Source organism: Ixodes scapularis, unplaced genomic scaffold, assembly GCF_016920785.2.
Source record: "Ixodes scapularis isolate PalLabHiFi unplaced genomic scaffold, ASM1692078v2 PGA_scaffold0__279_contigs__length_252992795, whole genome shotgun sequence".
In the NCBI taxonomy this organism is placed as follows: Eukaryota; Metazoa; Arthropoda; class Arachnida; order Ixodida; family Ixodidae; genus Ixodes; species Ixodes scapularis.
Genome location: NW_024609835.1, coordinates 94549880 through 94621968, shown reverse-complemented (window position 1 = coordinate 94621968; position 72089 = coordinate 94549880).

Below are 72089 nucleotides of genomic sequence, written 5' to 3'. Positions count from 1 at the left end.
AGTTCGGCATATCGTACACTTTGTAATATATTTTTAGCGGAACCTAGTTAACAAAAACTTTCCACAGGGTACATGCTAAATTATTCATTCGCTTTCACGCCAACTCGGGCTCGGGAAGTAAGTGCAAAAATAAATAATATATCGGTATGATAAACAGTCATAAGAATAATAACAGTGTCAGTGAGAAGCACGCACCGGATAAAACAAACTCCCAATTTTCAGCTAGTATAGAACACATGAATTGGCAAATCCTGAAACTTTCTGTGGGCAAGCCATTACAAAACAATGAGAACTCTATTCGGAATCTGACAAGGTTCAACGTCCCTAAACATTCTCCGAAATACATTTCTTCAGAAAAAGAAGTATGGCTAATGCAGCGATCGTGGACTGGCACAACAGAAGGAGATGCCCAAGGGAAGATAACATGACACAGTACTTTAGCTCATGAAAAGGCAAAGCATGCATGCAACAGGACATAACCCGTGTTCCAAAAATGCACACAGCACACCACTACGAAATTTGACAAACAAATGCTATACACAGGTACACAGTGTCCTAAACAGAAGGAACAGCATGGAGCAGAATGAATAAATTAAAGTTCAACGGAAATATTATAAACACACAAGTGTAAGGGCTTGGTGTCAGCAATATGCTGATGTCATATACAGTCATATCTCGTTTAAAATTGACAACTACATTCAACAGAACAATCTTTCATGATGTGAATCGTCCATAATAACGAATCGCGGTCAAGTTCACACATAAACAACAAGCCTTCCTCGAAAACTTAGCACAGCGTATCTAAGCCTCTGGCCTGCAAACCGTATTATTATTTTATCACCTACTTTACGCATACAGAAGTTTCTGAGAAAACAAACTACGAAGTGTTTTCTCAGATTTTGACATTGTTTGGTTTTACATTGCTAGGCGAAACGTTAAGTGTTTTGTGTTGGCATGGATTTTCTGCTTACTGCTGAGTGGTGCAAAATCTCAAAACAAGCAGTGACCATCTGTTCCGAGCCCACTAAAATATACCGAATTGCCCAGTTTTTGGCGAAGTAAGCTTAAAGGGTAATTTTAATGTGGGCATAAAAGAAATCTTTGCACTTTCGTGTTTGCTTGAATGCGGCAACACAAACTGAATTGGCATCGAAGAGAATATTCAATAAAACTCTTTTCAACATTTCATCAGGTTTGCTTCGCGAAATGTTGAAGGCAAATTTTTGTTTGCAGACAACGAGGCTTTAAAACTTACTCCTGCTCGTTCTGTGTAACTGAAGCTGCACTTTTTTACTGGAAAAGAACTCGCGGGTTTTATAGTGGCCGGTACTATGTAATTGATAGCGGTAATTGAAGCTGCCAAGCTAAGTTTGAAGGGACAATGTTTTCACGAATAGTTTTGTTGATAGCACCACTGAGTGTTTGCTTTGATTTACATACATACGGTCATGTGGAATCGAAAAAAAAAAAAAAAAACACTTAACGCCCGGATTTTTATGTTTTCCCATTTTTGGCGCCCCAGAAAGCAGAGCAGTAGCTTCCGTAGAACATCACCTGAGCACGCTAGAGATGAATAAGAGACATCAATTGGATCAACAACGCGTTTCCTCGGTTCATTTCGAAAGCGCCAAAATGAGCGGCGGAAAGAATAATACGATAATACACTGTAGCGAATACGCTGAAGCGGTGGAAAGCAGTTCGTCCCATCTACCGTTTATCAACATGCGAGGTCGTTTTATCAACATGCGAGGTCTTATAGACAGTTTGCTTCATTGAGATAACTTCCCAGGCAGTTTTAACCATACACCTTGCCAACCTTTTGACGTTTTGTCGACCAGAACTCTGCTGTCTTCGCAACAAACGTTTTGAGTCTCGCCTGGTTTGGAAGGGGGAGGAATGCCCGTTATTGAATTACTCGCTTGATTTACGTACTTGGTAAAAGACAATACGTTGTCAATGAAACGTCGCAGGAGCGCTTGTCTGCTAAACGAGGTTCCACGAAACATTGCACTGTCGACGAAACGTGTGTCAAGAAAAGTCGTCTGCGAAACATGCGTCGGTGTTTCCATGAAACGTGTTTCGACTAAACGGTACGAACCCGTAAACTTACCTTCTTTTCAAGCGAGGACACCTTACCCGACCAAAGCTATTGCATAGAGACACTCGTACCAGGAACTCGCAACGAGCGGATCAGAGTGCCGGCGTGCACCGTCCCGCTGCTCACGAAGTGGCCGTAGCATAGAAAGCGAATGCTTGCGACCACGCGGGACCGGTGAGACGCGTGAACGCTTCCGCAGAGGAGCTGGCCGCTGGCCGGCGGGCCGGCGCCATAAATCACGTGATTTATGTGACGCAAAGTAGAAAATTTATTTAAACGTATTAAAAATCCAATATAATCTGCACACATCACACATGTTAGCCAAAGCATTTATTCGCAAAACATGCATAAAAAGTTAGAAATATTTTACACAGAAGCGCCGCTGAGCGGACGGCATTAGACGCACTATCTTGCCGCGAATCGGCTTCGGTGTACTCTTTTTACGTTTACTATATTACTCTATGCACTCTACGTATAGAGTATACACACTGAGTAAATTGCAAAAACGAATCACACAGCGTTTGGAATGACTCATGTTTAGGGGGTCTTGTGTTGCCCCGGACCCAAATTCGGTAGGGTAGCTCTGCAGATGATGGTGCGTGGCAGGTGAATCAATTGTGGCCAAGACTGAAGTTTCGTCTGCGCAAAGAAGCTCGTCACCTTCGGGGCATATCGTTAACAAAAAGTGGAAATAAAGGGGGGGGGGGGGGAGGGGGCGGGGGGCTAAGGCCGTACCCAGTGGCCCATTTGAGGGGATCTTCATGTCGGCCGAAAGTTCACCACGGTAGACAACTTGCTGACAGCGGTTATTTGCGAAGTTGGTAATCCAATTGGTGAGGGAGCTCCGCACACTAACTTTCAACACTTCATTTAAAGGGAGACCAGTGTCACGGGTGTCAAAAGCGTTATTTAAGTCTAGTCTAGAGCCTAAAAAGCCTGAAGAAGCCAAGGGAGACTTTTTTGGTCAGGTGTTTACGTATTTTGTTCCTAAATCACAATGCAAGTGCCGAAGTTAGTCTTTACTGCCGGCTAGTTTTGCAGCCATCTGACATTTTAGGGCCTAAATTTGCAAACAAGTGTCAGATTTAGCTTTCACTTCAGGTTTTTTGGTTTACATGTGGTACCATTCGTGGCTAAATTACCAAACAATAACAGATTCAGACTTCGGTGTTAGGTTTTCCGTTCGTATATGCGATCTTTAACTCAATTCTGTCACTTTGTTAATTATATGGCGAGCAAGTAGCAGCGATAAAACACCAAACAATATACTCATGGCACTTACTAACACCTTGGAGCAAAACCGTATTGGGCAGAAGTTAGGACCCTAGGATTGCACAGCTTGTGCTAAGTTAAGCGTTTCTCTGGCCTCGTACCTTGGGACATGGCGATTGTTGTAAACACTTTAATGTCTCTCATTCAAAATTAATGATTGACGTTATAATAAAAATTTACCCACATAAAACAAAATGTGACATGCGGAGCACGAAAACTCTTACTACGAACCTGCTGTTCCCGCTTTTTCCATTTCCGGGAGACACCAACTTAGGCAATAACAGAAACATTTATTCAATTTACTGTCTGAAGAAAAATAAAAATCCGCATACTTTTAAGAAAGAAACATCTTTGATTAGAGCCTATTGTACGCGCTTGGTTATTTGAAAGTTACGTTGAGGATTTGGATTCCAAAAGGCATTGAGCATTCAATCACGAGGACACATGAATGTAAACCTTTCAACCATAATAAAGTGCTTCCTTTAACTTAACGCACCACCAGCATAAAATAAAAATATCGATTTGTTTAAACGTTTGCTGACGAAAACGTATGCAATGATAATTTTCTTGAGGTTAGGTATTCTTTCAAGATTAGAAAAAGACACGTCCCTTTTAGATTGCGCGACTTTCTTTCGGCGAGGCATCAAGGCGTGCAGCCCCCAGCACGCATTTTGACCATTATTCAAATGCTAAGGCCTTTTCTTTCCGACGGATGTTCCTTCAACACCACTATAGTACTTCCTGGTTTGCAAGACATGTCCTTTTCACACGCAAGACGCTCATTTTCTTGAAGGAGAGTTCCAGAAACAGAAAATGTGCGTATGCGTACGTTTATTATTTCGGTGGAACCTTACTTTTACGGACGGATTTCTCTGAACGCATGGATGCAGCGTGGCTGACGTGCGCTTATACTGTATCAACATTTTCGTGTATAGTATGCCATATTTGGCCACCTGTTTTTGTGCTAGTCAAAAATATAAGCAACATATAATCTGGCCTTTTTTCAAGTACAAAGTTATTAAACCTTTGGCCCTTATGTTTGTTTTAACTTTTTATAATTTTTTATTTCTAATATGGAGTAATAGTATATATTTTTATATTTCAATGAACATTTTTTGTTTCTGCGAAAATATTTGGTGTCTTATTGACAAGAGTACAGTGTATTATTTTTATTGAAAAAGAAAACAGCATCAATGTACACATTCAACATAAAAAAGAAAACTAAAAACGTAATTGGCTACGTTTCAATACTTCATGAGTTATCACTGCGCCTATTTCTCTGCGAACTCTGATTTCATAGCGTTCACGATATACCCAAGGACGTCCCGTCGGTCCCAACGTTTGCAATCTTTCAGGTATTAAATACTTAATACAGGGCAATCAAGAAATTTATCTTCGTATTTTTCAATCTACGGTTTGCCATTGAATGAGTCCCGTCGCTGTCTATAGTGTTTATTTTCCAGGTGCTTCGCATGGCACACTGTGCTAGTTTTGCAGATTTTAACGTTCTTTTCGATGGTGCAGTTGCCATAAACGTGGGAGTAAAATTGTTCAATTAATTCTATCGCGGCCCATTAATCGTCGATACGAGCACATAAATTTCCGCAACGGCCCGGCCGAACAGCCTTTCGTACCCAGAGGAAACCCGGAAACGATCGCGGCCCCTTTCTCGCCCTGGGGAAGGAAATTGAGGTCTCCTCTTTCCCCCGAAACCATTACCCGCCGCCTCGGTGGTCCCGGTGAGAGAAAAGAAAAAAAGCGACGGTCAGGACCGGGTCTGTAGGAAGCGTATGGTATCATTGATAAGAGGGATCACTGCTGGCGCCAGCCTTCACCGCCTGGAAGGGGTCGTAGCTCTGTGGAATGCAGTGGCGGTCTCTCCTTGGAGGAGAATAAATCGACAATAAAAAACTAAGACTAGTCAAAAAATAAGTTTGGCATAAAGTAATAAGAATGAAACGCTGCTGATGGTTTAGTGTGCCTTTTTTATAGTAAGAGTAACATGCTTCGACAGGATTTAGTCCTATTCATATTATCATCTCGGCTTCTCTCAGGCCAAAACGCCGACTGACGGAATTGAGAGAGGGAGAAAGAGGCGAGAGCACGCGGGGACGTCAGAACGCCGAGCTCTAGTTGGTAGGATTATTGGGTACACCAAAAGCTAGCTCCCTTTGCCCCCACTATACTCGTCGAACGCGTTCGAATGCGAAAGTCAAATTGCAGACGCCGCAGTCCTGCGTTCTAGCGGGCCCGACAAGTGGCAGTGGATAATTCACAAACCTCACTCCAATTGAGGGCCCCTCCACTTCCTCTTGGAAGGCGTGAGGGCCGGCGTTCGCCAATCGCGACGGCGGATCCGTTATCGCGATTGGCCCAGCGTCAGCCCTCGCGCCCTTCTCGAGGGAGTGGAGGGGCCCGTCGATTGGAGTGAGGTTTATCAATTCGGCGGAAAGGCTGCTGTAGCTTCAGGTGTAGCCACTGATCCTTCCAACCAGAGCTCGGCGTTATGACGTCCCTGCGCGCTCTCGTCTCTTCCTCTCCCTCAGTTTCTCGGCGCATCGGGTAGATACAAAGCCATCTGCCTTTGGCTCTACTCACACTTGAAACGCGTTAGATTGCCAAACGACGTAGTCCAGCGTTCGCGTTAGAACGCGCTCGAAGAGTGAGCATAGACAAGGGCAACTAGTTTTTTGTCTAGCCACTAATAATTCCAATCAGAGCTCGGCGTTTTGACTACCCCGCGCGTTCTCGTCTCCTCCTCCCTATCAGTTTCTCGGCGCAAAGATACGCTGTATATTTGTGTACATGGATTTCGAACCACCTCCCGCCGCCATGACAGGGAGCCGGAAACACTTCCGGTCCGGATATTATCTCTAGGCCTCTAAAGGGTGACATCACCGCTTTATTTCGAGTGTGCCGCAATTAAATCGGTCCTTTGTCATGATCTGCGCGTCTACAGTTTTCTTTAAATGCTGTAATGCTTTCCAATTGACTGGGAAACTTTGCTCTGACAGATCTCGGCGAAATGAATGATGGCGTTAGATGCGGCCGTCGGGCACGCACGGTCTCTGTCACGCTCGCGTCGATTTCACGATCAGCGCTAGGTACGCCTCATCGCTTAATCCCAAAATCAATGATGCATACATCTGACAGTTCTGGGCAGCCAAGATACTTAATCGAATGAACCCCACTTGAGTTGTTATGCAAATAAATATTGATTGAAAGATTCATTGTGATTTTCAATATTGGGGCAACCGGAAGTCGAAAAATATTACCTAATATTTTAGCCTGAACCCTGGTCTTCATAACGCTGACCAACTTGGCACAGCAAAAATATTTTCATGATTCAATAATGCTTTTTATAGCATTTTTTTTTAAATTTCAGGCTAGATTCACTTTTGACGTTATTTTTCGGTTCATGTTATCTAGTGAACGGACGCTCTATGCAAATCTTAAACAAACTGCAGCACAAAAAAAAAGTACATGTTTTGTTTGTGTTAGCGAGTGACTTCACAATGGGAGGGACCTTTCCATAACGAACCGAACCTGGAGTTCGGTTCCGCATCAATTACAGTTCGAGCATGCAGTTACAGTTCGAGCTTTTCAATTATAGTTCGAGCTTTTCAGCATGCAATAAAGTGGTTGTTTGTGACACGATTAAAGCAACAACTGAAACACAGTATGAAACCATTGGTACAATCCTTTCAATTTCATTACTTGGCCACGTCGTCAAAAACAACAGCGCTTGTCTGCCTGTCTAAGCAGAACTGTTAGAACATATCGGGTATATTACAGGCAGAGTGTCGAACCAAATCGTTTATCTATTCGGTTCGGGTTCACGGCTTTTGGTTCTGTTCCGTTTCGGTTCATGGGAGCAAAATGTAACGGTTTAAACCGGTTCTAACTGGTTCGAACCGGTTTGAACCGCTAATTTGAGGATATATTGTCGGGTGGCTCTGGCAATACGTGCTATTTACGCCGTTAAACGATTAACTATATACTTTCTTCTGTTGTCCGTACGATTAACTTTGGCTTTCAGGTATCAAAAGCATGAAATTTGGTTATTTTATTTCAACAAAACATTAACAGGGAATCTACATTAACATTCAAAATGTTACGCTCACACGACTTAACATCCCTTTCTTTACCAGAGTCACATATATTTTGCCTGAATCAAAATATTTCTTACAACAGTAAAGTTTTAAGCTTGTTGGTACACACCTGTAAATAGATTAGCTTAACTTTAAAGCTATACTGTCCTTAGCCTGTCCTTTCTTTCTTCGTGTTTAAGCATGGTTCTGATGTTCAAGCTGGTCTATTTATACGGTATCAAACATGTTGACGCGGAACGCGGTAGACTGCATAAAATACCGGTGATTGCTACAACTTTACGTCGCAGTATTAAAAGTAAAATCGTGGTTGTGTCCTTGAACTAAAGAATTAAATACTGCGCATCAGATCATTCACATATTCAATGAGAGACGATGACTCCAAAAATGTAACACGTAAAATATCTTGGTGTACATGTTTCTGCGAATCTATCTTGGAACCTTCATTATGAACAGGTCATTATCAAAGCCTCTCAAACTCTAGGATCCCTGAAACTTTCAATATTCCAGGCTATTAAAGAAACCAAGCTTCTAGCGTATACCTCCCTCGTAACGCCTCAGTTGGAGTTTGCATGCATTGTTTGGCTCAGTCATTAGGTGTAACTAAACAATAACATTGATCGAGGCACTTGAAAATGAATGTGTTCCTCGCTAAGAATTATTCTCGTACTTCGAGCGCGACTAACATAAACCTTTCTCTCGACCTTTCGCCCCTTCATTGTCGAAGACGCATTGCCCGCATGTCCTTCGTTCACAAGCTCTATCACCGCTCATCCCTTTTCAGACACGGGTACATCCGTACGCCTCATTTTGTTTCCTCTCGCGTCGACCATCCCTTCAAAGTACGTCCCAATATTTGCCCACACCAACCTATTCAAAAGCTCTCCTTCTTCTCGCCATCTCCGGATGGAACATCCTACCCAGCGATATTGTCAATCATCTCTGCCCAAATGTTCACCCCTTCAGTAACTAATGTATAACAAAGTATACAGTCTTGGTTTATTGATAACTAGTTTTATTTATGGATTGTTTTGTTTCATTTTTTATCTGCCAGATGTATTGTGCTTTCCTTTATTTTCATAGTTTACTATATTTTATCACCCCAACCCCCCTATGTGATGCCCTAAAGGGTCTTCAGGGTAAATAAATAAATATATCGAAATGGGCACCTTGTCGCCATATACATCATAATATACGATTTATAAAACACGTTTCACTATATATATATATATATATATATATAACGGGCATTGAGGCGGGGGGCCGGACGCGTGGGTAGATAACTAAAAAGAAAAGAAAACCCTTGGTGAAAACAGCAATAGCTAGCGGACGGTTTATTCTTCGACGCTTCGACCGGAGTCCGGCCTTCGTATATATAGATATATCAGGACGGACACAACTGATCTAGAAGCCACAGAATTTTCCAAATGTCCCGAAAGTTTTAGGTCAATTCCTTTCAGTCTATCTTTTAGAGAAACCCCAAGCGGCAATCACAATGCTTGTTTATCTAACCAAACATAGTTTACACTCAGCACCACGATGCATGCGACGAACCATTCAGAGAGGAATAATTGGAATTGTTCACTCGAATCGCCTCCGGCCCAAAAGAGTGCCTGCCCGAGTGAACATTTTGTTATACAGGGTTAACATGCATAGCTTGACTGTTGAGGTTTGTTCTTAAAAATATGCCGTTCAATTAAATTGGCAAACAAGCATCACTCTCGCTAATTGATGATTTTAACGCGATAGCATTAAGGGTATCGTGCCGTAGAAAGGTCGATGTCGGTGGTGGGACGAGAAAAGCTAGATTGGTCAATAGGTTCATGGTTTCACAGCTACATGTTCTCGCGCGGGAATGTCGAAGAACCCATAACGCTCATGTGACGCGACGTCGCGAGTGCAATGAAAGTAATTAAAACATGACATGTAATGCGAATTAAAGTTCGCCACATGTCTAAAATTATTTCACATTATATAGTTATTATTTTGCCGTAAAAAAAAAATCTGAATAATTTTAGTGAGGATTCGAACCCACCACCCTCCGGTAGCGAGTCAGACATGTTACCGACTAGGCCGCGCAAGGCACGCTTGCACGGCGAATGAGAACGCGATGCGAACGGGACCCGATAACGCTATCGCGTTCCACTCTGAAAGGCGAAGCTTAAGGGGCCCCTGAAAAGAAATAAAATCTTTTTTTCTAAACAGTCTAAGTGGGATACGCGCCTCACAAAATAAATTTTAGGCGAAAAAAAATTAGTTCAATTTTGACGGCGAGAGATTTTTTTGAAATCCTGGCCGCGAAGTCGATGACGTCAAGGGTCGTTCCGGAATGACCATCTCGGCCGTGAAGGCGAAGCACCTCTCCTCCACGCGCCCGAAATGCCACGAGAGAAAACATGGGGAAAGAAGGTGACTGCGGACTAAATCAGAATCAGACTCAGAATCAGTTTATTTTTGTCACAGCGCTTTTACACGCATGTGACAAGGGGGGCCAGGAAAAAAAGCTGCAAGTTTGCAGCTTGACGGGTTCCTGCCCCCAAAACACAGGGCAGAGCGGCACTGTCCCCAGAAACACAAAAAAACACAGTGAAAATAACTGATGTAACATGACATTTAGCAATATTTTAAGTATCGTCTCAATACAATTGAAATAGATAGATATAACAAACATAAGACGAACAATCTATTTATTACCGTCAAGTTTAAATTTTACGGACATTTAACGAAAGTTTACCAACACTCGATCATCTCCAGACACAAAAGAAAAACACAATAAAGATAACTTATATAAGATATCGTATAAAATAAGTGTCATTGAAAATAGGTGGCGCTTCAGAAACAGACTGAAGTAGAAGATATACGAAACATATGACAATCATTTCCACTCAATATAATAAAGCCTGAGTTCTATGGGCATTTAATGAAGGTGAATCAACTTCTTGGGAATATAAGGTGTTTAACGGTGACGATAATCTGTAACTTAACCTCTGGATGCCAAAATTAGTTTTAGATGATAGGATTCTCCATGGATGCAAATGACGTGAGGGATATAATGAAACTTTATTTTCAAGTTTAGCGAGGTCAAAAATTATTGTGATATGTTCTCTTAAGGCACGATGATATGTGACCGTCAATCTATTAAGGTTAGATACGTCAAGTATTTTATGCTTTATTAATAAAGGAAGAGAACTATGGTCACGTGGGACATTTTCAATTAACATTATTGCTTTTTTTTGCATTAACCTCAACCTGTCAAAGTTACGTTTTGTTGTTGTCCCCATACGAGATGGCAATAACAAATAACTAAATGAAAAAGGGAATTCTATACTAATTTTTATACTAATACCAAATACTAATAGCGTCTTGCGCCGTCATTACTGCTCTAAATTTTTTTTATTTTTTTGCACGTAAAATTAATTTTTGGACAAGCGTGTCCGAACCAGATTGTTAACAGGCGCCCTTTAAGCGTCCTTCAATAATTCTTTTTTGTTAAGTAAAACGATGTAGAATATCATGCTCTACTTGATATGGCTGCTACTTAATTGGACACTTTCCGACTGGCCGCGTGCGTAATGGTCATAGGTAAGCTACCTGCCGTTGTGTACTTTTTTCTCCATCCCACAGACACACGCATTTTGTGTTCGCCACATAGAAGAGGTAATAACAGACTTCTATACGTTGAAGAAGTTATATCTGACAGGACCACATAGTTATTTAAATTAGCTTTAAAATCTAAATTTGAACACGGTTTGCCCATATGACTTACAACGCGCCTGTTGAGGATGAAAACGCCGTAAAAGGTTTGAAGGGCATTTTTAAGATAATTAGAGGGTTCATTGCTTTAGGGTGATTGGCCCTTTATTTATGTTGTGAAATCTTGAGTCAGTAATTAAATATATTTATCATTATCAATATATTTTACTTTAAGAAGTTCGCTTAAGCGCTTGCTACCGATATGGGAGGACGATACTCGAAACTAAGCCAGCTGTTGAATCTGCGTATACCTGCGTTTCTATTCGCTGATTGGCAGTGTGAAACATCGGGTTGCAGAGTAGGCCATAAAGCATTTTGTGATCGCATGATAGATCGGAAGGCAAATATACGAAACGTGCAGAAAGAGAGAAATAATAGGTTGTATTTTTCTAAATATTCCCTTACAGATCGCCTTATTGCGAAAAGATATGCATAAAGATGCACGCCATGATATTCCGAACTATTCATGAATAGCGCAAAGGACAAACAAAGATTCATATAATCCTAATACAAATCCCATATCATCAGATTGCATGAGCTCGAAACTTCGCGAAATATTGCCTCGGGAGGCTAATGTTATTTCGGTTTTATTACCTGCACTTGCTTTGGGCCCTAACTTTGCAACACTATGCTTCAATAGTCATGCGCTCTAACATTTCTCTAGTCTGTCGTATATCATCGCGAGACTGCTATAAATACTGCACAACTTGTCAATTTGAACATCTATTGCTAGTGTTCAAAACGTCGCATTTCATCAGAAAGCTGAGTGTTTAACATGATATGATCGTGATGTCAGCGTTATATATGCTTGTTTTCAATGCGGTTTTTTCTTGCTGAGAAAATCAAGGTCGATGATGCAAAATGCACGCCGCAGGAGGTTGGCGCTAGTGAAAGCCAAGAATTTGAGATGCACGAAATATTAATATTAACGCATCGTCGTGAGGAAAGGCACGAGTGCCTGGCACGACGAAAACGCACTTTTTGGCAAGAGTGGCTAGGAAAATAAAGTAGTTTCTGGGGCCATGCTTTCTGGTCTGCGCCAAAAATGCGGGGCAGAGGAACCTTGACATTACAGTATGTCTTGAAATCTACTTCCCCCCTCTTTTTTTTTATTCCTTCCTTTAGAGGATTTTTTATACTCCTGAAAAATATCCTCCTCCGTATGAGTGTGCTAATTCGACAATTATATTTGTCACTTGCTTCCACTAACCCTCCACTGGTTTTATTTTGCACCCCTTGAAGTTTAAGGGGATTATGAAACAATAGCGGGTTGAAATGTTCATAATTTGCAAAGGAGTGCTGGTCCTAGCCTGGCCCAAGTATACTCGCACCGACCGCCACTAATTCAGAAGCTTCTTTGTCGCGGGGAAATGGCGAGGGTACAATGATTATGAGACTATTTCTTGATTCTGGTCAGGCGAGGGGATCTAAACCCTCGCCTGACCACAATCAAGCGCCGCTAATGGATCGGACACGAGAACTGCCGGAGCACTGGACTTTGGCTCGCCACAATGAATGCCTCGGCGGACACATGGGTAGTGGCTCGTATCCAACCACTGCGGTGACGAGAATAGCCGAACTCAAACAATGCCTAGACCTCAGTACGCGTTTTCAACTCTTCCAGCCCCAGCGCGTGGATATGATTAACGCTGGCGGTATGGGCGTACCAACCGGGGGGGGGGGGGGGCGGCAAGGGGGGCGCTTGGCAGAGTGGGGGGCAAGGAATGTATTTCGCCACTTCCCCCCCCCCCCCCCCCCCCCCCCCCCTGAAACAGCCGCCACTGGGCAGGGCAAACACTGGCCGGCGACGCCCAAAGGATACCGAGGGCACTGCCCCCTGGCCCTTGTGAGGGGGGGGGGGGGGGATCTAGTTTGCCCCCTTCTCTCCCCACACACTCAAAAACAGGTTGTTACGCCACTGGGTGGCGGCGTAGATAAGCACCAGGCCACGTGGCCACTTCTGGCCCTGTGTTGAGAGAATGAATGATGCTCATAACCAGCGGCGTAGGCTTTCCATTTTCCCGGGGAGGTTCAGGCTGAGAAGTTCTCCGAGGGGCGGGGGGGGGCTTTTCTGCGCAATTTTTTTTTACACCAGCCATTATCAGTAGTTTATTTTAGGGGGTACATTTTCCAGCGTATGTATAGCGCCATCTGTCCGTCTCTGTTTGTAAATGTCAATCACCGTGCAAACGTAGCCGTGTCACACGGCTACGCGTTCCTCACGCATGCGGCTCCTCGCGGACGACTGTATCATCTATCGCTTCATTGGGCGCGTTAAGTTGTGACTCAACGACTCCGGTTCAGGTAACTCCGCCGGAATCGCTACTAAACAGACTTTTGGGCGCCTTCTACATAAGCTTCTAGTTTCTTTATTCATATTTTTGTTTTCTGGTGCGACATCGTAAAATGGCAGGCTGCTGTGGAAGCAGACCAAGCGGACGTAAAAGGGATCGATGCCGCGTTACCATCTCGCCTCTTGAAAGCACGCTGGGATTCCCTTTCCCATGTATTTTGTCAATGAGGGAAACGTGGGCATTATTTTGTTTACATGCCACTGCTAGAAGCTCGTTACATGGCACGTAAACAGCGTCTCGGTAAGGATCATGGCCCGGGGGGGGGGGGGGGGGGGGGGACACGAGCCGCGATGCTTCCCCGTAGTCTACGCCTATGCTCATAATTCTCAGATTTGTTTTGCGACTGCCATTACCTAAAAAGAAAAGCTAAGGCAAGTTTATTCCGCTATTAACGTTAGGGAGTTATTCTAAGTAGTATATAGTGAAGGTAGAAAAATAATTTCATGGTTCTTTTAAACAAAAGGCCGAGGTTGTCCAAACTTGAAGAATAACTTGAGAACGACGCTTGTGTGACACTAAGAGCTGCCGCCGACGTTCGCCTGTCTCTCTGATACAACTATGATATTATTATTTTTTCAATCATCCCTTCCTTACACACATGCAGTTCTATGTAACGTAATATTATTAAGTCCCATTTAGTTCTTTCAATACTTCTATTCTCTGGGGCATATTTCCAAGGCAGTTCAGCATTAACGAAGACATGTTTGGGTGCCTCAGTGATGTAACATTGGTTGTGCAACCTTTTTCTGTGCATTGACCAAATGCCGTTATGAAGAAATTCCCATTGTTGATAGCCTACGAAAGCATCTATCTGTTTTTTCCCTCCGCGGAATAGCAGGCGCAGAAAAAATAAAGGAAAGAAACAGCTTTCCCCTCCTAACTCACTAATAGAACCTGCGGTCACGTGATCTGACGCTAATTGTGTACCTTTAGAGTTCATCATAGTGTTGGTCTAAGGTTTGGAAAGCAAAGAGCTTAGGCTGAGCTTCAAATATTGTTAAGGTTTGGCTTTTATCGTCTTTAATTGTGTATAGGCCCCCTTCTGCTAATCCAGATTATTTAAATCGACTTTATGATTGTTTAATAAAATACAAGGGTGAATCGACTCTTCTGGTTGGGGACTTTAATCTCCCCCATATCGACTGGTTGCGATTATCTAGCCCATGTGATGACGAGATTATTTTTGACATAATGTTCGCATGTGATATTTCCCAGGTTGTTAAGGAATTTACACGTGAGCAGGGCTCGAGCCGCTCAATTCTTGACCTTATATTTGTTAGTAGTGCATTCGCTGATTGTAGCGTAAGACTTGAGGAAAGCAAGTCTGATCACAAACTTGGACTGTTTGATTGCTATCTTAACCGACCTTCGCCAAAGAAAAAAGTAGTTACTATGGTAAAGGATTTTTCGAAGTCTAATGACGAGAGTGTTTCGGATTATCTCGACTACTGTTTCAGCGACTTCGTTGAAGATGATGTGATTTTGCTATGGGACAAGTTCGTTTCTATATGTAACTATTGCTTGGAGAACTTTATTCCTAGTCGGCGTAAATGCACGGGACGAAGGAAACCTTGGATTAACCGAAATATAATTCATCTTACACGCAAAATAAAAAGGTATAAAAAGAACAGTTCCAACAAGGGAGCTGTACATCCCCTACAAGCTGAACTGGCTAGTCAAGTCAAAGAAGCAAGAGTTAAATATTTTTCGTGCACCCTTTTAAACTTCATAAAACATGATCCTGCAAAGTTTTGGAACTATCTTTCAGAAAAAGCTAAACCGGTCGACCAGCTAAAAGTTAACAATATCACAATCAGTGACAAAAAACAAATCGCCGAAGAATTTAACCTATATTTTCAATCTGTGTTCTCATGTACAGATATGTACACTCCAGTTGCCACCGCTGTAGCTACACTGAGCGCCGATTTTATCTCCTTTCGTGGTGTCTTTGTCATGTTATTAAATCTGAATACAAAATCGAGCAGTGGGCCTGATAAGATACCGAACGCTTTCCTCCGTAGATATGCCGAATCTATTTCACACTTTTTAACAGTCATTTTTCGTGCTTCTTTTCGTTCAAGTGTGCTTCCGAATGACTGGCGAACAGCGCGTGTAGTGCCAATTCATAAGAAGGATGATCATTCTGTTGTAAGCAATTTTCGTCCTATTTCTATCACTAGCAACTCATGCAAACTTATGGAACATATGGTTAGTAGTTATATTCGAAATTTCTTGGAAGAGAGGAGTTTGCTGACTTCTTTTCAACATGGTTTCCGGAGGGGGTACTCCACAATTACGCAACTAGTTACCACAGTCCATGACTTTGCTGCTACCCTAGACAAGTCTGGACAGGTCGATATTATTTTTTTAGATTTTTGTAAAGCATTCGATAAGGTCCCTCATGGTAAACTTATTTTTAAACTAGAGCGTCTTGGGCTACCACCAGAGATAGTTAACTGTATAAGATCCTATTTGTTCAACCGTAGCCAGTTTGTTGAAGTTGGTGGCCATTTTTCCGGTACCCTCGATGTTTCTTCTGGTGTTCCCCAGGGTAGTGTAATAGGTCCCCTGCTATTTCTGGTCTATATAAATGACATTGTAGCAACTGTGAGTACTAACGTTAATATCCGCTTATTTGCAGATGATTGTGTTTTGTTTAAAACCATATCCTCTGTTGTTGACCAAAAAACGCTTAATTCTTCTCTTTCTCTAGTCGACGATTGGTGTAACGAATGGGAAATGCAACTGAATTCCGCGAAGACTGTTCACTTACGCATGACGAGGAAAATTAAACCTTTGAAATTCACATATCAAGTAAATAATGTTGCAGTAACCGAAGTAAGTGAATACAAATATCTTGGAGTAACCCTAACAAGCGATCTACGATGGTCAAAGCATATCCAAAACATCAGTTCCTCGGCTTTTCGAAAATTAGGTTTCCTACGACGCAAGTTAAAAAAATGCCCCAACCTCCGTTAAACTCCAAGCTTATAACTCCTTGGTAAGGTCAAAAATAGAATATGCTAATATAATCTGGGATCCAAACACGAAAAAAGATGCATCAAAACTTGAGATGGTCCAAAGGAGAGCAGTTCGTTTTATTTATGGAATGTACAAGAGACGTGACTCCCCATCCTTCTTAATAGCGACAAACAATATCACGTCCCTGGAACAGCGTAGGAAAATTGCAAGACTGAAGTTCTTGTATTTACTTTATAACAACAAGCTGTGCGTCGACTCAAGTTTATATATAACCTCCTTATTTCCAGAGCCACTAGGAACCACCATCAGTTTTCTCTTCAACCAATATTTGCTCGAACCAACATTTTTAAGTTTTCATATTTTCCACGCACCATATCAGATTGGAACGCCCTCCCTTACAAAATATTCATAGCCCCTAATTTTAATAAAGCACTTGATGATCATCCTTTTAGGTATTGCCATTGTGCTCTTGTGTTGTGAACCTTTTTGAACATATGTTGTACTATCGGGGAAAAATGAAATGCGAACAGAGGAGCGCGTGGCTCGCGGTACAGGCTGCGCCACCTGGAAGTGAGCCCAGGGGCGAGGGTGCGTGGCCTACTCCGATGTGTTCACGCCCTTCGATCTGCGTTCCCCAAGCTTCGGCAGTGCGCCTCTCAGTGCTGAAAGCTATCACCGCTATCTTTGCTAGCTCGGCGTGTGCGGCGAGCTTCTTCGCACCGCACGCGCTGAGCCATCAAAGATATCGGTGACGCTTGCAGCGTAATGAGAGGCGAACTGCCGAAGCTTGGAGAGCGCTGAGCGAGGGGCGTGAACACATCGGAGTAGGCCACGCAGCCTCGCGCCTAGGCTCACTTCCAGGTGGCGCAGCCTGTACCGCGAGCCACGCGCTCCTCTGTTCGCATTTCATTTTTCCCCGATAGTACAAACTTTCTTCCCCGTTGATTGTTAGTTATGAGAGTGTTAGTTACTAAACATTATGAAAGCCATGTGTAATGATGGTTTACAAGTCTTTTGTACCCCACACCTGCAAGGGCCTATCAAAAGGCCAGCAGTATGTAATAAATAAAAATAAATAAATAAATAATTAAACACGGGCCGCTACCCAAATGTTGGGCGATGCTGATTGTCATCACCCGAGCACTCGACACGGGGTGATCAAAAATCACTTACATAATGGTGTCACGTGACTCGGTGCGAAGTCCTGATATCATGTTACGTCACGCTTTCAACAAGGATAATAAATCTAGTAACTTCCTCAAATTAAATCGACTTGACGCAGTGAGTCAGGCGACGTCACGTGGTCACGTGATATTGCTTGACAGCATATATTGACACCATGGCGTCACGTGACCACATGACACATGGTTAATCATAGTGCGAATACAAAAACGTCACGTAAACGTGCAGTTTATTATACATTGCAATTCTGTCTATGACGATTTGATCAATACATAGATCTACCCCTGCCAATATTTTATTCCCAAATATTCACTTTGTGATACGAACAGAAAAGTAAAAAAATACCTTGAACCGTTTTGAATCGGCTTCCGTTATATTTTTCCGGTTTCGTTCCAAGATTGCGGCAAATATTTCACTTCGGTTCAAATTCCGGTTCGGCTAAAAATAATGGCTTGGTTCCGGTTTTCGGTTCGGTTCGGTTCAGGTTCGACACTCTGGTCCCAGGAGTAACGATTCGGACGCTAAACTAGATTTCGCACCTTCTTGCCTGGCTTCCAGAATCTAAAAGAGTGTTTTGATTCCCGCGCCCGCTACTGTATCCACGTGAATGTCATTTCCAAAATAGCTGCGGTAGGTCGAAGTTGTCAGAATCACGATATTTCAATTCGTCGTAAAACGAAAACCCTTTCTTTTCTTTTTTTTTTTCATCTATCCGGAAACGAGATGCGCAATTTTGCACAGTGCGACGGGTTTGTCACAATCCCGATATCTCCACTCGTCGTCGAAAGCGCAACGCTCGCTTTTTCGTGGGCACGATCCAGCACGAGTGGCGCAATCCTTCACACCTTCCTCCAACTACATCCGACAGCCGTAGCGTGATTTTGCCTTGGCCATCTCGAACACTCAACCTGACGACGCGCAGTTGTCGAAGTGATCTTGTGCTTGCACACGCTCTCCCGTGCACAAATAAACACGAAATGATTACACTCCTCGGTTGATTTGTGGGCCTCTAACCTCGTTGAATGTCTCACGTGCACACAGGTTTCCAGTTGGTCGTCAGGTACGGCCACGGAACTTTCGTCAGAGTGGCCAAATAAAGACATGCGCTGCGTTTTCTTGGCGTCATATGGTCTAGAAACAGACATAAACCTACCTTACATCTTGTTTTTGACATACCTTTCAGATTTTCCGCCGAGAAAAACTTAAACGACGAGCTGATGATTTCTGCTCATTTAAACTTACAAAAGAAGCCGGTCACACTGAAGTATTCTTGGCAACGAGAGGTTTCGCCATTGCTTGTTTACGTTTACCTTGGAATACCGTGCATACTGGGTTTAGAATTTACATGTTTCAAATTTTATAAGAAAAATAACTTCATACGAAAATAAAACCAACTGTATGATATTAGACAGAGTCTTGTAAAAGTGGAAATACGTATGTATTTTGAATGAGCCTCATTTATTAAATAATTAGGAATACAACTATGAAACTTTCTGAATAATATATTAATGGACGAGCTGTTAAATAGTAAACTGTACAGTACATTAAGAAACACCAACTCAGGTGTTTATAACATGCATGATATTCATTCCGTGCAACTTTTTTCCGGCACAAAAAAAACAAACAAAAAAACATGAAATAACGAGCTTGCTGCAATTGTGGCATACGGTTACGTTAGACGTGGTGTGTTCCGGTATCCGGTTGGAATACTCTTCGAAAACAAAGAACCGGTATTAATTACTAAATTGTTTTCTGAATAGCAGTCTCGAAATATTGCGTTGCTGAGTAAGCCACAAAAAAGTCTTTTCTTTTTAAATGGCTCTCCACTTTGTAATTCCTTTTGCAACAGCTTCTGAAGAATATAGGACCGATTAGTTATACTGCAACACGCTTCCACGACTGACGTATAACTAAGCTCAATAATATCACAATATTTTGGGAAGTAGGCAGACATCTTTTTTTCACGATTTGTTAGACCTAACTCTCGAAAACTAATTGGGAATCAAATGAGAACATATAAAATCAGAGGAGCACGCAAGTGAACCCCTCGCGACCACTCCGCTCTTCTACTGAACAAGGCAAACGACGCAGAATGAATTGACGGACGACATGTCGGCGTATTATCGATTGCTGCGGCCACAACCACATCCAGCAAAGAAAGGTTGGCATTTAGAGAGTATGATATCTTATTAGGACACCATAACCTCAGGCGACTTCCCGCTTTGTAAACGGAAGGTCAACTGTGAAGGCCTCGAGTGTTCGGTCGCAGTTCGCGCGAGCCACTAAGCGCGTAATTGGCTCTCTGTTTACTCTGCAAAAAGCCTTTGGTGTCTACGTTTCCCCGGGGATCAACACACGCCTGCGCGTTGCCCCTGGCTGGTGGAGATAAACCTTCGCGTTCGCTGGGCTTAATGCCTGCGCGGTGGCTTTTCATCCGAGCGTCTCGCGTTCTTGGAAAGTTGGAGAGGAAAGTCGATTGTGTTGAAATGCGGAAAACATCGAGTGAAAGTCTGTGATTAAAACCTGTTAATCATAAATTACATAAACACTGGGTTGTTTTGTATTACTGTTGACATAGCTCATTTAACTCGCCCCCTAGTTGACCCATCTTATATTACGAGTGGAATGGTCGAATTTGGAAACATATCAGAGTGATGAGTGTTTTGAAACATGGAAATAGATATATATCTATCTATTTTAAGAGTAAAATTATATCATATATTTTCTATGGAGTTCGGCATTTAAAGCTAGGGCAGAGATGCTAGGATCGCTCGAGTCGACTCCACTGGCGTTCTTGTCATCCGTTCGGCGGCGCGGGTCGCCGAGCGGATGAGGAGAACGAGGACCGGAACTCTTTAAAATTTAAACTCAGCCTTCATAATTTCTTCGTCGTATGACAAAGGGGGGGGGGGGGGGGGGGAGGGGGGAGATCCTTTCGCAGATTGTGTCAGCGCACCCCAGCTCAACGTACATGGTGTAAAAGTTCGCGCTGCAGAACCTCGGCATCCTTATCTATATTCCCTCCCTCCACCCTCCCCCACCTTGCCTGTTTTAATCTTGACAAGTATCGTAGCAACATGCGTCCGTGGATTCTTACAGCGTCATGCAAGTTAAAGACACATACTACTGTGACTCATAATTTGGGCTTGAAACCAATAGCTTTATGGGCGACACTTTGCAGAGAATGCGAGCTTGTCGGCTGCCGTCGCAGCGCGCGCGAAGAAGGAATACTTCTTTTTCTCTCCGCTCTTGGCGCCAGGAGAGGGAAATCGGGACTTTCCGTCATCCGTGCTGCGCGTAGAAGGCAGCCCTGGCGTCTCTCCATGAATGGCCCGACGAAGAGGGAACTTTTGTGTCGTCTGCTTTGAACTATTGTTTCCCCAAACATTTCCTGCTTTACTCGAAATCCCAGTTTGGCAGTATCCAGCTTCTGCGCGTAATGTTGGATGGTTATAGAAACTTCCACCACGTTTACCCGCGTACTTCACGGATCACTATGATAATTAACCACGTCGCACCTCCGTCTTTGGGTATGTGACGGCACCATTACTCCCGTATTGAACGACAGTGCTACAGCTATGGCTTTCGTTTCTTCGCACATTATTAGCGAAAAGTATTTTTTATACAAATTGGTATAGTGATTAAGGCCTTTGAAATAATTACGACTTTAAAACAATCGTTTATATACGATACATGTGCTCAGGCGTCGGCCAAGGGTTGTTATCAGAAACGCCGGAACGATCTATTAAAACTCCCGAATGTCGTGGCTGCCATTGGGCAGTATCGCGATGCCTTTTAGAGGTAATTTTTGTATACCGGACCTGTCTGGCGGTTAATTTTCTCTAGCTTATTGTTTGCTTGTATATCGCAATATGGTATTTTCTTGTGTATTTGTGACATAGCGTTACAATCCTTGAAGAATCGGATCCCTAGATCCAGAAGTTCAAGCAAGCTTTTTAGAATGCTGAATGCATTTTTGGGGCTGGTGTTCAAGTCTACAGCGTCCCAAAAAGATGTTACGAAAACATAGTTAACACGGCCAAATACCGCTACCTTAATTTAGCAGAAAATTTTTTATCTGCATTTGATGAAAAAATAAGGTTTCAAAAAGTTATTGCATGTCGTGACGTCCACGAGTTGTTTTTTCCGCTAAATTTAGGTCACGTGGAAACGTGACGTAAGGTTACAGTGTGTACTATGGCGGGATGTCGCGTGACAGTACGACGTGACCTCACGGTACCATACAACACAGTCACGTCGCGATACACCTTGTCACGTGACGTGACGTGACGTAACTAGACACGTTGACGTAGAGCGTTACGTCACATGAAACCGTTACGTCAGGTGAGTCGACGTCACGTCGCCGCCTGGCTCAGTGCCACCGACGCCAAAAGCCAAACTGGCAACGCAGGCGAAGCAGATACCAATTAATCTAATGCGTCAAAAAGAGACACACGGCGCATTCTGCGGCAATTGGCTCAATGCGAAGTATCAAGGCAAGTTTATTTTTATTATTAATATTATTATTAGTAGTAGTAGTAGGAGTAGTAGTGGAAGTAGTAGTAGTTGTAGTGGTAGTAGTAGTAGTTGTAGTAGTAATATTAATGTCAGGAGACGGATAGTTTAGTAAATATTTGAAGCAATGAATGGATATGAAAAAAACCCGTTTTGATGAGGGAGTTTACATATCTACGTATAGCTTACAGCACTCTCCGCCCAGCAAGAAAATATGGTATATTGTGCAAGTGTTGTCTATGTCACGCCTCAATGTGCAGAGGCTGCACAGGTTTTTCGCTGTTTTTATTTAGAAATCAGGTTGGGAGCGTTGTTCCTGTACCAACTTGATTCGATCAGTTCGAAGTGGAGGCCTTGGACTGTCTCACTTGTTTATACGTCAAATAGTTTCCAGGTTTTGTTTTTACTCAATCAGAGAGATTCATTCTTGAGGAATTTTATTAACGTGCATTTGCAAAAGCTTCCTGCCTTAATTTGCAGTATCTCCTTGCGACCAAATAAGCGCGAGCGTTCAGGGGTTCACGCAGGAAGTTGTGATGGCATTTCGGATGCTTAAAGGTCGGTTCTCCTTCGAATACCTGAGCTCAGTCAGTCGCAAAAGGCTGTATAGAGATTTAGTCAATGTTCTTTTACCCGTACCTCTTTACCGACCTTTGTACTGTGAGGGCGCAGGGCAGGATGTTTTAAACAGGGTTCAAAGAATAGCGGTAAAACCTCGTTTTAAGTCGTTTATCTTTCCATTGCATTGCGGCGTGCTACCTGTCAAACCATCGCTTGAGCGGAAAGGATTTCTTGTCCCATGTTTGATTAATTCTTTCCTTTGTAAAAGGCCCGAAACTATAAAACATGCATTTTTAAAATGTTGGGATGCGGTTTTCCTATGGAACATTCTGCAGCGAACGCTCAAAAAAGATTTTCCCCTCACAGCGCTTGGCATACGGTTTCTACCTGTAGATGACGAAGGCGGTGTTCCTTACGATATGTTTGTGTTCCTTGGCCTCCACAGTCTTTGGAGGACGAGGACGAGTGTCAACAACGCTGACGCACAGGTTCGGCCTGGACGAGAGTACCTCATTGAAAGTGCCGCTTATATACCTGAAGTATACCGTGCACTGTCTGATCCACCGGACTGGACGTTAATGTTGGACAGGTTGGTGTGTCTAGAAAGATTTTAATGTTGCCGGGAGGTCCGATTACGGGCCAGCGCGCTTTTAACATTTGTCGATGTAGGTTTGTGCCTTTGTGCTTTTAGTTGTTCTTGTCAAAACAGGCAATAAAGAAAAAGAAAACAAAAACTCTCCGCCCAGCAGTGGAAGCGTGCTGGGCCCATAACCAAGAAGTCCGTGGATCGAAACCAAGCTCTGCTAAAGCTTTTTTCCCTCTTTTCTCTTTGTTGTATTTTGCTAACTTTTGTTGGTACCTGTCCACGGCGTGCGGTAAAATCAGGATAAAAAAACAATCATCTTTTTTTTAATTAAACTAATCAAAATTATTTGATTTTACTCACATATATTTGATTTGAATAACATTCATTTTATTTAAATCACTCTTGCTAGGAAATAGTGTTTTTTTATTGCTACATACATTTTCACACCTGACAGATTGCTTGATCACTCCGTCGATCACTTGATAACAAAGCGGGATGATGAATTGCTGTAAATTTAAACCTCAGTTTTTGAATTGCACGACTGCTAGCTAAGTTTCTCACTTATAACTGAGAACTGTCTGAACTTTCATGCAACAAATTACCAGTCTTTACCTATTGTTGCGACCACGAAGTTATCTAGGCAGCACCACGGAGGGCCAGGCCAGTACAGGAACCGCAGCACGACCACAGGCAGGAACATCAGAAGACGGGAGGGTCTATCACGATAAACTTAGATTTATACATATTTACAGAAGTATCTACACCGTCCAAGAGCACCTTTGCGACCTTTTTTTCGCTCCTTTTAAAGAGTCGCTCTTCGGTACCCCAGCGGTTGACAACCAATGGTGGCTGAGGTGCCAACAAATATCGCATTTGGCTCCACCCCTGTTCACCCCTCGAGCACGCAGATACACACACACGCACACAATCTCGCAGCGGACGGATCGTGATGGCTCCCTTCATTAGGCGGCGGCGTGGCTCAGGCAGGGGTTCGGCCGGATACTCCGCGGGTGGCGGCAGACGATTATCCGAACTGTTCAAGGAATGGTGGACCCTTGCGGAAGTCCACATCGGGAGCTTGCCCCGTTTATTGTTTTATAAGTCGGACCCCAGGTAATCCGCCGTCGAGGTCTCCGCTCATCCTCCGGTAATTGGGCGGCTTAACTTTTTGTCCACGAGTCGCGACGTCGTTTGACATCAACAGGTCGGTTGCCAGTCAGTGAAGGCCCAGACAGCCGGTCGCCGACTTACATTGGGACGGCGCACCCCGCTGTGGGTAAGAAGGGGGACAAAGGAAGAACCGTGGTCTTGACCAAGGCCCATCGCAACACTATAAGCAAACTCCAAATACTTATGTTTGGAGCCACAGTTTCTAAGCTCAAGGGGTTTCACGACTTCAAGAACACCGTTCATGCAGGAATTTATTAAACAAACTGGTGACCGAAAAATTCATAAAAATGTGGGGGCCTTCATAGACTTAGAAAAAAACTTAATCTTTAATAGTATGTTCGTTCTGGGACAAAAAAGTGACCTCAAAATCGGTCAATTATGTGGGACTATTGCCACGTGCAGCCAGAACTAAGGGCCTGCCCATACTTCTAGAATATTCGCGTTTACTTGTTCCACAAATGTTCGACACTTCAACATTCTAGGCCGACTGTTCAGGATACCTAGTGTAATAGATAATGAGCCCAGCACGACCTATCCGAGTAAGTCTCGTGAGTGTTCGACGCTTCAAAATTCTAGGCCGAATGTTCTAGGTACCGAGTGTAATAGATGAGGAGCCCAGGGTGGCCCTGCCAGCTGACACTGCGACGCTCGCTGCTGCTTCATCGACGCTCGCTCTTTCATTTGTTAGTGGCACAAGTTTGTCCAGTAAACCTTTATTTTTAGTTTTACGTTCATCTGTCACTTTCTATCCGCGCAAATACTACTAAGACGGAACCAAATGACACAGATATATAAACAACAATCCATCACAATGCGTTCCAATCAAGTCGTTCAACATTTAATTCGTCAAAAACCAAAATCTTAGGAGGCACAAATATATTTATTTTAATTTGAAATTAAAGGGGTGGTGCACCAATTTTTCGGACTTTGGTCAATTCACTGTGGGAATTCATCAGTGCCGTTTATAAAACGAATAATAAGAAACCGCATTTTCTTGAGCGCGCTAGTTTTTATTTAAAGAAAAAGAAACAAATCGAAGGTCAGTGTGCTTTTCAATTCAACTTACACGTTGTTTTTCGATTGACGTACTCTGGGGGCATCACCTGGTCTCCCGTTGAGCTAACTCTTCAGAAACCCAGTCGCGTTTTCCGCGATTGTAAATTTTAGAATAATTAGATTCGTCGAAGGTCGTGACGAGCGATCGACACAAAAGGTGTAACTGCAGTTTCGTCATGGGACTGACGGCGAGTGTAGCAGCCGAAAAGAACGAGTTTTGTTGACTTGCCAGTGTCCCCCAGAGACGTGTTACTGCGGTTTCCGTAACCACCGCACGTGTCTTCAGATCGGCAAATAATTCATATTTTCGTATGCGATTAATGAGTAGAATAGCAGTTATTGGGAGCGTGGTGACGCGTTTTTTTTTTGTTACTTGTGCTTAGGCAAACAGTATAAAATATGCAAACTGCAAATTCATTCAACATTAAAATTGTTGCGCTACCCCCTTTAACCGATGTAACATTTTCATAACACTTCGTTTTTATAACTTTGGTTCTAAGCGTCTGCTACATACCCGAGTAGCTAATTAGGTATTGAGGGGTAGCGAAAACATTAATCACAATTGAAAAAAAAGCTAAAGAAATTTGATGCACTTTTTACGTCGCATTTTCTTTAGCTTGGCTCATAATCTATATAATTATTTGTTTATTTATTTACTTTAAAATCAGGGCGTAAGCATTACAGAGGGGGACATGAGCACTTGTAAATTAAAAAAAAAAAAAGAACACATGAAAAAACGTAATAGGGTGATTTCAGATAAGATCGACCAAAGGATGGCTAGTCGACATTTTCAAATCAACTGATGTTTTTATATGTTATTGTCTAGTGTCTGGTATGAACGAATCCAAACTTAGTTTTGACTAGAAAAAATACTTGGGGACAGGAAAAATCGTAAGGCATGAGGTGGTGAACAGTTGCATTAACGCGCACTGATGGAGGGGGCCCGTTTGAGGGTAAATAACTAAAGCGATAACATTAGGAGAACTCTAATACGTTTTAGGCGCAAACTATGGGTATAGCTTGCTTGTAATATAAAGTAATAATATTTATTTAAAATTTATTAATTTTTCTAAAAATTGACAAACATGCCTGCTCGAACGACAAATGGCAAACTTTGGAGGTCTGTATCTCATGCAATAATTTAATCATTATGATATAATTTGCAGATATTATTCTACTAATATATAGCTAATATTTAAAAAATAACTAAGGTATCTGTGTGATACAATAGTTAGGATATATTTAGTCAAACATGGAAAAAAAATCAAACAAAGAAAAATTCCGATGCGAATAAAAAAAAAAACACCACCCTCGATTTTTTTTTAAATTTAGGTAACCTGTTATACTCTATTTCGGCATTCATTTCCATTAAAAACATGTTGCATCATTTTATTGAGAAAGAAGATATAACTCCCCAAAGCAGGGTCCTTTTTCAAAGCCTACACTTAGCAGTGTTTTATACAAGAACTGACTCTGAGTTCCAGTTTCATGAAACCAACACACATCTTTTATATATTTTTATTCAGATGAGGCCAATGATAACTAAAGAAATCGTTCACACACTTAAATTAAGGAGAAACTACTGTGTACAAAGAGGTATCATATTACGGACTAGTGATCCGAGAAAAGATCATGCAGCCATCGGCCACTAGGAACTTTGTTTACTTTATTCTCCTGCGACACTATATGCTATTCCCTCTTCCGCTCTACCTTCATCTCTCTCTCTCTCTCATATATATCACTGATATATATCCAGAACAAAAACATGTTCAAGCATTCCCTTTCTGCGTGGTAGTGTTCTGTGGCTAGCAAAAATCATTTCCTCGCTAAGCTCACGATTAGGGCAAAATAGTTGCCGGAAAGCGCAGACGACACTCGTGGCTAGTTCTGGCAAAACGGCCGATACAATCTTTTTTTCGCATTTCCCCGCTCGCTGTCAAGGACAAGGGGGTTCGCTTCAACCAGCAAAACATGGCCGCCGGCGCCTGTTTACTGAGCAGTCATGCCTGTCGCCATCTCACTCGCTGGCGTCACGGGCGATAATATCAGGCACAAAGGGGCACACCAACCGGCAGCATTATCCCCAAATACTCGAGCCTCGCGTAAATACATAGAGTGTAAACGCTGTCGCCATGTTATCGTAGTAAGACCGCCCCCTCCCCCTCCCCCAACGGGGGACTGCAGTACGCGACGGCGTACTAACACAACGGCGACGATATCGACATCGCGGGATCCGAATTTTCCCATAGTTCTACTCCGCGGGCATTTCTCGAAACGCTTGGTATTGTGTACGCCCGCCTGGAAGAATTTCAGGCGCGTAGTTAAGATAAGGCGGTTCTCCGCGGCAAAAGAAAGCAATTTCACAAAAGCTTAAAAGCGGCGGCGACGCGTGTGCGGTGAACGCTTGTAGTTTTGGTTTAGACAGGGTGTGTGTGTTCTCGTTGTTGACACCAGCCGGCGATAAGGCACTGCAGGCGGTAGCTCAGTACAGCAAGGGCTAATCCGAGTGACCATCAACGTAACCCCACCGCCAACGCCTCGCGAACCGGTCGCCGACATGGCTCAGGCTGTGTCATGAACCACGTGGTAGAAGCTCGGGTGCTTTCATATCAGCGCGTGGAGGGACGACAGTGCGATTCCGGAAAGTCTTTTTCGAAGGCCGCTGCCTACAATTTTTTGTCTGGAGACTTTCCCTCTTTCTTCCTTTGACGTGGATCAAGCTTTGCCGACAGCCTCAGTTGTGACCTCTCTTTTCAAATGTACGTTTCCAGTGAGTGAGCTCCTCAGCCTCGGACTTGTCACTTGTGCACCCAGTAGTTTTTTCACTTGGCAATTATATGCCATCAGTTGGGGTTTAATTTCTATTATTTATGTATACATTATGAAGACGTCCTGGAGCTCCGAACGAGTGTTTTGTGCAGATTACTTTTGCAAACACAAAAAGACTATACCAAAGCAGCGGAATTTTCGAAGTGTTGGCGAGTTGGACCTAAACTCGTTGAAGCAAATTCTTCCGCCTGACTGTTCCACCAAAGTGAGTGCGACGGACTACCTGTGCTACCATTGCTTCATGCACATCACTAAGGAGATCTCGATGCGAAGCTCAGAGCAGTGCCCTGACATATTTGTGCCAGCTGAAGAAGCAATTGAAGATCTAAATCGCAGCATACTACCTACAGATGTGTCACCGCTGAGACAACCAAGCGTCGTAAGAAGTCGGGACAGGCCTGCCTATGTCAAGAGAAAGCAGACAGAACTGGAGCAGGTTGCTGTCAAGAATATACGCTCAAGGCTACGTATTGCGTACGACAGGGACGCGCCATCGGGGTCGTCCAAACCAACATGCTCCACATGCACTGAGTGGGTGGACAACTTTCGGCAGGCCTTTGAAACCGCCACCTCTCTCCGGGAACGTTGTCAACTGCTTACACTCCTGCCGTCAACACTGACGAAGAATGAGGTTCAAAAGATGATTCCACAGGCCTCAATGTACCTCATCAGTAAATCCCGAAAACTCAAGGAAAAGCATGGCGCGTGGTATGAGCCGGATCCTTACACGAGGTGCAAGGTGAGCCCTGAGAACCTGTCTGCTGCCCTAGAGTACTTCACGAAAGACGAGCTACAATGTTCGCGCCAAAGTCCCAACCAGAAGGACGTCATCTCTGTCATGCTCAACGGAGAGAAAACGTTCGTGCCAAAGCGCTTCATGACACGCTCAATACGAGAGGCCTTCCGTATATACAAAGACAAGCATCCCGATTCCGGCGTTGGGCTAACCAAAATTTTATTCGTTGCGCCCTAGATGGGTCCAATGTATTCCACACCAGGAAGTGTGCGTTTGTGTGCGCTGCGCCAATTATTATCTTTGTATTGCCGCTCTAGAGAACGTTACAGGCTCAACATTCAACACTGGTGAAATGAACTCGGCATTTCTGTGCGACCCAGCAACAGAACTGTGCTTCAAGGAGACTGTGATCACTGCCCAAAAGGCCAGTTTCTTACACTCCAGGAACTTGATATCCCGGAGGATGAAGAGATTGTGCTTGCAACATGGGAGTCCGGCGACCTTGTGAAAAAAAACTTTGGAACCTGAGACTTTCCTAAAAGTCATCCAAGTGACGGTTGGAAGTTGGGTACTTCACAACCATATCCGGGAAACGCAAGGTAAAGCGATCTACGATGAAAAACAGTGCATGCAACGCGGGAGCATTGTCTTTCATTTTGACTTTGCTGAAAACTGGACCATCGTGCTTCCTGACGAAGTGCAAGCATATCACTGGAAAAAAAACAAGTTTCGATATTTACATGTGTAGTGACGACAAGAAAATCTAAAAATAGCTTTGCCATCATCAGTGAGGACCTGTGTCACGACGCCGCCCACGCTTGCTTGGCTCTAGAAAAAGTGAAGGAATGGGTTGAAGACAACGTTGCGGTATACTCGTACGTGACGTACGTAAGTGACGGCGCCGCCAGTCATTTCAAGAATCGCTACCAGCTTCACCAATTTGCAAAGGACGATTGCCCACAAGCCCAGTGGTTATTTTCTGCATCTGGACATGGGAAAAATGCATGTGACGGAGTTGGCGGACTCGTGAAGCACCAGGCCACGCTGAACAACCTGAGAGAACGTTCAGTAAGCGCAATTCAGACGGCCAGGACAATGGTGAGCGTTCTATCAAAGAAACTGAAAGGCGTGCATCTTGTATATCTGGACGAAAATGAGGTTGTTCGGTATCGTGAACAAAAAAAAGAAGAGTGGCTGACGGTGCGCGCCTTCCCTGGCATTTAGTCTTGGCACGCGTGGCGGCTCAGGAAGTCATCAACAGAAGGGACCTGTGACGTATATGTAGCACGGACAGTCGGATCTGCTTGGAAGCAACTTTATTAAATGGGTACTGCGAGGAAAACCTTAGCGTAAAGTGCCGAATTTGATTTCCCAAGGACTGCTCATTTTGAATGCGGGGACATCTTATTTATCATATTTTTCTTCACGGGGTATTTAACCTACTGTTTTTGTTGGTGGTTACTAGTAATTTTTATCTGATCACTATAAAAAAAATCCCAAAATGTTATCCTCGAGCAGGATAAAATATATCGGCTTGCCACGATTCATTCATACACCGAGAGCATCGAAGCTGCTCCAGTTAGGCACTATGGCATCCGTCACCTGAAATTGTTTGTAATCGTAAATACACAGCCAACCTAAATATCTTACTATTATATCTTTGTTTTTGTGTGTGGAAGTAAAGTTATTTATTTTACTCTAGATGTAAAATATACCGGAAGGTACAACTTCACACTGCATCATCTTTTCTCAAATCATTAGTCTCTAATATGATACCACTTTGTACGCTTATGTAAAATGCTGTATATAGTTTCTCCTCCCTTTTACTGTGTGACCGATCGCTCTTTTTGTCAATGACCTCATCTGAATAAATGTATATAAAAGATTTGTGCAAGTTTCATGAAACTGGAACTCAGAGTCACTTCTTGTATAGGACACTGCTAAGTGTAGGCTTTGAAAAAGGACCCTACTTTGGGGAGTTGTTTCTTCTTTCACAGTGCAATGATGCAACATGTTTTTAATAGAAATGAATGCCGAAATAGAGTATAACAGGGTACCAAAATTTAAAAAAAATCGAAGGTGGTGTTTTTTTTTTATTCGCATTGGAATTTTTCTTTGTTTGATTTTTTCCCCATGTTTGCCTAAATATATTGTAACTATTGTGTCACTCAGATACCTTATTTATTTTTTCAATAATAGCCATATATTAGTAAAATAATGTCTGCAAGTTATGTAATAATGATTAAATTATTTCATGAGATACAGATTTCCAAAGTTTGCCATTTGTCGTTCGAGCAGGCATGTTTGGCAATTTTTAGAAAACTAAATACATTTTTAATAAATATTATTACTTTATATTACAAGCAAGTTGTACCCATAGCTTGTTTGTAAAAAGTTTTAAAATTCTCCTAATTTTATTGTTTTAATTATTCACTTTCAAACTTGCCCCCTCGATCAGTGCGCGTTATTGCAACTGTCCACCTCTCCCTGCCTTACGATTTTTCTTGTCTCCAAATTTTTTTTCTGGTCAAAACTAAGTGTGGATTCTTTAATACCAGACACTAGACAATGTCATATAAAAACATCAGTTGATATAAAAATGTCGACCAGCCACCCTTTGGTCGATCTTATCTGAAATCACCCAATAAACATTGGTCAGACGATGAGGCAACCTAAGGAGCTTTTAAAGACAACATGATCTGTGATCCAGATTTTAGAAGCATGAGGCTGGTTCTAGTCACAGTCGCTAGAGGGTTTGAAGGAGTGGAACAAGTGATTGGTAAGCGCATAAAAGACACCAACGTTGTGTTTATGGTCGAGCATGCCTAGGTAACACGAGGGGTGGGGTCTAGGTGGGGCCCTCGCGGGCAATGGGGTGCTCGGGCAGCTCTTAAGAAACCCATTTTGGTTGTACCTAGGCGACGCATGGGCATTTCCAATATGGGCTGCCCACGCAGTGCCGCGGTGAGTCCCACATGGGATATGCGAGGGTCCACTCTACATCTGGTCTCTCTTAAAAATCACCGTCCCCTTATTTTAATAGGAAAATTGCACATCTCAGGGGGACAACTTTTTATAGGGTACTCGAAAACAACCGCGGTATTTTTAAGGGTGTGAGAGCGCAACTCGGAGGGACGTATTTACGTGAAACAAACGTAGAATAGAAACCATCCTCCTTAACGGTCAACAAGAGTTTGAAACTTCTTCAGCGGGGGCCCGAGGGCATTGACCTCGAGCGTCATGAAGAGATTTAGTCCGGCGCAGAGACTCCGGAAATGGTGCAAAAGAGCGCCGGAAAAAGTCCCAATCGCAGTAAGTGTTAGCATTGGTTATGCAAACACTTGGTTATGCAAACACTTGGTTATGCAAACGTGCCAGTCTTTCCATGAGGTAGCGAATGTCGGAGCGTGCTCAACGACAGGACCTGAGGAACCAATCAAACACCGCCGAAAGTAAAACGTCATGCACTGAACAATTACCTTTTTCTCTCGTGTTTTTGCCTTCTATTCAGACCAAACCGAAAATGTGTGACGTTACGTTGCAGTCAGTCTTAGTACACCATTGTGCAGGGATCCCACACCTGTCAATAGAGGGCAATCTTTCGAAAAAGGTTAATTTGAGCAACATATGTTGCGTACTATATCACCCGTATAATTTTTCGCTAGCAGGCGAAATGAGATATTGAGCTTAAACCGGGGGGGTCCTAATTTGCAGACCGGAAGTGTGGAAGTTAAGCGGCTACCGGCTCGTTGCAAATGGCTTTCATCTGACATTTGAACCCGGCAGCCTCACATATCGCACTTAATATTTTTTTAGCCTGAGCTCGATTCACACAAAGGAGCTACCAAGACTGAGGTGACTAATCTAATTATTTATATTGCCACGCTGAAATTCGCGAAGTTATGTCACGGTTGTTGCTTGTGTGTTCGTTCAAGATGAATGGGTTGTGTGGGCTAAAGTTTTTCTCAGATTAACATGATTAAGTGGAAAATTCGAGGATGTCATTAAGTGCATGACCTGGGTGCCTGCTTCTCTTGCAGCACTAAGTTTAACAAATAACTTAATAAACTGCTCAAAATGGGATAATCTATTAATCTATTAACCAGACCACTAAGAAATAAGGCGAGTCATCGGGCATCGGATGACTTTATGATTAGAGCCATTCGATCATCCCTGTAAAGTATACCCCGTAGTTGTATAGGCAGGCGGTAACGGCCAGGTAGCGTCAGCAGAGTGGAAGCCAACAGTTATATCTTGTACCTTGGCAAAGGGTGAACGCTACGCCTTACTTTGTGCTCCGACGGCTTCAGTAAGCGCCATGTATACCAGCACAACGCACCCATATTGGAGCATGACGCAGCATAAAACTGAACCCTTCGCTGTAAAAGCGCTTTCTGGCGATACCTGGGCACGGGCCTGAGTTCATTGTTCCGATTGGCCGGAGGGTCCCCGTAGCTTCCGCCGTGCTGGCATGTTATAAGCCTGCGACTTCCTGGTCTACCCAAAACTTGTTGCTTGAGACGCTAGGTTAACCGAAGCCACTAACGAAATAGCTCACATTTGAAGAATGCAGCCGCCACTTCCAGGCATACCCAATGTTTTTTGCTTCCGTCGCTAGATAGCGACAAACCAAACAGCGTAGCCGGTTGCCCATACACCTTTCCATGAAACACTGGGCTTGAAGCTAGAATGTCACCGGCGTCCCTGCTAACCCTAACTGAGTGGGCTGTGATTTCGATAGGCGCATGCTGCGTAGATGCAGTTTCAAACACGGCTGGCGGCTAAATTCTCGTCGTTTCCCGTTGTTTTTTTGTTTTTCATGGTGTATGTATTTTCCCTAGGACATTGAGAAATCACTGTATCACATTAAAAAGAAAAAAAAAATATTTTGTTGGGTACGCGCGCGACAGAACGAATGCGGCTGGAATGTTATGGTCCGTTGTAACTCAGAAAGTTAGGGCGAGGGTAAAGATGGCGGGGGAGGAGGAAACAGGCGGGACGCTAAAGCGAGAAGAAGGTTTCCCCTTCTCTTCTCCAGCGCTCCGTCTGCTTCCTCCCCGGCCATCCTTACCCTCGCCCTACATTCTTGAGTTGCAACAAATTATATGTTGTCGTTTTTTTTTCACGATAAGGTTTGACGGCGCCGCCCGATTAGCCGCGTGCCAAACGACAAAGCGCTTAGCTGTCAAAATTAATGTACAACGAAAAATAGCCGAAATGCATGTATTTTTTATGCTCACAAATAACGTGCTTAGCGATGGACAGGACACGGACATACAATTTAGCAAATTTTATCATTCGAACAATATACTGTACGTACACTACGACGCAGCGTTATTTAAAAGAATTTCTTTGAGAAAGATCTCAAATAATGCAGTCACAGTCGATGACAGGCATATCTTGATGATCGGATGGAATCCAAGATGACTTCGTTTCGGGGCACGTTTTGAGGAGAGCTTTCATTTTTTACGCCAGCAGCAAATACTTTACTAGGGTTTCTGCCAGCACCAAAGCAAAAGAACGAATGCGACTGACCTGTTTCCCACCCTAATCCGAACTTCTGTGTTAGGAGATAACTGAGAAGTACTCTACACGGATTATCTCTGGGAGAGCGGAGAACAGTTGCCATTGTTCGCAAGATCGCGTCGAGGGCGGTTCCAAGTCCTTCCCCTCCTTCGTTTTCCGTGAATGTCGAGCTAAACGCATGAATGGCCAGGCACTTACCATTCCTATTTCTCACAGTGGAAGATTACACAGAAATGGTGCGCGTATACATAAAAAAAATTAAGTTAAAACTTCCAAGATTGCCAAAAACGTCGAATACAAAACTGCAAAACACAGGTAGAGAATCGCGCTGAGCCCGTTTCCACAGTCCAAGAAAGTGACAGTGAATTTCTAGCTGATAGAGGGCACCAGAGTCGCACTAGCCGCATCAGCATCAGCAACATGGCGCTGGCCTAGGAGCGTGTTTTAAAAAGATGTAGCTAGTGATGGGGGGAGGGGGAAGCCTCGTGAAGGCACCGACGTTGTCACTCGCCGATCTTGGAACATAAAGTTATGGCCCGTTCACGTCCTAGCGACCTCTTAGAAGCGAGTGCCTTGGAACCTCTTAACATCTCTTACGTCGACAGGGCACACTGGCGCCATCTATTGGGTAGAAGTGGAAACTTGGCGGTGCTGCATATCTTCTATTTTTCTCGCGTATTTTCCTATTTTCTTGGCTCGAAAAAAATTTATCAACGTTAGAAATGAGCCTTTCTCATAGGCTTACGTACATTTGACTTCAGAAATCCAGCAAAACCTTCACTCTTATGATATGCAATTCCAGGGTCACCACGTAGATGGCGCCAGCGTGCCAGTGTGTTCTCTCGTTTCCAGAAATTTTAAGAAGTTTCAACAGGTCTTGTCTCTCTCGGTCGTACTCGATTGCAAGTGTGTGAACGGGCCTTTAAAGCCACGTTTTATGAAGGGTCAAAAGCTACGTCTGTGTAGGAGGAAGACCACGTAAGATTGAGTGAGAAGAGGGGTCGAGGAGGGCAGAGTGAAGGCCAGAGGGAGGGGGGGGGGGGGGGCTCGTGTTAGGTGGTGGTAACAAGATAAGGCCACAGCCGCCCCCTCTCCCACTTTCCTGCTTCGATTCGATGTGCGTCATCGATCGTCAGCGAAGTGGCCGCTCGCGCGCTCTTTGCGGCGTGGACGGCGCCGGCTTTTTTGTCCTCTGGAGCGTCGCGCTCCTCAGTGTGTGCATGGGCGATTGGGTCTGTTGGTTTTTTCTAGCAGAATGCATTTTAAAGGGTGCAGAATTTGAATATCACTCACATGCCCGCTGCGGCACGTAAGTAATTTTAGCGTGCGCCTATAATGGTTCAGAGTAAACTTTTGGTAATTTTTGTCGGAAATAAGGATGCGCCCAGGTGGGTCATGTTTGGTATCATAATACGCGTATCTTTGACCCCCACTCGAATACACAAGTGGCGAAAACGTGTGCCCCGGTCGAGCGTGCTCCAATATTTTGGCACTATTAGAGCTTGTAACTTCTTGTCTTCGGTATAAAATGAAATGTCTCGCTGAGCCATTATACATTAGCTAAAGTCGCGTCTTAATCAAAGAATGCATTTTTCATACTACTCACTTGGGCGGTGAAAACAAAAAAGCGTTTGAAATATTCCGAATTTCTTTTTTCTGGCATGCTCTAACAGATATCAGCAACCTTCCCATGCAGGCGAGTTAATGTCCTCGAGTGTCGATATCCGAAGAATCTTTTGTACACCTAGGGGCAGGTGTACAAACGATTCTTGAAAATTCAAAAGATTCAAAAGATTCTGAGAGAAATTCTTGAGAGACCCAACCAGTAAGAGGCATTACCCCCAAATGGTGTGCTTACTGTGGACAAGTGACTACTGCAGCTCGGTAAGTCCTATTTAGCACTTCAATGTCAGATTATTTGAATAGGTACGTGCAAGAGAACTGAAAGAATTGTCGCTCCAGTCTGGACCGAAACACGAAAGAAGAGACAGGCTGTTATGTGGACACTGGGTATGTTTGTTAACGTAGCGGAAAAATAAGGTACATTCAGTATTACAGCGTGTATTTTGATTACGAATAGGCCGGCTGATATATATGTTTTAGAGTACTGTTCGAGGTTTCAAAACACAGGGAGCAACCTCCGTGCCCGCCTGGCCAAAGTCTGCCTCATATCGATAGTATGCAATAGTTTAAATACTTTCTCTAATAACTAAAAAAATAAGCGGCGTGTCAAAAATGAAAGCTAATAGCCAATGCTGCTCCTTTGTTTTCATTTGGTCTTTTTTTTTCTTTTTACGAAACACGGGATTCAGATGCCGTCTTGTCAGGACCTAAATATTTTTTTTATTGGACCCCAGAAGGAATTATACTGTGAAGACCATACTGTTTTGCGGACCTCGGAGACCTGACTCAAAGAAGCTTTCAAATTATGCCTTTGTGCCTACTACATTAGAGATATTTCTTACGCAGCAGCGTACGGGCCAGCACTGGGACTACTACAGACGCATCTAGTGAAAAACAACAAACTACCGGTTGCCTTTGTGACTGAGAGGTTGAAGAAACTGATTTTCAAAATCAATGAACACAAATGTATATTTGGCAAAACAAAACAAAGATGATGAAAATAATTATATCTTCTTAGGCACCACATGACTTTGTATCTCGCATAAGAAATATTTTTCATGAAATTTGTTGTGCCACTGGTAATTATAAAAGGACAACGCTTTTTTAGATTTTTTTTAAGAGGTGCTGAACGGAAATTTGGGTGATACAAAATAAGGCCGCGGAGACGTTGAACGGGACGCTACAAATTCCAAAACATCATTCGTACGTCGATATCTCAAAAGGATGGCCATAGTTTTTTTAAAAAGAAGGTCACGATAATGCGAGGAAAGTGACGTTACGATTACCCTGGGTTCCACATCTGCTATGCGGGGGCAGAGTAAGCACAGATGTGGGCTTCAGGGGAGAAAAGTATGGGCATGCCCTTGCTGGGCAGCCAGTGCAATACATCCGTGAGTCCCATCTCGGCAGTGCGAAGGCAGATTTAGTGAAGATAGGGTCAAAGCGTGTGCACGCCCGAGTTGGGCTGCTGATGCAAAACCTCCCTGGGTCCCACCTCGGCCGTGCGGAGGCCAAGTTGTGATGATGTTCGTTCTACGCCGAAGCGTGACATGCCCTACTTGGGATGCCCGTTTAAAATCCTCGCTGGACCCACTTCGGCTCTACGGTGACCAAATGCGATAGGGGGGCTCCACGGCGGCGAAGCGTAAGGACGCCCAACTTGGGCTGCCCATGATAGAACCTCCATAGGCCCCACCTCGGCTCTGCGGGGGCGAAGTTGCCATGATGTGGGCTCCACATCGGCAAAGCGTTGTCATGCCCAACTTGAGCTGCCCATATAACACCCCCATGGGACCCAGTTGGATCTACGGGGGTCAAATGCGATGATGTGAACTCCACGCCGGCTGCGCGTGGTCAAGCCCAGCTTAGGCTCCCCATATAAAACCCCCGTGGGATCCACCTTGCGTCTATGGGTGCCAAATGCAATGATGTGGACTCCACGGCGGCTAAGCGTGGGTGTGTCCGAGATGGGCTGTCAATTTAGAACCTGTATGGGTCCCACCTCGGCTCTGTGCGGACCAAGTCGTCAATGGTGTGGGCTCCACGGTGGCAAAGCGTGAGCATTACAGACTTGGACTGCCTAACTAAAATTGCCGTGGGTCCTACCTGGGCTCTGTAGGGGCCAAGTCAGCAATGCTGTGAACTTCGCGTTGGCAAAGTGTGGACATGCCCAATTTGTGCTGCGCATGTAACACCCCCGCGGGTCCCAGCTCGGCTCCGCGAGGGCAGATTTATAAACGATATGGGCTCCATGGTGGAAAAGCGTGGGCGTGCCCAACTTGGGCTGCCTAAGTAAAACCCTGGTGGGTCCAGCCTCAGCTGTAAAGGGGCCACGTTAGCAATGATGTAGGCTCCACGGTGTCAAAGAGCATGGGCATGTCCATTTGGGCCGCCCGTGCAATGCCCCGTGGGTCCCACTCGGATTTACGGGGGCAGAGTTAGCACAGTGGTAGGCTCCAAGGGGGCAGCACATGGGCCTGCCTATCTTAGGCTGACCATGCCGTGCCCCTTGGGTCCCACCTCGGCTATACAGGGGCAAGGTTAGCATAGATGTTGGCTGTAAGGGGGCAAAACGTTGGCAAGTCCAACTTGGACTGCCTGTGCAACTCCCAAAACAGCACTTTGCACTAATATTGAAAATGTTTACTGCATGCTATGGAAATTCAACACAGGAGATCGGATTAATTTCACGCCAAATCACCAAAGATTGTAATTTTAAGCGTGAGTGAGAAACCTTAGGCTTGCTAAACTTTATAACTAATTTACTACTCAGCGTGCATGTGGAGAAGGCCACTTTACATGTGATGGAATTTTTACGCAGAGTATTGAATTTGAGGGTAAATTAGAAACACGCTCGTCAGAATGTTGTATCTGTTCTAAAAATCGCTATCTCTAGAGGGTTCAAGCTGTCTATGTATCCCGATCACCTATCTAAAAGGACTTTATATGGAAATGTCCTCAGTTTTCATATTTTGTTTCCCTTCTTACAGTTGAAATGCCTAATTTTTTATGGGCTTGCGCAAGAAGTTTTATTGATCTATCAAAATAGTAATATTTCCAGTAGGGACACGGGAAAGCGAGGCATGCTCATCACGATCATCTGCTGGGCTAGTTGGTTGATCATATTGTTGATATTGATCATATTGATCATATCATATTGATCATATCATATTGATCATATCATATCATAACAAACTGAGGCATGCTCAGTTTGTTATCTACTGTTAGATCCCATTTTAAAAGGAAATTATAAAATGACCCCGAACTAAATGAGGCTCTCGGGAGGCCTCAAGTGGGATGCCCACCTAAGCAGATGTGGGTTTCCCCATGTGCCACTTGTGGGCCCCACGAGGAGGGCCCTTGTGGGCTGCCCAAGTATACCCGCTGTGGGTCCCACAAGCGTTGCCCATGTTGGTCCTCGCAGGTCCCAATAGGGGAATTCAGCTGGGCTGCCCAAGTAGGCTCCCCGTGGGTACCGCGAGAGCGACCCATATGGGCTGCCCAAGTAGGCGCCTTGTACGTGAGAAGCCAGGTGGGCAGCCCAAGTCAAGCCGACCTGGGCCCGAGTGGCAAAACCGACGTGGGACCTCTGTTGGCAACCCTTTTGGAGCTCACTTTCTACTACTTGGGTAGGTGACACATAAAGGTGTGATAAGCCTACTGCAAAGTGTGACGTTTGTGTAATATATTTTGCGACATTAACTCAGTTGGATTATTTTTCTATGAGTTAAGTTAGGGAGAGAGATTAAATATTATAGTAGTAACACCGGCTGTTCGATGGGAATTTGAAATTGTAATACAAACGAATCGTTTTTTTAGAGCCTCAAGTGAAGCAATTGATATTTGCTGACTAGGGTCACAAACAGAAGACGCATATTGCAGCTTGGATTGTACAGCGGTTTTGAATAAAAACTAATTTTAAAGCCTGGGGAGCTAAACATAAGTTTCTTTTGAGAAAGCCATGCACGCACTTATCATTGTTAGCAATGTATTCGATGTTAGTTTTCCATAAGGAGCCTGATTTGAGGTGAATTCCTGGGTACATGTAAATAATTAAAAAAACATTCAAGGGAAAAATTATTAAGCGTGCAATGGGGATGAGATAATGCAGAAAGTGAAACACTTTCGTGATTTTGTATTTATTACTGTTGAGAACCGCCGACCATGATTTGCTCAGTCAGAAACATTATAATTATATACTAATTTAGTATATTTAAACCATTGCCATTAATAACATCGGAATAACTAACGCAGTCATCGGCGAATGAGGACATCTTTTAGGATACATGAGAGGGTAAATCATTGATGGGAACGAGAACAGTAACAGACCCAGCACAGAGCCCTGGTCACACCTGATTTTGCAGATGTCATTGAAAAGTTTGAACTATTAATGTTGAAAAATTGTTTACGGTTAGCTAGAAAGACTAAATCCATATGAGTACTGCCGGGTTAAGATCTAATTTACCAAGTTCAGAAGGCCGTTCATAGAGTTCACATCGCAAAATGGAGGTGCGAAGGACATCTATGCAAAATGCATTCCCTTTTCATATGTTTCCACTTTCTCTTCTAAGCTGCACCATTCACATTTGATGTTGATCATGAACTCCGCACCAGATGAATGCATGTTTCCACTTAAGTCCACGCTACCACATTTTGTTTCGGTTATCACGAGTGCTTCCCGAATCCAACGCTCCACGAAGCGATTTCCTACAATGCCTGCTTCATCGCCGTGAGCCTTTGGGTCTTTGTGGGGGAGGGGGGGGGGGGGAAGGGGGGGGGGGGGTAAATCAGCAAACGCATGTCATGAAAGCATTCCCATCTCGAGTCTCGAGTTCCCCGGATGCATCCATCACCCCCCCTGAACTCTTTTGCCTTCGGCTTCTGCCTGAGCGCTGAGGCGAAATTTCCCCGCACTTTAAATTTTGCTGTCTCGAGCGATGAGAGACGTAGATAGAGCGCCCCGTGTGCCGAGAGCATCTTAGACTTCTTCCTTCCGTTTACGCATCCGGAGCTCGTGCTTTGTCTGGCTTCGGTTTTCCCCCGAAGGTCCCTGTGTTGATAAGTTGGAGGTTGGCCCCCGGGAACGTTTTGCGCTTGCAGCGAGCTTTTCGAAAAAGGGATGGTGAGGTTATAGTGGTGAAATGGAGTGGCGTTTGCTTTGTCTGGAGTTTCTGTAGTCGTATGGCGATGCCTCCTCTGCTACTTGAATCTATGTATATGGAAGCGGACACGGTAAGAGCTCGTACTTTGAAATCGGAGGTTTTTGAAAAGGAATGTTTAAAAAAAGCCACTGTTTTTCTTAATAATGGATTGCTTGAGCTTTTAAGTTTTAGGGTCGGTTTGCGTGAACATATCTGCGGAAAATTGAATGAGACAGATTTTATTGTATCTTAAATTGCTGCTGTTTTATATCTACCATGCTTAGAATCTCATACACAGGGGAAATAGCCAATAGCACTTGCGAACTCGTAGTACTCTAGGCTCTAGAGACTAAAAAAATGTGGCATTATTATTCGGGCTAACGCGTTGTTGTTCGAAACATTTTTAGCTAAAATGTGATAACTCCATTGTAGTGTTTCAGTGGATTCTGTAAAGCAACACAGAAACATGGCCATTTGCAATACTAGGCTCAAAGAAGAAACAAAAGCAAAATACCAGAACATAGACATTTGTAAAAAAAAAAAAAGAATCAGAGAAGCTTTTCAGGAAAATTTGCTTTTATGTGAAATCAGCTCAAAATATTGTGCCGCCCTAAATTCAGTCTTCATATAGACAACCAAGATATAGTGATCTGATACGTGATTTTCTTATGAGCATGCCAGCTACTAGAATTTAAGAAACGATGTCCTTGTATTTCATAACAATATTTTTCTAGTAATTCTGTCATTTTAATTTCGAGACTCTTTCTAGTTCCGAAATATATTTTGAGTTCAATGCCATTCCTCGAATAAAAATACATTATATTTTAATGCAAAAAAAAGAACTAAAACCTTTTAGCACTTTTTCTTTTACTCTTTGTTTTTGGCGTTCATGAATCATCCGTCGCGGGCTCAGCAGGCAGCCTAGAAGCGTGTATACACTTTCATAAAAGCCGGAAGGCAGGTTTTATTGACAAAATAAAACGAAAAAATTCAATGTAGAATGTCTGTATTATATGAAAGTTTTGTGGAATTTTTTTCATTTATTATTTTTGATGTGAAGCTCTGGCCAAAATCTCTGAAGCGGACTGGTGGAGACCGCACGCAGGTCATTGTAGAATGCAGGGCTAAACTACACTCTCGTCCCTATCAAAGCTTTTTATATATACTTCTGATAAACTAGTGACGAACACTATTGATAAAAGCTGTAACCTTAGCGCTCTCTTTATTGAAGGACTAGACTTGTTTTTAGACTAAATATTGTTATGGCGGTAACCGACTGGGCTATAGCTCACCGTAGATCGGAGCACGTGGAGCCATATCTCGCGCTGTAAGATCCGGGATTCTGGACGTTTTGATCTAAAATAACATTGTATGGACATGCAGTCTTTTATCAGTAGGTTTTCTGCTTGACGAACGTCAAAAGGTCCTATGCTAGCAGTTGTACAGCACCTGCTAGTGTTTACATCTACAACATGCACCCGTGTCGCCATAAGGGGATATATCGACATCACTTTATCTAAACATCTAGACGCTTAATATGTTATTGCTTTTCTGTGTAAGGTCACAACGTGCGAAGGAAGTGATTCTATGCGAGCAGCCTTCAACCTTAGGAGCTCGTGCGTCTAAACTCACTAGAGTATGATATTATATAATTAAAGATGGTTAATCTTCATCGGTTGGGTATTCCAAGGAAACCATTACAATAAAGGCGCATGCACTATTATATATCGCGCTCGGAACAAATACGCAATATTCCCAGAGATTTTTGTTTTTTTCCCAAAACAAGAGTTAAAGTTGCGCGTGGATGGTTCTTAAATTATCTGACCTTGCGCTTGAGCTCGTGCAGAGTAATGAATCTAATAAACGATGCTATCAAACCCCTGTGGTACTGATATTGTCAAGAAATCATTTTGATATAAAATAGGTTGCATACAATAGATCATGGTTTTGTAAAACGAGCCGCAACTCTTCGCCTGCACATGAAAGGTCACACTTTCACGGAATGTGCATATGGGTGTTGGAGTTTACCTGGTGATATATCAAAACGTAGTTTTTATTCTGTAAATGAAAAGAAAAGAAAAAGAGATTATTAAGCATTTTACCATCAACGTCAGACGTGTTTGCAAACGATCAAGTTAGGGTTGGTTGTAACTTGTGAAGCCATTTTACATTAGGTGCAGAGAGCAGACGACGACATATCTGTCGTCTGCTCGCTGCGATATGCAATGCGGCGGGTAAAGCGATATCTCTGTTCTATTAGACGTTTTGAAGTTAAGTATCTTCTTAAACAATTTTAGTCGAAGGCATTTCTAATATTAACTCAACTGGCTGAATTCTAGGCTCTCTGCAGCCTTTGATATACTGAGTCGCCCTGGCATACTATTAATAAATAAGTCAAGAAAATACTTATGCGACCGAGACCGTCATTATGTACCTTACTTATTGGGTAGCCTTCCATGCTCATTTGTTGCTTGTTTTACGGGTGATTGCAATGTTGTTAAGACCATTTAATTGTGCGTCATGAAGTAAAAAAGAGATAAAAAAAACTTGAAAGTAAAGAGATGCGTTAATGCACTTCAACAACCATCCTAAGCATACTCTTTCTTCCTTCGTTTTTCGCAGGTTGTGGTTTTATTTTCCACAAACGAAATGATGCTCTAAACACAAAAATAGCTTAATAAATAATAACCGGCCACGCGCAGTTTTTGGCCGGCGGTTGTACCTAATGGCTCAGTCACGCATGGCAGCGCTTTGTGTGGAACGAAACAAAATAAAAAAAGTGGGCAGTACCGAATTCCTAAAAACAAAATTAGGCGATCCACAGCCTATGCTTCTAATAACCATCTATTCAAGCTGAGTGTTGAAGTATATGTTCATTATATTAGCTTTCTGTCATGTGGACGCCTGCATTGGTACTGCGATCACTGCCTTTTTTTTACTTTCAGAACCTATGGAGTAGCACCAAATTGCAGATTGCCTTCGGGTTCATGAAAGCAAAACCAAATGTTAACGCTAACGATACCAGCTACAGATGTCAACTCTACTCATTAAATGACACGTAAGTAATAAGCATGCTGGCGCGAATGCAGGAAATTTTTTAAACACGTGATAAGAAGCAAACTACAAATACAATTTTCCCAGCTCGAGTGCTCCGCCCAGTGAATAAAGAATCTGGGAGATATTCAGAATTGAAGCAATTACAATTTATATTATATAATATGTTTCTTTTTATAATTATTTTCATTTGACATATTTAGTTTTTCATTACCGGTATTTGGTAATTTTACCTGAAATTGGCAAAACCAGTAGCAAAAAATAGAACCTTGTAGTGGATGGTGCTAGTTTACAACGAAATATTGCAGAGGGTTTCAAGAAATGAGTGAGACGTTAATTGATTGCCTGAAGCCATCTTATGGCAACCGATTGGTCTAGCCTGAAACTAGATAGGACAATCGTGGCGGTTCAATCCTCAACCAATCAAACACTTCCAGAAACAGGCAATGTAAATACTGACGACTGTTATTTTGAACGTTGGAGAGCAGTTCTAAAGAAAAAACTGAGAGTTACAAAAAGCCATTTCCTATGCAAAAGTAAATATACTCTGAATAAGAAACACAACGTATGTTTCTTAGTTAGACAAAGGAGTAGCAGAAGAAAAGGTAACATAATGTATCCCCCAAGAAAATTGAAATGTCAACACGAAATTATTTTGCCTTCTCTCTTTTATTAGGCCACGCCCTCCTATGATTTCGCACAAAGGCGGGTCACCGGATAAGTTACACCATGAATTTGACTCAGTCTACACAATGCCTCGCGAGAGAAAGGAGCAGACTGAGCATGGAGATAACTGAAAACTACCGGCAAATACAAAGATGAAAAAATAGGCACGCGGACTTCAAACGAAGATCTTCCTTTTGGGAGTTTTGAGCGCTGCCGACTCGGACAAGCACGTGGTATTATACGCACTCAAGGTGCCGCTGAACAGAAGCAGTGATGTGCTGAATATGATAATGCTTGATGTGCCAAAAAGACGCCGGAGCAAAAAAAATCCATCGGTGGCTAGGTGTTGGTAAGGAAGGAGAGCACGTTCTCCAACAACGGAAGGTCGCGTGAAGAAACGAGAGGCCGACAAGGAACAGCACTGAATGTCTCACAGTAGTGCTCCACATAATACAATCAGCGGAATATAGCCTTAATAAACAACAAGCAATGCAATCTCAGAAAAAAAAGCTATCTCATTTTGACGTAGTGTGCAGTGAAGTAATGCAGAAAAAGTGCCCGATTTTTATGATAGATTGCTAGCTAATCGTGGACGCAGTGACGGGCCTTTTTTAAGAATAAAATGAAAATACACCCCTATTGAAAAAAAAAATCTTTCAGACCTTTCAGCCCTGATGTGTTATGAGACCCTAGTAGACCTCCACAACTTCAGACTTCAGCACTTCGGACTTTAGCCCTTCAGGCATCTGTGAGCACTTCAGATTTCAGATTTTACGCCTTCAGCCTACTTACCCCTTACCCGACACACCTTAGAAATGCAGCGTTCCGGAAAGACGTCACAGGCCAAAATGTATGCGAGACGTTTACTCAAACCCGCAAGCAGCTGCAGACAAAAGTGATCAGGCCATATCCGGAAGAACCGAGTTGTTTGTCGCAATAAAATATATTTCGAGGTACTCACAATGCCGCTGAGTAAATTCCTGAGACTTATGGTAGTTCAACTAATAAAACCGAGCAGGTGCACCACTCAGTGTGGAACTCAACGCCGACCTTGAGGGCACGAAACACAGAGAGCGCTTCAAGGAACGGGCGCGATGCTACAGGCACGAGTCGCAGTGTAACAGCCGCAGCTCTGTAGACAGACATTGGAGCACGAGCAACGGCGTGCGAGCAGCGGAGCGCCTCTTTTTTGCATGCTCGTCGACGGCTGAGCTGGCGGCGCTTCGCCGGGCAGTGTCCTTGGCTGAAGCAGATATTGCGTCCTACAACCTGGTAATCCTGAGCGACTCGAAGACGGCTCTAACTCAGCTCGCCAACCTGGAAGCTTCACTACCGCTCACCGAAGAGGTGGCAAGAGCGGCGATCGTGTTGCAGCGTCAAGGATGGAGACAGGCCTTCCAGTGGCTGCCAGCCACTGCGGCATTGGAGGGAATAAGGAGGCGGATCGCCTGCCGGCTTCGGCCCAGGGTGACGACGCTTTCCCAACCTCCAGGATGGCGGCGTTCTCGGACGCATGAATCCTGGTGAGAATTAAGGGTCATCCGTGTGCGCCACCCAGATATTGAAAAGAGCCCCATGCCACCCAGACGCCCGAAGAACCTGCTGAGGAAAAACGGCGCTGGAATGCACAGACTTATTCGCACAAATAACGCCTTCACACGAGCTCACCTGGATCGCTGGCGTGCCCACAGAGGCAGCCGTTGCCCATCGTCCTGTGGTGTGGACACTTCTTCCACGAACGATGGAGCGTCAACAGCCAACAGAAACAAAGACCTTCTCGCCAACTAACGACCGTTGCCACCGCCACCGGAAGTATATTGACCAATCCCTTCCTTTCTTCTAGGGACGCGGGGATCTCACGGCGACTCTAATTTCAGGGCATCCCTCCCAGTCGCACGCTGGGGAAACCAGACCACATCGCTTTCAGCGCACGGTACATTGCGGAGGCCGATGTCTCGTCAAAAACCCGCCGCCCCTATACCAAAGAGAAAGAGAGATCTTCGGTGTGCGCGGCGTTCGATTCCACCGAGGCACGTTTGGAAGCAGCGATATTATGCTTGCAACTTCTCAATGAATGGCATTTTACACGCACCGTATTTGAACCAACAATCACGCGCTGGTGGGCCTTGAATTTGTAAATATTGAAACGATGTTTACACGCAAACGGTGCTAGACAATGTAAGTAAAAATGAACAATAAGTATGAGGCCGCTGTAGTCTGCTGTACGTCGCATATATGTCTTAATTTAGGGCCCGCTCGGTTTATGTTCTTGGGCGCACTGCTGAGCCGCTGAGCGGCCAACTCGCAACGCCGAATTCTTGGAGCGAGATCGTTCGATAAAGCTAGCTTGATAGACTTCTATCTTTACTGAATGGGCGGCAATATTTATGCATCGTTTGCACTGAATGAATCTCTATCAAAGCAATATTTGCTTATAACTGCGTCTACACAATGAACCAGTATATAAAGCGACACAACATATTTACGCACTCGCGTCACGGATGCGGGCTGCCGGTGAACACAGCACGTTTACGCTCTACAGTCTTTGGATGAATTCTGCGAGGTCCTCCCGACTATGTCTGGCGGGGACACAGTCCCTTTATAACGGCCCTGAAAGGCCACACAGAACCTTTATATCGTCCCTGAGAGGACACGCAGACCTTTTTAGAACAATCCTGAAGGAACGCACACCTCTTAGAAAAATATCTTAGTGGGACCCCAAGACTTATTGAGGACCCTGGAAGGCTCATTAAAGGTTTCAAGATATCTTAAAATGACTCTCGGGCTCTCACGGGGAATCCTAGTAGGCTTCACAAAATATTTTTTTTTCTAATAGGGACAATTAAACACTGGAAACAACATAATGCTAAACTTTGGCTAAACAAACTATTTTTTGAAATAATATATTTTTTTTGTGACGCTATATTTAATTTTTCGAAACGTGCCAGTTTTGTTTTCTTTTTGGTTTTATTTCCCGTGGATTAAAAGGGGGCCTAAGGAGCATAAGAAATAGTATGCGGAGAGGCGAAGGTTTTAAAACAGAGAACAAGGAATAACACTGGCGGCTTTGTTTCAGAAGACAGAATTCAACTTGCAACCTTTATTTTTTTGGAAAGTGCACTGAAATCATTTGGGCTGAATTTCACCATATGGACTGTGTGAACTTTGCATAAAATGTTGGTAATTACAATTACCGCACTCGCAAAAGAAAATAAAAACAATAAATTATGCATTACTTACAGGAAGTAATGCAATTATCCGCGCTTGCCTTTTTAAAGCAACCTGACATCAGTTTTTGATGCAATAGCTTCACTCTGGACTGAGATGTGCTTGGTCATTTCTTGTCTGACCGGTTGGATTCACTGTATTTTTACCTATACTCCCTTTGCTTCCCCTCGACTAATTTGTGCGTTCACGGCCGGCGCTCTGGCGGAGTGTCGCGCTTTCAGAGGCCCATGAATTGGCAATGAAGCAGACGCCCAGTGTACTTTCACCTGCCAGTGACTTTGTTTAGCAAAGCTTCCGCGTGACGGAACCCTAAAAAGGAGTACTTGTAAATGTAATTAACGTTTTGTGACTATTCTTGGTAAGAGTTATGAAATTATAACTCGAAATGCACCCCCCCCCCAAAAAAAAAAAAAGAAGAAGAAATTACAGAATAATTTGAAAGTTCTTGTGAAGTACTTTACTTAGAGTAGTCGATTTATCACCAAGTAGGCAACTTACCTTTGATACAGTTTTATAATTGCCCGCCTCCCTTATTTGTATGACCATTCTCGCCCAGACATATGATGCTGCCGCTTAAAAAAAAACAACAACAAGCTATTTGTAATTTTGAATAAAAAAAAACAAAACAATGCATTACAAGCTATTCACTCGAGTCACACTTGGCCTTCAGGAACGAGAAGAACCTGAATCCATCGAGAGAAATGTACAACCTCTTCCCTGCTTACGCAGAACCACTCAGCTTGTTCTCGGTTTTGTCCTCGAAACTTAATCTATCCCGTGTGTGCTAAACCGGCTAATTGCAATTTGAAGCTTCAATTAACGGCAGCCTCTCTTGTTCTGCGTCCTTAGAGATAATTAGGGTTCACCTGACCTCGAGTTCAACACAACTCGTTAAATCACGTCGCTTGAAGCGTCTTTCGTTTTTTACAGCGCTTAAAACTCGCCACACCGCTAGTACGCACTACATCTAGCTGGGTATCAAAAAAAAAAAATCTGAAACGCAGTTTCTGGGCATTTAATTCACGCTGAAATGAACAACTCACGTCATAATATGTATACTTTTTAAATATATTAAGTGTACCCGAGGCGCAAGCGGCAGGAAATATAGAAAGCGGCAGCAAATGAATCGTGCATATTTAGGAAAAACTATATATTCTTAATTTCTTTTAAAAAAAACTTCGTTATCCACTCCAAAAAAAAAAAAAAAAATGTGCGCTACAGTAATACTTCAGATATAGACGAATAAACCAAGTGGCTTGTTTATGTTGCAATTTACGTCATCGTCATCGCTGGTTAGGCATACATTTTTGTATTGCCAAGTTCCGCAATGTTCATCGAAATGTGTCACTCTCTGAATCACTGACGGATTATTATCTGGAAATACAGTGAGAGAAATATAAACTACACGGTTACACCTTTGTGATTTTAGTGGCGCCTTTTTTAAATACATTTTTATTGGAGTTAGTCAGACACAAGCCGGAACAATGAAGGGGTTTGTCGCCTTTTTTGACCCAATCGATTGATCAGTATATTACAAAAAAAAAAAATTCGGGCCAACAAATATTTGTTTCATATAAAACAAAGCGAGAATATTACCAGACACGTCTGTAACAACTGATCTAGCTTGCACGTGTTTCGACATATTTGAGTACTACACGTTTCGTCGCCAGGTCCTTCGAATATTTAACGCGGCCACTTGTACATTAGGAAATAAATAATCTTAGCTCAGCATTCACTTTCAGCTCTAAACAAAAGTGGGACTCAATTAATAAAGCTAGGCGCTTATTTATTGTCGAAATCTCCAGTTGACTGCTTTGAGCTCTAGCCTAGATGCCATCCATATCACAAAGGCTCTTTGAAATCGCAGTTGAGTTTAATATGCAGTTCAACAAAAATTTCAATTGCACGCACCAAAGAAAAATTCTTGCCTGGTCGCAATTAAGCGCCTGTCTGTGCTACATGTCTACTTTTTGCCCAGTTTTTTTTTTTCTTTTTTTGTGCGCTTTTTTATTTTATTATGAACAACTGTTAACTAGCCCAGCTTTCAATCCCGATGTAATCCTAAGACTTACGTTAATATTCACACGATTCTTTTTTTAAACATAATTTCTCTGAATGACTTTAATTGTCCAAGCCAAATGCACCACCTAGAGTTCAAAGGAAGTTGTGAGGGAAGGAAAATAAAAGTTTAATTGAAGTCACTCACAACACTAAGATACAAATATTAAAGCTAGTTTTTTTTTTTTTTTTTTTCATTTCCGCATCCCCAGTTGGCGGCTTTGGGTTCTAGCGTAGAACATATCAATTTCATGGAGGCTCGCTGAAGTCGAAACACAGTTTAATATGCAGTTCACAAAAAAACAATTAATTGGACCCAAAAGATAGAATTCTCCGCCTGGTCTCAATTAAGCGCTTGTCTGTCCTACGAGTCCTTTTTTCGTTCTGACTTTTTGTGTGTGTTTTTATTTCGGCATGAACAACAGCCTACTAGCACAGCCTTCAACCCTGCTGCAATCCTCGGACTTTTACTCATGTATACCAGATACTTTATTTTTAGGCATAATTTCCAAGAGTGATTTTCATTGTTCCGAAAAAAGTAGTACCTGGAATCAAAATGAAGCTGCGAGGGAAGAAGATATGATGCTAGTCGAAGTTCCCAATATGATATCTGCCATACAAATGATATATGACTTCAGCTCTGGTTGGCTATGGGGTTCGCGGGGAGATGCGCGAGGCTCAGGGAAGCGTGACCCGTGCGGCAAATACGGGAGTTCCATAAAGGGCACCCGGTGTTCACTTGCGGCCCCTGACTCTGGCCTTCTTTATAATTACTCGGTACGCGACATTGAAGCAGCGGTAATCATGAACGATCCTCTACCGTGTTCGAGGACCTGAGAGGCTGCAAGGCACTCCTCAGTTCAAACAAACTGCAAAAATGGCAACGAAACAACAGGCCTAAATTATGTCTAGCAACGGCGATGGTATGGGCGCTTTAAACTGCCAGACAGGCAGAAGGCCATCTCTTTTCAATCATATCGTGGTGGAATTACCTGAGAAGTTTGATTTTCGGAGTTTAAACGACCGGAAGAGGGGGATCACCCGGTGAGAATACTATCGAATGATCTCGGAGCTCCATCTCCGAGACGCATAGACCCAGGTGAGCACTTTCCTCTACGCAAGGGGTCTCCCTATTCTAGCCCGCAGACCATATCCGGCCCGAGGAGGCGTTCCGGCCGGTCTGCGGGCGGCCGATGCCTTTCCAGTGACGCCCGGCTCGCGTCCTGCTGCTACCAACATAAGAAAATACGCGCTCGTACAACAAGTCGGCCCTGCAACACTCACCAAAAAAGGAAAGGAAGATATCAGAAATAATTAGAGAAATTTGTAGTTTTGTGAGAATGCGCAAATTTTCGAGTTTTAGTTTCGAATAATACTCTATTCTATATTTGCTTCGGGATGAACTTTGATATTCGTATTTTTCGAAAATTTGATCGTGGCGATTTAGCCCCGCTGAGCGCGCCTCATGCCGAGCACAGGTACATTGCGGAGAACGTACATGCGCGGAAGCGAGGTCCGCAGCTGTTGCTTCTCCGCACTGCACCGGTGCTCGGGAAGAAGCGCGCTCAACGGGGTAACCGTGTTCCGACGGCCTTCGTTGGCTCCGTCTTGGTGTTGGCCTTCACCTGTCGCCATCGGCACCAAAACTTCTTTTGTCGTTAAGTTACGAATCTTTTCAAACAGGATCGGTGGCCGAGTGTGCTAACGCGTGTGAGCGAGAGCTAGCGCTGCAAATCCTCCAGGTTGAATCACCCCCCCCCCCCCCCCCCCTTCCCCGGTTTCGAGTTCGGCGAGTTTCGTACCGGCACGCGTCCGTCTAATCACTACAAAGTGCCGCGCTTTAAAAACTACAGGTCAGTCGGTCAGTGGTCGCACTGCACTGGCTAAGTCTCTCATCAACAGCTAAGAGATATGTCACCGGTTGATGCGTACCAGTGTTAAGGCTGTATAAACATACAAGCAACACCACTCATATAGGTGTTCTCTGCTTCGACTTCGTTCACTCATGTCGCTTCGGCGACAATTGTGTACTGCACTCCGTAAATAAGATTCTTCAACAATGTGATTAAACAAGTATTTCTGCGGATAAAAGATTGCTCCTCTCTTCCACTCCTCGACCGCTAACTGGCTCGGCGTCCTCGGAACGGCACCAAACGCAACAACGGCCGCGATCAACACTTCCAAAAGTACAAATATTGCAGGCAAGGAAAGCTGAAGATTTTCTAAAAAAAAAAAAAAAACGAATTAAAGGTAAATTTTTGCGTAGTGTTGTTGCGGTCTGAATTTGATTATCACAAGCATTTGGTTCGATCAGCACGGGAATTGAGGGGCACTGAATTAATTTCAACGAGAACGGCTATAGGCAGGAGACAGTTCTACAGCGTGACCATCTCTTTTTTTTTTTAAATAAAAACACAATAGCTGCTCAACTTTGCACAGGCCTGGACAGGTTTCCTAATTTCCAGACGACAAAATAAAAAAAAAAATAAAAAAGGAAACAAACCAATGGAAGCAAAATGCAACAAAACAAAAATTAGCCGTTGAAAAGTGTAAACCCGACGAAGCTTATTTCCACGCAGTGTCGTCCATCCAAAAAAGGCTGCCTTACTCTTGATCACGAAGACCTAGCTTAATCCCTGGGAGCCCCAAAGTGTGTTTCTAGGAACCGTAATTCCTAGCAGCACGAACCGCTGACAATTCGCCCCAAAAACATTGCCGCTAATTAGCTACCTAGCCGAATTTCCGTGGGGACTAACAAGTCTTCCAAACTGCCAAATATTTCTTCGTTATCCTGCCTGCACCCCATTTTGTGATGCCTTGGCTAGGAGATAGGCCGCCAACCTGCAGAGGTGTCCAGATTTTGTGTCTTCATTATTCTGAAGCGTAAAGGCAAGGCTAGGGAATACATTTTAGCCTATTTAACGATGGTCACAGGAGTACAATAGCCTTGGGCGAAACATAGAAAAACGGTCTTTAAACTAATCTAACATAAAAATGCAGTTGCCGTAATGGCAAAAGGCATAACATTAAAAGGGATTTCGCAGTTTCATAGAACATAAATATGCATTTAATGAGTACGTTGCGTTTAGTGAATTTTATTTTAAAGATGGTAATTATTAAATATGTTTAGTGTCTCCAGTTTTCCAAGTGTGCTGAGTGCGTGTCGACCAAGTACAACTGCTAAGGTGTACATTCATAAAACTTCTGTGTACGACAGACGCAAAATTGATTAATTTGCTACGCCCCAACCTACTTTAAACAAAATATTTGAAAAAAAAACAAGACTACAACCTTTGCAGAAATTCCTCACGTTCCAAAGCAGTTAGGTTTCTTGAATGCCGTTAGATAAATTCGCGTTCAAAACCTGCCTGTTAGGCTTTATTAACCCTTTCCGGAAATGGCACATGTCCTCTCCACGCGGCGCGAGGAATTGTGTAATCTTTTCGTGTACCTCCGGACCCACCGATACAATCAGTACTTCTTGGAAATGGAAGAATTGCGTTTTACAGCGACAGCTACTATGGGCTCTTCCCTCAACTGAAAATGATGTCCGTTGTTGATGCTGCAGGTTTAGTAGTCGAAGTTGACGATGAAGGACGTCCGTCCCCGATATTGCAAAATCCTCGAAAGAGATAGCTCGAATACACAAATAGCGCACCTAATCTAAACAATCAAGCTATGCTTGCTGCACAAAAAAAAAAGAAAAAAAAAAAGAGATATGTAGCTCATTTGCCGCGGGAATGAAAACTGGGTCTCCGGCGTGCGGAGTGGCGACGTAAGTACTGAGCTACACTACAGCATTCTCAACCAGTTCCAAACTTTGTGTTTTGTTGTATCCAATGCCTATTGAACGTGTTCTCCGAAAAAAAAAAAATATAGCCTCAAACAAAATGCCATCGTAGCTTTCTCAATGCCAAAAGCTCATGCCGGGAAACACGCTTTAACCCGAACCGGAAGGAAAAAAAAGAAAAAGAAACAAAAGCGGTTGGAACAAAATGAAACAAAACAAAAGCGTTCGGAGCAACGTATATGTATATATTGTTCCGAGCCATTCTGTCCACGCACGCCACTGCCCCACGGTGCATGAAAGCGACGGCGATGCCCAACTACTTCGCCGCTACATGTCGCCGCTGTCGCTGTACTAGGGATGAACAAAGGACTGCTCAGTTTTTGTCTCAGTATTGTGAGTTGAGAACTTTAAAAAAAAAGCCGAAATCGCTCCTGTTGTTACTTTAATCTTTGAACATATGCGTCATCATTTCGCGCAACGGTTGTATTAAAAAAAAAAAAAAAAAAAAGCTATGGTGAATGCAGTTTTTCAGCACTTTTCTACGAGCGAAACTTTCGCGAAATCCTTCTTCTCCCTGGTACAAGCAGATCAGGGTGCACCCGACGCGGGGAAAACGACCGAGTCGTTTTGTTGTTGCGCATGCAGGCCCGAGGATACCGTGCGTTTACGGCCCGGTGACATGGTTACAACTTTTACGCCCTTATTCGTGTAAATGGGTCGTCCTCTGGCCAATGCCTTTATTCGTGTTAGGGCGTAAGCCACCGGAGGTAAACGAAATTGTGTAACTCCTAACACCCCAAAAACAATATAGCGGCCAGCATGCGACAGGCGATACGATTAAAAGGCTTGGCGATCCATACATGGCTTCTCGCCGGAGCGAGAGCATACGGCCTTTACGCTCGCCTGGTGTCATCTGTAGGCGCAAAACACTTTCCAAGCATCCCTGTGTCAAAGTGCCAACACTGCACGTAATTGGAGTAAGGCCGAATACGCTGGAGGTTGAACATCCGAGATTGTCGCCGAAGTGTTGGTCGGCCGTCTCAATGCGGCCTGCTCAATGGCGGTCGCATTTTCAATGCACAAGGAGCGTTTGCAAAGAAGCGATCGGTTTACAAACAGTAACATGCTGGCTTTATTGAGCGCAACGCCCACTTGCCGTGAGCGACGGCAAATCGCTCCGACACCCTCTTTCGACAGCGGCTCACACTCGCTCTCCGTGTATCTCTCGATCAACTAATGGCCGTGCTCACCTTCGTTAGGTGCGTTATCCACTCATGGACGTTTGTGCGTGAACAGCGGCATTGAGCATAAAAAACGAACTGGGAAAGGTGCCTAACCACCGTCGCTTCAATCAGACAGCATAACACGGCTACCAGCAGGATGAAATCAAAGCGGTCAATGCGACGGATGGACTGATGAAATCTTCGATGATCCATTTACAGTCCTCTTATAGTGATAAGCCACCAGCCGCCAAACGTTTAAAATGGGCGGCCACAACCCCCATCTAGCAAAAAAAAAGTGCCAAATATTCGAAAAAAATAAATAAATATATTATATCACTTCTTCGACTGGCCCGTAGCACGACCACATCATCACGCGCGTCATGGACATAAACACATCATATAACAATGCGTATGCACACACAGGCAAATACAAGCATTGCACATCAGTAACACATCAGTACATCCTACTTACAAAACCTAAACAGTGCCTGGATTGGTATATATGCCGTTCCTTTTCGCGCATCGGTTAACCCGGTTACGAGTCTAGTCTTAATAGAGGTATGAAATGGTTAAACCAATATTATTCCTCAATGAAAATTTTTTGCATTTGCTCTTAGGTCGGTACAGACATCCCTTAATAACTTCTTAGCACAAAGTGTATTAATATGATATATTAATAATATAAAATTAATACGGGGCACGACATCGCCAACGACGCAATGCACTCACCTCTACTTCTATTACAGGTGCTGTCGCTCGCCGGCAGCCCCACTGAGCCCACTGACTACGGTCGCGCATGCCAACGATGGACACTGCAAGATCTGCACGGGAACCAACAAGCCCGGCCGCCTGCTCCGTCACAAACTTGGCCAAAAGTGGAGCCACCCTTCCAACACGGATGGCAACCTGGATCGTCGACGCTTTTTGGCGGGAACACACTGTGCGCGCTATATAAACGACCAGTATACGCCCACTCGTCGGGGCATGACATCGCCAACGACGCAATGCACTCACCTATACTTCTACTACAGGTTAGTTACCTCGACTGTACGAAAGATTATAGTAGTAGTGATTATTGTTTACTTGCAATGTCGTGCCCCTACGACTTGAGATGGCGTAGTTTTTTGTGTTTGTGCCTAAATTCGTATGCCAACGTCCTTTTATCGCACATGGTCCTGTTACTGTCTGGTGACATAGAAACGAACCCTGGTCCCACAGAAATAGAAGAAACTGTTCTAGCCATTGTACAAAGGATCGAGCAGAGACAAGCAGCCCTACTTGCAGAAATTAAGACAGTGAAAGAGCGACAAGAGACTACAGATAAAACCGTACAGGAACTTAAGCAAAGAGTTGCGGCGATGGAAAACAACTCTGAAGATAAAACTACGGAGGAACTTAAAGGGATACTACAACGAAAATTCGGAGCTCATTTTTTGGTCTATATGTGTTCAAAAAAGCACCATCAAATCGAACATACCAATATCTTTTTAAAAAAGTCACGAAAAGGAATTTTAAAACGAATTAAACGATTAGCAAAGAGCACCTGGTGGATGTCGCTAACGCCTCGCTTGTAATGCCCGTCTAGCAACCTTGGCAGCTAGTGACGGAGGTTGTCTCCCCTCCGGCCACGACGAGAGAAGAGGGGCAGGAGGAACTCCCCTCTTCCCGAGAATGCCTTTTGTGTGTCACAGAAGTCGCTATTGTTTCCCTACAAGATTATAAAAGATTAACCCGTCACTCAAAATTTGCACAAAAGCAGCCGCTTCGGTGGCTGGAACGACTAGGCCATCCTCTCGACGTCAGCCTCGCCGTAGCTTTGCTCGTCTTGAGACGACCTACGTCACGATTGCGTTGGATGTCACGTGGTCTCCGCTGGGCCTTCTCCGAGCGCTTGCCAGAATGGGCCGTTTATAACGAAAAATACAGCTACCAGGCTCAAAATACAAACGTGCGATTGTCATTTACGGATATTGTGGATCATATTCAACCTATTTTTGAACACGACGGGAATATTTCAAATTTCGTTGAAGTATCCCTTTAAGCAAAGACTTACGGTGCTGGAAAACACCTCAGCAGATGCAGGGGGCACAGAACCAATAGCTAACATTCACGCAATTTCGGAGGATATTGCCGTCCTCCAAGCGGCTAATGAGGACTGAAATAACAGACTGCGTAGGAATAATCTTTTGTTCCTAGGAATTGCTGACTCGCAGTCTGAATCTTGGCAGCAATCGGAAGAAACACTGATTGCATTTTGTGCGCAATATTTAGATTTCAATCTTGACTCAAACAGCATCGAACGAGCGCACCGCATAGCGAAGTTCACTGCAAATAAAAATCGCCCAATCAGAATTAAACTAAATCAATACAAGGACAAGGAATCCGTCTTAGCATGCGGACGAAAACTGAAAGAAACAGACTTTGCGATCTGCAAAGACTTTACACCAGCGACGCGATTAGCCCGCAACAAACTGCTTGAATTTATCAAACCTCAGGAATGTTCGTTTAAACTACGGCTCGATAAACTTTTTGTAGGTAATCTCTGCTATGTGTACGATGCTAAATCAGGAAAATTCATTGAAACTCGCAGCTAACTAGGTCATTGCTTGACTGTCACAAGTCCCATTGTTCTTGTAAATAAACCTGAAAAGTTTCTACAACTTTCTGTAATCCTTACTAACATACGCAGTTTCATGTCCAAACCAGATGACCTACATAGTATTATTGATGATAGCACAGCCGACATTATCATTCTAACAGAAGCTTGGTTAACGAATGACGTGCATGATACTGAAATATTCCCTCCTCACATGAACTATAATGTATATCGTCATGATCGTTGCTCAAGAAGGGGATGCGGCGTCCTCATTGCCATAAAAAAACATCTTATCGCTTTGTATCAGTCGGAACAACAATATGGAACTAATCTGGGTTCGCATTAGCTCCCCTCACTCAAACATTATAATCGGAGTATGTTACAGGGCGCCCGAGAGCGATAATACTTTTGTTGATAACATGCGGGATGCTCTTCACGAGCTTCAAACCTGTCACCCCAGAGCAGTCTTTTTTTCTCTTTGGTACTTTTAACTTTCCAAGCATCAACTGGTCCTCACTCACGGTGACGAACAAAAGTGCCATAAATGAATAAAAAAAATGTCTTGATCTCACGCTCGACTTCACCCTCGCTCAAGTTGTTAGTCGTCCAACAAGACTCGAAAATACGCTTGACCTCGTCTTTTCCACCACTCTCGAGTATATTCAAAACATCATTCATTCACCAGGATTAAGCGACCATCAACTCTTAAGCATGGCTATGTCATTACCTATTATGCGGAAAATGCCAACTCAAAGATTCATTAAAGATTACAATAAAGGAGATTTTGAATCCGTCAATAATGAACTACAAACTTTTTACAAAAACTTCAGCAGAAACTTTTATTCGAGATCTGTTGAAGAAAACTGGAACCTTTTTCGAAATAAAATAAACAGTCTCATCAACATTTTTATACCAACAGTCCTTATTAAATCCGACGGGAACCACCCCTGGTTTGATAAGACACTAAACATACTACGAAACAAAAAGAAACGTCTGTATCGCAAAGTTAAGCGCACTGGTCACGTTCAAGACTGGAACACACACAGTCAACTTTCAAAAGAATATGGAAAAAATATTAAACGGGCTAAGGAAAAGTTTTTATCTTTTGACATGCCTTCCATTTTTCGTTCTAACCCAATCCGATTCTGGCAACTCCTGTCACCCAAATATCACTCCCAATCTCTGTCGCTGACAGACAGCAATAAAGATCCCATCGTTGAGAACGAAAGCGCGACAGCCTTAAACGACTTTTTCATTTCTGTCTTCACGGACGGAGGCATTGGCGAAGTAGCATCTCCCCGCTCATTGTCTAGTGCCATCATGCCACCTATTGTCATTTCATCTGCTGGAATAAGTGCCTTAATTGACAAACTAAAACTATCATCATCTGCTGGCATGGATAACATCAGCACCAAAATCCTTAAAAGCACCAATATTGTTTCAAGTGAGTATCTATCACTAATTTTCTCCCAATCACTCTCAAATCACCAAAGCCCAAAAGACAGGAAAATTGGAAAAATCATCCCCGTCCATAAAAGTGGTGATCGATCACTTGTATCTAATTATCGCCCCATTTCTTTAACAAGCGTTCCTTCTAAACTATTAGAGCATATAATCAGCTCGAACGTAATAAGTCACCTTAACTCGATTAACTTTTTCTACCCACTCCAGCACGGTTTCCGTAAAGGTTTCTCGTGCGAAACCCAACTTGCAGAGTTTACTCATAACCTACTTGTTAACATGAATAATAATTACCAAACAGATGTAATATTTCTCGACCTCGCGAAGGCCTTTGACCGTGTTCCGCATCGTCATCTACTCACCAAGCTTTCAGTTCTTGGTAATGATTCGACTATCATCGCTTGGATTCAGGATTTTCTCACCTCAAGAGTTCAGTTCACATTGGCTAATAATCACAAATCTCCCCTTGGTAAAGTAGCATCAGGAGTTCCCCAGGGTGCAGGACTCTCCCCATTACTATTCTTAATGTACATAAACGACCTTCCTCATGACATCCTTTCGAAAATTAGGCTATTCGCCGATGATTGCGTGATATATCGCCCACTCACAAATGATTCAGATCATCTCATTTTGCAGGACGACCTAACACAAATTAATACCTGGTGTGAACAATGGCTTATGCCTCTCAACCTGGACAAGTGTAAAGTAGTTTCGTTTACCCGGAGAAAATCTACAGATACGTATTTATATTCACTCGGCGGCACCCCAGTTAATACTTAATCTTCTTATAAGTACTTAGAAGTAAATTTAACCTCAACAGTTTTTTGGGTTCTACATGTCGATAATATTATAGCTGAGGCATCACGCACACCTGGATACCTGAAACGTAATTTAAAGTCCGAGCCCAGTCACCTTAAGAAACTTGCATACATAACATTCGTTCGACCAAAGCTTGAATATGCGTCATCCATTTGTCACCCTTCTCAAGCTTACCTCTCTGATAACCTGGAACGCATACAAACCCGCGCAGCCCGATTCATCGCATCAGCTTATACTTATGACATCAGTGTAACCCAATTTAAAGAAACTCTAGAACTACCCTTACTTTCCAGTCGAAGATTGAACTCTCGGTTATGTTTATTGCGTAAGTTCTACTATAACTATCCATACTCCCATACTACTCCTCTTGCTTCTCCAGACCGAGTATCATCACGCCTTAATCACAGTGAATGCATCAAGCGTATTGCAGGCAAAACGCTTGCCTTCAACACTTCCTTTTTCCCTCATGCAATAGCCATCTGGTTATCCCTTCCCGACGACATTGTAGTCATTATTGTCCCAATAAGGTTTCGCCAGGAAGTCTCTTTACACAACCACTAACCATTCCCGACTAAACCATATCAGTACTTTGTGTTTTTTACTATTGTTATTTTGAGTCTCTCCTTTTCCTATTTTTGTCGTTCTCAAGTGTCAAGTGTATTTTAGTTCTTGTCTACTCCCCCCCTTATGTAATGCCCCACCCGGGCCCTTAAGGATAAATAAATGAAATGAAATGAAATGATACGCGCCAAACTTCTTGTAATTCAAAGTAAATGAAAAGAAAAAAAAATCGTGTGAATTCTGTCTGGCATCCGCACTCGCGGGCTGGTTGTTATAGCGACGCTGTCGATACGCTCACAGCCGGCCAGCTGTTTCGGCAGAGCCCGAGTGCACTGTAAACGTCGCGAACACAATCGAGGGAACAAAGCGTCGAGTGGAGACAGGGAGAGAGAAATCCTGCAAGTGGGCGGGTGCTGGGCATTGCAGAAAGCAACATAAGGCTCGGACGCATACGGAAATGTGCGTAATGTATTAGTTTCCGCCGGTTCAAAATGAAACAGCCAACAAATCTAAATACCGCCGTGGGAATTCAGTGGCTTCACCTTCGGATAAAACTGACAGCTGAATTAGTTCCAAAAGGCGCGCGCGTCAGGCAGCGTAACTTGGCGCGTTCCACAAACAAAGTCCGTAAGTAAACAAAACACTAATAAATCTGACATGAAGCCTTTCTAAATAATAAAAAAAAAGTGAAAGCCGTTTACAAATCCCTGTAACGCCGAATTGGAGCGCAGCTCTTGAGGAGGAGGAGTGAAGGGTACTGAGGGGAGGGTACACCCCTCCCCCTTCTCCTCCTCCTCCCCTCATTCTTTAATATGCTCCGGGGGGGGGTGTCACGTGACTTCGGGGAGGGGGTCACGTGACCTCGGGGAGGCGTGACCTGGGGGTGACCTCAAGGCCACGTGACCCCAAAGGTGACCCCCACGTGACCTTGGGGGTCACGTGACCTGGAGGGGTCACGTGACCTCAGAGGGGTCACGTGACCTGGGGGTCACGTGGGGTCACGTGACCTTGAGATGACCTTGGAAGGGGTCACGTGACCTTGGGGGCCACGTGACCTCGGGGGTCACGTGACCTTGGGGAGGCGACCACGTGACCTCGGGGGTCACGTGACCTCAGAGGGGTCACGTGACTTGGGGGTCACGTGACCTTCAAAGGGTCACGTGGGGTCATCTTGGGGTCACGTGACCTTGAGATGACCTTGGAAGGGGTCACGTGACCTCGAGGGGTCACGTGACCTTAAGGGGGTCACGTGGGGCCACGTGACCTTGAGATGACCTTGGGAGGGGTCACGTGACCTTGGGGGTCACGTGACCTTGGGATGACCTTGGTTACGCCGACGCCGACGGCGACGCCGCTCAAGCCGGGAACGGGCCCCTAAGAGCTGCGCTCTAAAAATCTACGAAGGCGCGCGGCGTTTCTGGGTGACTCAAGGTCACCGTGAAAGATAATAACCTTCAGGACAGCGCGCTCCTCGCGACCGTGCCGATAAAGGGCGCTTTTCACTCTCTCTCTTTCTCTCTCTCACTATGGTTTGAAGCGGCGCCGCCAGCTGACTTGTCGACCCGTGGGCACGGAGTAAGACGCAGGAGGCAGGTAGCAGTCCACAAGACGGCTCGTGCCGCCTCATGCTCCACACGCGCAGAGCTCCAGGGAGGTTGTCGCACGTGCAGAAAGACCATGTTGTACCGGGGTGTCATGGCAACGAGATAATTGTTTTCTCTCTCACACAGTTTTGCCGTTTGGCGACCGGCGACACTAGAGAGTTTTAGAGAAACGTTTTTGCACATCCGATAAACTACGATGAGTCCTCCGGTTCCAACTGCGCATGCGCTTGTCTTCTGCGATCTTACCGTAATGCGCTGGTCGAACCGTAAGGCACGACCGGCACGACCAATGGCCGACATAGACAGTCTCGCTTGGTTAGCAAAACGGCTATTTCGCTGGCAGAGAGAGCGTGCCGTGGCTCCACCGCTCCAAACATGAAGAAAATAACTCCTGGCAGTGCCTGGCAGGAGCGCCATGTGTGACAGCAAGTGCATAAAGTTTGAGTCAGCAAATAAGAGAAAGAATAAAGAACAAAACGGGCAATAGGACTTTTTCAATAGAAATAAATTAGTGTTTAGCAAAGCTAAGGATCGTCTGCTCAGTAGCTCAGGCAATAAAGAAATAAAAAAAAAAAAGCTCAGTAGCTCAGTGGATTGGAGCTCCAATTTCTTGAGCTTGTAGAGGAGCGGTAATTAATGGAGAGTTCGAATCCCGTTGGCCCATACGCCTCTTTTTTTTATGCTATAAGGTTTTTTTTTTTTTTTTTTTTTTTTTTTTTTTTTATACAAACATTGGATGCGCATTTCGAGCACTTATCACCTGTTTTTTTACAGCTGCTCTAATGACTGAGGATTAACTGTAGTGGCAACAGAATGAACAACAGCCCCTTCTGCATCAAGGCTCTGGATGCTTTTTAGATTAAAAATGTTGCATGAATTAAAAATTTCTGTACAAATGCTAATCACACATATCCTATAAAACGAGCCCTTTGAATATTGGGTGACAGTTTTAATAAGTGCACAGCAGTAAAGTTATAGGTTTTCCTTTATATTTTCTTCGTGGTCGTACCGTACACGGCGCAACGATCGGTATGCGGGCGTACGACCGTGATCGTCTGCTATGTGTACCGTAAGAGAGCAACATGAGCGCCGCATCTACCTCCGTCCCTCCACCTCCTTCTCGCAAGCGGTTTACGGCAGAAGACGACATCTTTCTACTTCGGGAGGTGCTAGGCGCTACTCCTTTTTTCACTACTGCCCTTTGGAATGACGTCCTTAAAGGCTTAAACGCAGCATCGAAAAAGAACTCGTTGGGAGGAGCGCAGGAACGGATTGACCTCCTCGTAACTTTGTACAAGAAAAATGACCGCATCAACTTGAGAAAGTGAGTATGTTTTGGTTATTTTTGTATTTTTTTCGCGATATAATATTTCTACTTTTATTTGTCCATAGCTTTCTTAATACTTGATCCTGCAGTGGGCCTCGAGGGAAAGAGATAGGATCGCTAGCAGACGACTTCGAATCTTCATGATAAGCGCGCGCGAGCGTGTTCTTGTGCCAAATCGAGTTTGCTTTCGGCAACGTTTTAGCATATCAGGACGTGGTTGGTGTAAACATCATATTTGGTTGATGTAAAACACCAAAGCTTGCCCGCTGAGAACGCATGACTTGTTAGAAAACAAGATACCATGTACGGTCGAGGCATTATTTTATTTCCCGAGTATATAAGTCTGGTGAACTGAAAAAAAAAAAAAAAACGCAAAGTACGCTGGCACATCATTCGTGGTTTCCGCACATCATTCCTGGTATCACAACTTTTTTGTTTACTTAACAGCTACGCCAAGTTAAACGTCCCATGCCTTGCCACCAACAAGCGCCTTCTTTTAGTGCGCAGACAGCCGTACAAAATCACTTTTTCTGAATGGTTTTCGCTGAATAGAGCCAACTCCAAGTCATTGTCAAAAAGATCGAGCGCCATTGTTTTCGCAAAGCTCGTCTGCTTCTTTAGCAGACGAACATTTTAGAACTTCGCAGTGCCAGGGGTGACACGCCGTGGTGCGCCAGGTTTTGTATATACTGAACCGCATTTATTCTAGTAAAAAAACGAGACGAACTATAAGTAGGTATGCACTATTTTAGGTTCTCTATATATTTAGGGTGCGATCGTTATTTACTTGAGTTTCTGCGATTTGTACAAACACACGCAAATTTGTCTTTTATCGATGAGGCGGATGCAGGTTTCCGTTGCCAGGGGGCGCGACCTGTACCGATCGTCTGCCATCGTCTGCAAATACGGTTCCCCCAAAGCCGTTTCAAGGCACACGATCGGTCCACACACCCGATCCAAGGTATCGACCGTTTTTGTTTATCGATCATATTTTGTTCCGGTTCCCTAAAACTCTCTACTGACAGCCGCGGGAACCGTGCACTGTGGCCGCGGAATGAAGCAGCCTTTCGGATGCCCGTCGAACGAACGCTATCTGGTTCCTCGCGCCGCGCGTTCAGCCCCGCCGTGTCCTCACCTAAAGAGTGTATCTAATACCCGCCCCACACGGGCAACTCGAATACCATTTACAACGAATGACATTTGTGTGATCGGTGAATCAGCTCACAATCTGTCACGCGCGGAATGCGCTGCGCCCGGAGTGTCGCGCGCTGATTGGCCGTCCACTCAAATGTCATTCGTTATAAATGGCATTCGAGTTGCCCGTGTGGCACGAGTATTACACCGTGCTCATTTATGGGAAAGCAACCGGAAAAATTGACGCCTTCACGTAATTAGGGGGTACTATGCTATTGGCGCATTTTCCTCGTGATATTTCAAGGCGTATCGTCGTTTCTGTGAAATGTCAGGATCCCGTTCGTTCCCGTGTAATCCAATGCAGACGACAGCGTTTGGCGGGGGTAAACTTGGCCGTCAGTGGCGAACGCATTTTAATATTTTTAAGGATGTTCTAACTGAAAACGAACGGAGCTCCTAAAAATTTCACAAGGTAAACTTCACCATAAAAAACACTGCTGACGAAGCTGGACACCCCTTGCGTGCAGGCGCCGATTTTGCCGGCCGTGTTTAGGGCGCTGTGAGATACCGTGTGCAGTTACGGGAAGTTCTGGTATGATATCATGTTGCTCATTGTAAAGAAAAAAAAAAGAAATTCCGGCCTCATATGTTTACACACGCTTGGTTATTTTTGGAACATTGAGTACCCTTTTTTATTACAGGGTTGGACGCCAGCACATTTTACGGAGGAACGAAGAGTGAATTCCGCTGATTCTTTTCCACATTAACATCGAATGAGTGCTGTGAAAGCAAAGAAGAAATTTTTCTTTTCACTTTCGGTAGCAGCGTCACGTGACGATCTAAGCTTTGTCAGTATAGAGGAGGCTATGGTATAGCCAATGCATAATGCAGGTGTCCAAGCGTACCTTGATGTATTTCCGAAGATTAGAGTGTTTTGTTCTTTGTGATGAAAATATGTATTTTTTTGGCAAGCAAGGTATGCACCGGAACTCTAGGTTTCCGTTCTCCTTAATGCCCTGAATTTTGAAAATCTCATTAGGAGATTGCCAATGAGATGACAAACACTCCATGACCGAAAACTCGACCCATCAGAAAAAAAGTGGCGGTTGCGGGTTATCGATCCTTCATCGGTTCTCAATTTCCTACCGTTATAGCGTGACATAGTAAGTTACTGCGTGCTGTATAGCGGACCAATCGGCGCGTGCCGTGCGATACCATTATCTGTATATAAGCGCTGCACTTGAATAAAGCCACGCTTCTTGTCAGTTGGAAGGCTGTCCTGCCAAGTTGGTACACATACCAATGAACGTGGAGGCCAGGGAAGTGGAAGGCATAGAGAGCGAGAGAAGCGGTGGCCATCGGGCTCAGAAAGCAATAGAGGATCACACTACTTTTACGTGTTCTCTCCCTCTTTTTCAGCACCCCTTAGATGGCCTAACCCCCCAACCCCCCCCCCCCCCCCTTTTTATCTATAAAGTTGACAGTAAAGTGAGGAGTAGGCTCGACCACCACGCCCAGAAAAGTAAACCGAAAGAAGTATCGTCTGTATACCCTCGAAGACGATGCTTTAGCCTCGCACCGGGTGCCTTTCAGCGGCGCCTCAAGAGCGTGAGAGACATCAAAGACAAAGAGAATTCGACCCTTTCCCGCGAGGCTACATCATCTGTGCGTAGGTAAGCACTGACATCCATTCAAGCTGCACCAAAAGAGGACCTGGAAGTGTATATGCTCTCATCCAGCTTTGACATTAGAAAGGCCTGAGTCAAGGTGGGCTTTTGAGTGAAGCTTCAGCAGAATGCACAAAGGGGGACAAGACAGGCCTGCTTTAATGTCCGTTACAAAAAGGTGCCTACTGCACACTATTGAGTATGTAAAAGGTAGCCTTGAAATGAGCTTTCCTTGAAATGAGCTTGAGTCACTTTCTATGATCCCGGGTGTTGTTTGGGGTCTCGTGAAATGATGGCCCCCGCACGTTCTTGCCCACAGGTAGCACGACAAATGCCAAAAAGAGCACCTAAAATACAAGAACACATGAGCGAGGCTTATTTTCGTTGTTCAGATTTTCTGTGTTGTGTAGAGAAGCGACGCACCCTTGTGGTGATACCTGGCAACCGGCAATTGAGCAGGCACTAACAGTATTCGCGACTCCAGCGACCTATAGGGGACGCCATTATCCGGAAAATATGGCGGTCGAATCCAGGTTATGCGTTATGCGTTGAACTGGCACATGGCACGGCACGTGCCATGTGCCAGTTCAACGCATAACGCTGGGGCACCAGCAAGTAAGCATTGGACTCAAAATGGTTTGCACTGCTTTTCATCTTCCACGGTTTGAACCTGCGGCGATGTTTTGGGGTAACCGAACTTCCAAAGGCTTGACTTTCTTCGAGGAAGCGAGGAAAGGTCTGCCCCCTGTCCTTCCACGGTACTGATGAATGTTGATAAACGCAGAGTGTCTGTCTCACGCGGTTCCATATGTCGCGTGCAGAGCAACCTGGGTCACAAGGGGATACTACGGTTTCGACACAGTCACCGGTACAACCGTTCTATCGCGCAAACCTCCGACAACATGTAAACAGGGAAGCCAGAAGAGACGAGCAGAAATCGCGAAGGGACCTGTTCCGGCCAGTTCAGTGTTTTCCCGCTAGGTGCCGTTCGTTTTGCTGGAGTCGCGAATACAGGAGGCTATGTTCCATGTAACCTATCCAGGTAGGTCAGTAATGAAGAGCTTGGCGAATAACCTCTTTTGGTACCCCGTTGTTGAGAAAGACATTTAAGACCATGTAAGAAGGTGCCAGGCATGTGGCCAGTCCCATTAAATGCCTTTGGCGCAGGTTCAGCTCAGCTGGTTGGGTACCAAGCAGCGCTGAGTACGGCTGGAGAGTTACGTAATACTGATTGTGGTCCACTCAAACACCAAGCGGATAGATACATTGGCCGAGACCATAGTTGAAGCCCAGTACGACAGATTTGGTTGATTTCGACAGCCAAGGATACTTGTGTTTGACAACGGACCCCACTTCAATAGTACCGTTTTCAAACAGTTTGTACTAGTGCCAGCAGTAAATAGAAACCGGTTTTGAAGATAACCGGTTATCCGGTTATTCGAATTAACGAATTATTCGAAGTTGAAAACCGGATAACCGGATATTCGAATAACCGAATAAGCTGCTCAGTTATTCGGTTCTGTAAATATCCGAATATTAGATTATTCAATATTCAGTATGGGAATCAAGATTGTTCGGTCATTAAATATTTAGCCCATTAGCTTTCCGCCTTGAGGGTTTCCCTCTTATGTCCTCATGGTTTAAAAATCAACGGGACTAAAAGGAGAAAATAAGTGTTGCATTTTGGACAGGCTAGTTAATCTCATGTCAGTACTCAAAAGCCTGATCTTCATCTCTGGTGGAAAAAAAAAAAACTTTTACAGCGGTGGCAGCTCTTGGTGGCCCGTCCCCTGGTTTCGCAATGGCATGAGCATAAACAAAAATAAAGCTTCCCCACTAAGTTTGATGGGAAACTTAAGGTATGTGACCTGACATCCCGGGACCTACGAATTCAAGTTTCCCACTAAATTTAGCGGAAAGTTTTACTTCAAGTGATCTATGCATCAATTCAGCTTCCTCGCAAAATTTAGCAGAAAAATTTACATCACGTATACCTATACACAAATTCAGTTTCTCGCTAAATATGGCGGAAAAACTAATGTCACGTGACCTGACGTCACGGGACCCACATAATATTCAGGTCCACCGCTAAAATTAGCGGTAAGATTGACGTCCCGTGACCTTTGCATTAATTCTGTTTCCCCACTAAATTTGGTGGGATAATTGATGTCACATCCCTATTGAAAAATCCACCAGCCCGGGTCTGGTGTGTTTCTGACGTTTACATCAGAGCGGAAATTCAGACACGGGTCCTGTCCTGTTCTGGTGTCCTGGTGTGTTCTAGTGTCCTGACGTGTTCTAGTGCCTTGACGTGTTCTAGCGTCTTGGCGTGTTCTGATGTGATCCGGCTGACCTGGTGTCTTCTGGAGTGACCTGGTCATGCATGCACAATCTAATTTAGATGCAGAAATGACTGCTGATGACAACAGCTAGCAAATAGTGAAAAAAGACTGCTAATTTCTTGCAGGTTTAGGTGTTCATTCTGCCATGAAACAAAACTACAAAGACAAAGAGAATGGAACTTACTATTTTATTTTTTTCCCAACATGCACCACTCGCAAACGTTCTCATGTAGACTGGGCTGTCCATGGCTCTTTTCTTCCATGCCACTTTTGCCAGCACATCTGGATGGCTAAGATGATGGCTTCGGCAAGTCGGTATTGCGTGATAAAACCTGCAGTGCATAAAAAGAAATACACGAGCAGTTATTCATAAAAAAAACCTCAAAATAATAAAATCACAACTACAACAGTAAACAAGAGGTTATGTCGTGTCGAGCCTGAAAATCAGTCAATTTATCACTCGGCCCGCCCTCCCACGTTCTATCTGATTTCGCCTACCTGTGGGCAACATAATACAGCCAAACCTGACTATATCAAACTCTCAAAAAACCGTCTACCACTTTGATATAGCGGGCAATTCTCTATAGAAGTTTTAATGAATTTGACAACTAACAAGCACGCCACATTTAGAAAAGTTGTTCACGCTCGAAGGGGCATCTGTACATCATGAGGGACGCCGACTGCAGTTATATAGTGGCCGCTTCTTCGTTTACCAGCTCACCCTCTCTCCCCACAAGACTTTTTTTTTACTCCTGGGCGGCCGACGCGGCTGCTCAAAAGAAAAAAAGACAGCTTTCTCTGCAAGCTGGCTCTCCCCCAAGGATGATTCTCATTCTGGGGGAAAGCCAGCTTGCAGAGCTAAACAGCGCTCTTGGCAGATCGGTACATGGGGAGACGCTGCAATTTTCGTTCGATGTAATTGCATTTTTCGCTATGCATTTTTATCGCAGCTACCAGTCCATTTACAAATTGTTTAAGGGCACAAGGTAAGTCCTATACTCCCCATGCATTTGAGGCCATGTTGAGGAACAGTTTTCTGGGTGACTATTAGGAGTATTTCTGTCATGCATATATCATTTTGTTTGAAATATTGTGTTTTATCCACTGAACTAGAATTATTTGAACCAATCTAAAATAAGTCTTTTTTAATATTTTTCTATTCTAGTACTGAAATTTTAGTTTTTTTCATCTATTAAAAACTTTGTAACTCAAAAACTGCTAGGTGCACATTTTTAATTTTAGTTCAGTATTTTTGAACACCCATGTATGTGGTAGGAATAAAAAATCAACCCTCTATAATGTCAGGTTAAGGAAAAAATGGTACCTATGTACTAAAAAACACTGTTTTGAAATAATTGAGTTTAAAGTAAAAAACTGGTGAATAACGAATTTCTATTGGCACCAACAGCCTTACAGTCATTTTTTCAATAGCCGCCAGCTTGAAAGGCATTGCTAAAGTCATATCTTCGCCTTTAGGCTTATCGCCTTGCTTGCCGGGCCTCTTTTGTGACCTGCCATGTCGCTTGGTCCGTAAAGTATATTAGAGTGATGTCAACTTCCCTCAGCCACTTGATGGCTTTCCAAACAGGGTTCCATCCACAAAACTTCAAAACATTGGCTTGTGCAATGCTGCCACCACTGAATAAAGGAACAACATTCAATGGCGCCATTTTGTCGATATGAAGACACGAACACTTGAATGTACACACGTTACACACCTGGGGAAAACGTGCACAGCGTCTCGTGATTGTCTTGGTTGAAAAAAAGCTACACAATAGTTGTGAAATAATTTTTTTAGATTATCTGTTACTGGACAAGCTTTTAGGTTTTGTGTTGATTTTGTTTTGTTGGAGAATTCATCGATAAACAGGGAGTGTATCCCGAAAGGAGGCGTAGTCACCTGCTACTTGCTTTTGGAAGTGATTTTCAGCCCGAAATATAGCTTTCCAAAAACACTGGGACAAAATGTGCAGAAAGAAGTAAACTTTTCAAACTGCGAAAAAAAATAAAATCAATTTTTTTTTTTCAATTTTACCTTACCATGTGTTCTTAAATTGACCGGGTTCGATAATATTAGGTTTGACTGCAGATCGAACATCGTGGCATCGCTCCCAGTGAGCAAAGAAAGCGCTGCACCCCAAGTGGCATTTCTCCTGCTCTGTCCACATTCACCTTGTCTGACCTCTTAGTGCCTCTCACTGTACATGTGTGCTGCACAAGGCAAAATCAACAATAGGTTCATAAAAATCTCAAATCATAGTAAATCATAACTCACACTATACAAACATTATGTCTGCCATTAAAGTTGCGACGAGTCACACGCTGCTCATCTACAGCGTGTGACTCGTCGCAACTTTAATGGCAGACCAACTACACGCTGTATAAATATCCCCATAACCAATTTTTTTTTGTTCAGAGCTAAGCACAGCAGCCACAACAGATGCTGTGCCCTTCCAGGTTGATCAGAAATACCCACCTGGTGTGGTAGGGGCTGTTTTCCCACCACACCCTCCTAGAGGAGACGCCTGCAGGCTTGCCCTGACACACCCTTGTCGAAGAGCCCCGCAGGCTCCCACAGTGATCGGCTGACCATTCTGAGAGAGCGGCCAGGAGTGGCAGCCTTTTCCACGGCGTGTGTAAATGCTGCCTCTCGCATTTTGATGCCAGGTCCAAGATGAATCTGCAGTGAGTAACACTGTCAAGAAAATGCACAAAAAGTGGAGAAATACAGGCAACACAAATGGACTCTCCACTTTCGTCTGCAATCATGTTCCTGCTTTGTTTCAGTGAAATGCTGAACTGTAGATATATATATAAAAAATGAAATAAATTAAAGGGGCAATCTCTAGTACTCCAGGATGGCCTATTTATGTTCCTAACTCAACCTATATGCTCTAACATCCCACAAGTCCAAAACTTACAATCATGTGTGGCCTATTTCACTATTAAAAAATGTGATCAAAGATAGCGAATGCGGTTGAACCGAATCAAGGCGAATAGGGTGGAATGGCGAAAGACACTTGTCAGTCGATTGCAAGCGAGGGCCTCTTGTGCAGACGAGCAGGG